The 72,089-nt window shown below is 35.5% G+C and overlaps 1 pseudogene across 3 annotated transcripts; it reads right to left on the bottom strand.

Moving 5' to 3' along the window:
- Positions 1-21,362: 21,362 nt before the first annotated feature.
- On the bottom strand, positions 21,363-26,635 carry LOC149538168 (pentatricopeptide repeat-containing protein At2g22070 pseudogene; annotated as a pseudogene). 3 transcript variants are annotated; one of them, XR_016355999.1, is made up of 4 exons: positions 22,767-26,635; positions 22,469-22,605; positions 21,804-21,829; positions 21,363-21,701 (listed from the first exon to the last, which is right to left on the bottom strand). The product of XR_016355999.1 is annotated as a pentatricopeptide repeat-containing protein At2g22070 pseudogene, transcript variant X2 (transcript). The 3 variants fall into 3 exon arrangements; XR_016355998.1 differs by having other exon boundaries at positions 21,363-21,829; XR_016356000.1 differs by lacking the exon at positions 21,804-21,829.
- Between the last annotated feature and the right edge of the window lie 45,454 nt (positions 26,636-72,089).

Below are 72,089 nucleotides of genomic sequence, written 5' to 3'. Positions count from 1 at the left end.
TATCGAACCATCGAACCATGGATGCATTAGAACAACAGCATAAGCCCCCCCTTAATGCAAACGGGGTGTGATGACAGGCAATTGAGAAGGTGGGCCAAAATCTCCTGCAAACGAACCAAGAACGAGGAGAGAGGAAAAGAGGTACAGACACCTATAAAGACATGGTCAAATGGACTCTGCATGGGGCTAATGTCGTGGAAGGGACACTCACTTGACAAAGGGAGAATGCCTAAAACAACAAACAATAATCTCCCCCCATGGTGCTTTATGAAAATAGTGCAAGTTCAACTGACTCAAAACAACGTTCATGATCCCCGGAATGCAAAAGTGACACTTTATCTCAGTGCGAAAAAAAAAGTGCTTCAAAATGATAGCTACAATGATCAGAACTGAAAATGAGCTGAACGAAAAGAAAGTACAATCGAAAAGAAAGCAAACCATGCCAGGAAAACGATCCTCGAGCTTAAAACAGTCAAAATATCCACCATATAGCTAAAACGCCAAAACTATGATAGAAAGAGCAGAGGCCAAAAACTAAGGAAAAAGACTACATTTCTTAAAAGATGAGAAAACCAGCTTTCCAAAAATATAAAAAATTTCAAAAATGGGCATGGGACGCAAAAGATATGCATGTCGGAGTCAAAAAAAAGACTTCGGACTTCAACTGAAAAAATGGGCAATAAAAAAGCATCAAAACCTGAAAATACCTGCACCAAAATCTCCGTCTCGGAACCAACTTTCTGGCGCTTCTTTCGGATCGGAAAAATACCTCTGTATGCAAAAGTTATGGCCAAAAAACCACAAGTAGGTCAAAAACCAAATCAGGAGATGTGCATGTAAGGCTGATGACACAGTGCTGATGTCAGCAATCCGCTAGCTTAAAGTTGACGGCTTGGAGACCGTCGCCATTATGCATTCATCTTAGTTTTGTGAGCTTAAGGCATTTCCCTATGTTGCACTTAAGGGGGGGTGTTAGAGTAAATAATTAATTTATTAATTATTTATTCTATTGCTTAAGCTTACTTAGGTCATGCATTTATTTAATATTTTGTATTTAATGCATGTAGTGGTTAGTTGAAAAACCCTCCCCCAAAAAGAGGTAAGAACCTAGTGCAGAACTGAAGAAGTCTCCAATTAGGGAAATTGTCCCCTAAAACAGGAACAAGAAGTGATCATGAAAGAGCATCACTGAAGCATGAAGAGCCGCAAATCTGTCAAACTGCTAATCTGAAGAACCTCCATGGAAGAAGAAGGCACGAACCGAGCATGTCTATATGGTAGATGATCCATCTCACCGAAATGCATAGGTAGCCAGCCACTGCAATCGCCTTGTATATAGGATCAACCACTGAATACATGGTTCACACTATCGAACCATCGAACCACAGATGCATTAGAACAACAACATAACCCCCCCTTAATGTAGACGGGGTGTGATGACAGGCAACTGAGAAGGTGGGCCAAAGTCTCCTACAAACGAACCAAGAACGAGGAGAGAGGAAAAGAGGTACAGACACCTATAAAGACACGGTCAAACTAACTCTGCATGGGGCTAATGTCGTGGAAGGGACACTCACTTGACAAAGGGAGAATGCCTAAAATAGCAAACAATAATCCCCCCCATCCTATATACAAGGCGATTGCAGTGGCTGGCTACCTATGTATTTCGGTGAGATGGATCATCTACCATATAGACATGCTCGGTTTGTGCCTTCTTCTTCCATGGAGGTTCTTCAGATCAGCAGTTTGACAGATTTGCGGCTCTTCATGCTTCAGTGATGCTCTTTCATGATCACTTCTTGTTCCTGTTTTAGGGGACAATTTCCCTAGTTGGAGACTTCTTCAGTTCTTCACTAGGTTCTTACCTCTTTTTGGGGGAGGGTTTTTCCGACATGGTTTTCTCTCTTTCCACTGAATATATAGTTCGTACGGACGCAGGGCACCGCCGCACCACCCAGTGGCCGCCGCCGCGCAGCTCGCCGGCCGCTGCCACTGGCAGTGCCGCCGCCGAGCCGCTACGGCTCGGCGCCGCCCTGCGGCCACCTTCGCCCGCCGACCTCCGCCTCCAGCTCTGCTCCGCCAGCGAATACCATGTTGGAGTTGAGGAAAGCCAACTCCGAAGACGCCCAAGATCACCTGCATGCGAACCTGTCAAAAAGAAACCAAGGAAGGGGAGGAGCATGGAGCAAGGGAAAACCCTAAACGGACATGAGAGCAAATTATGCAAACACAATAAGAAATGTATTTACAATATGCAATATGATATATGTTATGAAAATACAATGAGAGAGAGCCCGAATATAAAGAGCTCATGGAAGCTTGTAGAACAAGCTGGAAGGTGGTAGAAGATAAGGATGACAACTCAGCACATATCCACAAAAAGGTGGAACATGCTAGAAGGGAACAAACTCCCGTGTTGTCATCAACTAACCACAACATGCATTAAATACAAAATATTAAATAAATGCATGACCTTCGATAGTGTGAACTATGTTTTCAGTGGTTGATCCTATATACAAGGCGATTGCAGTGGCTGGCTACCTATGCATTTCGGTGAGATGGATCATCTACCATATAGACATGCTCGGTCTGTGCCTTCTTCTTCCATGGAGGTTCTTCAGATCAGCAGTTTGACAGATTTGCGGCTCTTCATGCTTCAGTGATGCTCTTTCATGATCACTTCTTGTTCCTGTTTTAGGGGACAATTTCCCTAGTTGGAGACTTCTTCAGTTCTTCACTAGGTTCTTACCTCTTTTTGGGAGAGGGTTTTTCCCAGGATCCACCGCCGCACCACCCAGCGGCCGCCGCCGCACAGCTCGCCGGCCGCTGCCACCGGCAGCGCCGCCGCCGAGCCACTGCGACTCGGCGCTGCCCTTCAGCAACCTCCGCTGGCGGCGCATCTTCAAACCGCCGCTCCGACCGCCGTCTGCCCCGTCAGCACCCTGCTGTCCGCTCCGTCATTGATCTGCAGCACAGTCAGCGCCAGCAGGGTTGACACGTGGCCTGGGCGCCATGTGGCACTCTGCCACGTGGACCCGCCACGTTGCCCCTACCACACGTCATCTGCTCGCCACGTGGCGTCCTGGCCTTTTTTTGCTGTGACGGCCTAGAAACTGTCAAATTGTTTGCAGTGTTTTGTTGACGTCATCCTGCATCAGCACCTTCTTGCACCTCTCCTAAGGTCATTTTGGACCTACCTTCAGTTTTTTGGCCATAACTTTTGCATACAGAAGTATTTTTCCGATCCGAAAGAAGCGTCGGAAAGCTGGTTTCGAGACGGAGACTTTGGTGCAGGTATTTTTTGGTTTTGATGCTTTTTCATTGCCCGTTTTTTCAGTTGAAGTCTGAAGTCCTATTTTTGACTCCGACATGCATATCTTTTGCGTCCCATGTCAGTTTTTTGAAAACTTTATATTTCTGGAAAGCTGGTTCTGTGTACTTTTCAAAAATGTAGTCCTTTTTCTTCATTTTTGGCCTCTACTCTTTCTATCATAGTTTTAGCGTTTTTGCTATATGGTGGATATTTTGAATGTTTTAGGCTCGAGGATCGTTTTCCTGGCATGGTTTGCTTTGTTTTCGACTGTACTTTCCTTTGTTGCAACTCTTTTTCCATTTTGATCATTGTAGCTATCATTTTGAAGCACTTTTTTGTTTCGCACTGAGATAAAGTGTCACTTTTGCATTCTGGGAATCATGAATGTTGTTTTGAGTCAGTTGTATTTGCACTATTTTCATAAAGCACCATGGGGGGGAATTATTGTTTGCTGTTTTAGGCATTCTCCCTTTGTCAAGTGAGTGTCCCTTCCACGACATTAGCCCCATGCAGAGTCAGTTTGACCGTGTCTTTATCGGTGTTTGTACCTCTTTTCCTCTCTCCTCGTTCTTGGTTCGTTTGCAGGAGACTTTGGCCCACCTTCTCAGTTGCCTGTCATCACACCCCGTCTACATTAGGGGGGGGTTATGATGTTGTTCTAATGCATCCATGGTTCGATGGTTCGATAGTGTGAACTATGTATTCAGTGGTTGATCCTATATACAAGGCGATTGCAGTGGCTAGCTACCTATGCATTTCGGTGAGATGGATCATCTACCATATAGACATGCTCGGTTCGTGCCTTCTTCTTCCATGGAGGTTCCTCAGATCAGCAGTTTGGCAGATTTTGTAGCTTCTTCATGCTTCAGTGATGTTGCTTTTACATGATCACTTCTTGTTCCTGTTTTAGGGGACAATTTCCCTAGTTGGAGACTTCTTTAGTTCTTCACTAGGTTCTTACCTCTTTTGGGGGGAGGGTTTTTCCCACGTGGTTTTCTCTCTTTCCCCGTTTACAGAGGTTGCATTTTGATGCATTGTACTTGGGTACCTAAAATGGCCTCGTTGTCGGGACCCATTATGCATTCATCTTAGTTTTGTGAGCTTAAGGCATTTCCCTAAGTTGCACTTAAGGGGGGGTGTTAGAGTAAATAATTAATTGTTAATTATTTATTCTATTTACTTAAGCTTACTTAGGTCATGCAGTTATTTAATATTTAGTATTTAATGCATGTTGAGGTTAGTTGTTGACAACACGGGAGTTTGTTCCCTTCTAGTTGTCACACTTATCTCCTAGCACCTTCCAGCTTGTTCTACAAGCTTCCATGAGCTCTTTATAAGCGGGCTCTCTCTCATTGTATTACATAAGGCATTGTGCATATTGTAAATACATTTTCTTTTTGTGTTTGCACATATTGTCTCTCATGTCCATTTAGGGTTTTTCCCTTGCTCCATGCTCTTCCTCTTCTTGGCTTCTCTTTGACAGGTTTTCGCATGCAGGTGATCTTGGGCGTCTTCGGAGTTGGCTTTCTTCAACTCCAACATGGCTCAATAGTAAATAATTGATGAAAACTGACCCTAGTTATAAAGAAAACATTACAACTCAAATTTTAAACTATCACATAAATTAATTTTCTAAAAATAAATATTGTTTTGAAACATTGAATTTAGAAACAAAGCAAAATGGTTTGCCACAACAAAATCTAATAGAACTTGACTTTCTATAAAGCTTTGCTCACCAAAGCCAGGATTGATTGACATGATTAAGATCAGGTCTACCATATGTCATCTAGAATTTGGTGGAGTTCTTAGGGTCAGAATCATTCCAACTTTAGCTCCAAGTCTCTTTACCAGATTCACAGTGTAATGCAAATGGGTTCCCTGTGTATGCTATCAATGTATGCATTAGTTTAACAAGTTTGGGAACACATCATTCAGGTTCTACAATCATTAAATGTGCATCCAAAGGAAAGATAGTCACAGGTCTTAATGCAAAGTCGTAATATTGGGCTCAAATTGTCCATCCATGAGATAAACATGAATCTAATCACAACCTACCAACTCCACTTCTTTGACCTGTTTACCCAAAATCATTTTGTAGCCCTCCTCTAGTATTGCTTCTCACTAGTTCGTTGTTGTTGATGCGTGTTTTATGACTCGCCAAACAATAGAACAAAATACCAAAATATCTTATCCTCTTTTGAACGAAGTCTCATGTATGCTAAGATTGCAAGAAGATCATACAATGACTCCAAGGTTCCTTCAATGTTAGGTCAAAACTGTGGATAAGCTCGGTGATTGATGTGATTTGTTGATGATCACAAGGGGCCTTACGTATCTTTACTCAGATTTGTTTTAAACCATAGTAGATGTGGGAGATATCTTAAGTTTTTGCAATGAAGTACTCTTTTTGGGTTTTCACAAAATAAGCAAAAATGAAATGGAATAGGATTTTGAAATTCTATTATGATCTTAAAGGACTTGATGACAATAGATGGTATTTTGGTGGACAAATTCCTCAATTTACCAAACTTCACTTCACTAAGTTATACTATGTGTGAGCTGGTGCAATCTTCAAGGGTTATGCCAAAGATTTTCATACCACCACATACATCGTCATAAAAAACATGTACATGAATGATAGATGTTAAACATATGCATGAAAGAGGTTCAGGCTAACTTTGCACAATGATTTAGAATCACTAAAATGTCAAAAGTATGAATTGAAGGAATTCATCAATACACCATTATCTTCTCCATTGAAATCACTACACTTTAACTACACTTAATCTAAATGAGGAAATTTAAGAGAACAAGCAAGCACCAAGAGACATCAAGTATTTACCAAGCTTCAATGAAAGCTCTATTATCTCAGTAGCCCATAGAAACAATCTCAAAAAGTCCTCCCTTTACAAATAAGGAGTGAGGCCTTTGTATAGGTCCTTGATTACAACGAATGGCCCAAATGATCACAATAGTCGATGGCCCAAATCATGCCACATCAGCCCTAATTAGGGTTAGGGCAAGGATAATGAATCTACATTAATGCAATAGGGAATCCATTGCTATAGTGGGTAATAAATGCCCACTATGCATGCCCATTCAGGAAGGGAGTGAGGTGCAATAAATGATCACTAAGGACACCCACTATGCATTAAATGCATCTATCCTTGATTTCCTCACTTTAAGGCATGGAATCAATCCAACACTATCTCCAACTCTGTTGTACTGATGCTTGGTGGCAATGCTTACTTGAATTCTAGAATTACAACTGCTCATCTTGCCTTTCCCCAACTTTCGTCCCAATCTAGTAGCAATTCCTGAGTGGTGTGCGTGGTATTCAAGAAGATGGAGAAGTTCTCAAAATCATCTTTCAAAACATTCAGTCGAAAGAATTCCTCTAACTTGACTTTCAAATGATCAGTTGTCATTTCATCTTCCACCAATCTCTATGACAACAAGGATGCAATTGTATTGCACACCCCCTGCCTGATGTTGTCAACCACCCTCTTCCATTGAGTGAATTCCTTGGTGAATCTCTCAAACATTTCCTTAGCTATTATCATTGCACTGAACCATCGAAGGAAATCATAAACATCTCCTTCATTGATAATCGACCATCGATCAATGCTTGCTTTAGGGTCTCCATCAAATTTTGAATATCAGAAATCATTTCACCTTGATAAATATGCTCATCTTCCCATGATTCCTCCATGCAATGGATCCTAGAGAGTATAGTTAATGCCCTAGTATGTCTTTGCACCAATTCTTTTGCATGTTTGAATGCTTCCTCCTGAATTCCTTCAACCCAAACTTTCACACCTTGGGCAGTTCACTTGACCCTATCAATATCATCAACTGCTTCAGCTAAAACACCTGTTGGAGGGACAAATGATGGACCTTCCTCTCTTACTGAACAAGGAAAGTCATTTATGTATTGGCACAAAGCTTTGATTTCTCTTTTTTCTTTTTGCTATCCTTCTTCTAGCTTCTTTAGTCTTTCTTTCAAAAGCTTGAGTAGAGAAATCAAATTCTTCTAAGATTTTCTCTCGGAAGGCACAACCAAGATTGATTTTGGTGACATGATACTCACCTGGAGAAATCTGATTTTTACCCGTGTCAACTAGGAGTTGCAATCTGCAAAATCCTAGACCCTAATTCTCCTCTAACAACCTTGGTGAATCTTTTTGCTTTCCCTTGATCTTTTGATCAGTTTGCTTGGTCCAAAATTTCCTATAATTCAATTGCTGGATCAACCTCCTTTTGTTGACTCTTCTGAATTTGCTGCTTCAACCATTCTGGAATGGGTATACTCTAGTCTCCCGGATCACTAATTGCTCTTTTCTTTGGACTGCAAGAAAGTTGATCTCCTCTTCCCCTCCTAGACTATCCATTGTCACTTTAGGAGCTACGACTACAAACAATTGGAATCTGTATCACTGCTACAAGAGCCTCTTCCTCTTCTGGACCAAGCTCGACCTCCATCATTTCTTTCTCTAAGATTGCAGTGAGACTTTCCTCCCTAGCTCTATCTTGATCTCTTCCTCTCCCTTGCACGCATTTTTCATGGGCATTTATACTCAGTCTATCATGTATTGGCTTGGCCAAACTTTCTTCTTGCTCAAATCTCCTTATGCTCATCTCTACTTTCCTTTAAAACGTTTCTATCTCCTGAAAACTAAGAGTGACTTGGAGAACATGGTGTATTTCTAGATTTCAACTTGTTTTGTTAAGTCTCTTGGACGACTTTCTCACTCCTGGGATGTCTTTCTCGAGCTACCTATTTCCCTTTCCTAGTTTCTACACCTTTTGATGGAGTTTCTCTTTTTTCAACAACCCCTTCAGATATTTTCCTTGATCTTTCATCCTTGAGCAGTCGGTGACCAATCAAACTATACATGAATCCATTTGATGGTGCAACTAGTTTTTCAAACTTTCACACATCTACCACTTTGTAAAATCCAAGACTGACTTTGAAAGAGTTTCCAAATCTGTAACCTCTTTCTTTTTCCATCATATGGTTGAACTGTCATTTCTGGATTGAATCCTTTTCACATCACATTTGGATCGTCCTCCATCTGATCAGGAACTTGGAATACAATGCATTCTCTAATAATGCACAATGACAACCTTGAAAGCATCCTCTTTCTAATCTCATACTCATCTGCACCATTTGCCCAAAAAATCTTCAAGGTGAACTTTATGTTGGTAGTTTGATCCTGCTATTGATGTGATCTTGTTGTAGGGATCAAAGTCCAACATCTTTGGATAAAGTGGAAGATGAAAGAAGTGGAGCTCATTTGATGATCTCTATGTTGCCTTTAGACATGGGCATGTCTCAGTTTTTCCTTCTCCTATGGAAATTGGGCACTGCAATCCAACTTCTTCTTCTCTTTCTAGACACTGTCATAGAGTGTGAGTTGTTAAGTAAGTTCTAACGAGACCATCTTATCTATTGGGTACCTAGGAAGTTTGTATGGCTCCATGGAAAATCCCTAAACTTGGATGTATGAAAAGGTAGGAAATTGAATGAACCAAGCATTGTAATCTTACACCAACTTCATCACGTCAACTGAAAATCTCATATGTACTCTCTTGTAAAGTTCTTACTATGTGCATCGCAAAGGCATCATTAACCCTTACATAATCATCCCTGGAATATAAATGCACCTGCAAGCAGCACTCATGAGCCTTCAGGTGTTGAGTTCCACACCCAATCAGTTTGATGCATCTCAACCTATCATAATTCATCATGTGTGCTACCATATAGATGGTGTAAGAGCTCATGTAGAAGTTTCTTGTGTGCGCTAGGTTTACCAATTGTTCCTTTAGGTTATCACTTATGAGTCTAACCTAATCTATCATGTCACCTTCTTCTGTCACCTGCTCAATGTAGTATCGCATCCAAGATTCAAATCTATAGGAATGAGGTATGCTAAAAATGCGACTAAGCATCATGATCATGTTGTTATACTCCCTCTACAAGTCAAGCCATACTAGTTCCTTAAGAATCTTGGAATGGTGTGCTCTATTCTTTTTCAACCATATCTTGTTAATTATTTCTTCACATAATTGGATTATAGCAGTGTAGATTCTAAGTGCATGATCCTATGTTTTTGTGACCATCCTTGGGTGAGAAGGAAACCCAAATGCTTCGGATATGGATGCTAGAGAAAAATTCGTGAGAATATTCTATTTAGAATCCCTAATTGTTATGTCCCTGGGACTATAGTGTTTGGCATATTCCACGATCAACTCTAGACGTTGGAAGGCAAGAGGGAAACCAATTGTAGCAACAATTCCACTTCTCACAATTCTGGCAGCTAGGTGCATAGGATGATGGTCGTTGTATCCAAACATTCTCCATTTGAATTTTTTCAAATTGAGGCCACCAAGGTTTGTATCTCCAATTTCAGCCCAATTAGACATGATTTTGGATTCGGGGTAGACTCCTCTCCTTTCATTATTTATCAATTGTCCTCATGTTTCTCTTGTTCCTCAGGGTTATGTCATTCTTCCTTCCTGCAAAATAGAAAATTGTTCATACGTAAGAAAATGGAAAAGCACAAAAAAAAAAATCCTCCTAAAGACCAAGATTTTGAAATTTTGTCAAGATTTCCAAACTTTTCTCCTTGGGATTCACAAAGATTTCTCCAACTCACTAAAAAAGTTTCTTTCTCATGAAGATCAAAATCCTCCTTTACGAGTTCCAAGGAAACTGCTTTTCTCTCTCCTCAACAATCTTGAAAATTTACTTTTAAAACTCCCTTGCAAACTCTCTAAATCTCTCTTTAATTCGCTCTTTAACTTTGTGTGTGATAGAGAAAGAATGAAATGGTTTGATTATATAGGCCATCTTTCATAAAAGTTGTCTTTAAAGTTGTAGGCTAAAATCAGTAGTTGCTTTGCTTAGTCACTAAGATTCCAATTTTGTGCCACTTGTAGCTTTTTCTCCCACTTTTCAAAAAGTTTCCAATTTGATGCTCTTAGACTTTGTGACGAAGTTATGGAATTTAATTAATTAAATATTAATAAAAAATCAATATTTAATTAGTTTTCTTGATTTAAATGCAAATTTTCAAATTTTCTCAATTTCTCCCAATTTTGACCTTTTTAATTTTTTTTCAAACAATAATCAATTAAATATTAATAAAATCAATATTCAATTTTATGTAAATCCAAAAATATCTTGCTCCTTTTAAAAGTCATTTTGAAAAATCGTTTTTAAGTCCAATTTTTTTATCCTTGAGAAATTTTCTCTAATATTCTACTTTTCTTTTCAATTTATTCTCCACCCTTTCTTATTCAAAATTTCCAAAATATACAGACTTTCACAAAATTCATGTTTTCAAAATTTTCCAAATTTTCATTATTTCTCCATCCTCCAAAATTTCTCAAATTTTTAGTTCTTCAACTCTTTGCCCATTTGGATTTTGCAACTTTTTACTTTTTAGAATTTTTTCCATCTCCAAAGATTTTCAATTTTTTATCTTTTTTGAATTTCTTCAAATTTTCCAAATTTTTTCCAAGTCTTCAATCTTTTGCCCATTAGGATTTCACAATTTTTTCTTTTTTGGAACCTTTGACTTCTTCTCCATCCTTAGAGATTTTCCAACTTTTCCAAAAATTATTTTTTTCTCATCAATTTACCACAAGATATTGGATTTGCAAATTTTTACTATCCCAAAAGTTTTAGGTACCCGATACGGGCCCACGTGTGCTTGAAACCTCTTCAACTAAGAGCCAAGGACTAAAGAACATCCACGATGCCAAATTCGTCTAAGGCACGATCCCAACCTCATCCCTTATGATGCCTTCGAGCCTTGCACTCAACAAGAATTGATCCCTAGTGAGCTCTTTGTGAGCCATTTAACTTCACCAGTAGACCAAGGGCCCATTGACACTATCCTGAATTTTTGAAATTTCAGCATTTTCAATTTCTCAACACCAAGGATTTCCATAATGTTGGATAAAATCCGTGATAATGCCAAAAGTGCATTCTCCGATAAAGTAGGGGACATTTTCAAAGGGTGTCCTCCATTATTTTCCTTTTGGAGACTTTCCTCAATGCACATGAAAAATACACTCCATCAAAGGTTGAGAGCGCAATTTTGAGAGGGTGAAGGATTTATGCACCATGGAAGAAATCCATGACATAGTCGAAATTGTGATCCACAATGTGAGGAGAGCAGAAGTTGGAGGGGATCGGAGATTATCTCACGTTTGACTATTCCTTGGAGTTGGCTGACTCATGCAATGCATGAATAGGAAAGAAGGTTTTAGCAATGCAAAACCTTTTGCACTTTTGAAGAGTTTTGCCGTGTTTGGAGTGCATTTGGCCATTTTGGAGGTCTTTCTTCTTAATGCAAAATTCTTTCATTGGGCTTGATTTTCTCTCTATTATTTCTTAGGAATCCACGATGAACTACAACATCATATCATTATCACATTTCGCTCCAAGTAGAAGCATGGTCTAAACAGGTGATCCCATGAAAAGTTCTTTGTTTTGAAGAGCAGGCTTGGACAATATCTATGGGTACAAGAAGGCTGGGGATCCTATTGATGCGTGTTTTATGACTCACCAAACAGTAGAACAAAATACCGAAATATCTTATCCTCTCTTGAATAAAGTCTTGTGTATGCTAAGATTGCTAGAAGATCATACAATGACTTCAAGGTTCCTTTAATGTCAGGTCTTGACTGTGGATAAGATCGGCGGTTGACGTGATTTGCTGATGATCACAAGGGGCCTTACGTGTTTATTTATATTCATTTCAAGTCATACTGGATGTGGGAGCTATCTTAAGGTTTTGCAATGAAGTGCCTTTTTTTTTTTGGAGTTTTCACAAAATATGCAGAAATTCAATAGGATAAGGTTCAGGAATTCTATTCTAATCCTAAGGGTAGTGATAACAACAAATAGTATTCTAGTGGACAAATTCCTCAATTTACCGAATTCTGCTTCACCAAGTTATACTACAACTATGCGTGAACTGGTGCAATCTTCAAGGGTTATGCCAAAGATTTTCATATCACTGCATACACCATCATAAAGAACAATGTATACGAATAATAGAAGTTGAGCATATGCATGAAAAGGTTCAGGCTAACTTTACACAACGAATTAGAATCACTAAAACGTCAAAAGTATGAACCAAAGGAATTCATCAATACACCATCATATTCTCCATTGTAATCACCACACATTGACTATGCTAAACTTAATCTACTTGAAGAAATTTAGGAGAACAAGCAAGAAATAAGATACGTCAAGTATTCACCAAACTCCAATGAAAACCTTATTATCTCAGTAACTCATAGCAACAATCTCATAAAAAATCCCCTTACAAATGAGAAATGAGGCCTTTATATAGGTCCTCGATTACAACGGGTGGCTCGGATGATCACAATAACCGATGGCCAAGATCATGCCACATCAGCCCTAATTAGGGTTAGGGCAATGGAAAGGAATCTACATTAATGCCACAAGGAATCCACTACTATAGTGGGTAATAAATGCCCTCTATGCATGCTCATTTAAGGAGTGGGGTGTAATAAATGATCCCTATGCACACCCACTATGCATTTAATGCATCTATCCTTGATTTTTTTGCTTGAAAGATCGAAATCGATCTAACACTGTTTCCAACTCCTCTGTACTGATGCTTGGTGCAGATTCTTGCTTGAATTCTAGAACTGTAATTGCTCTTTCTGCTTTTCCCAAGCTTTCATCCCAATCTGGTAGTAAGTCTTTAGTAGTGTGCATTGTATTTGAGAAGATGGAGAAGTTCTCAAAATCATCTCTTCCATATACATCTAGCTGAAAGAATTCCTCTAACTTGACTTTCGGATTATAAGTTGTCATTTCTTCTTCCCCCAATCTTTGTGATAACAAGGATGCAACTGCATTTGAGATTCCTTGCTTGATGTTATCAACAATCTTTTTCCATCGACTAGATTCCCTGGCAAAGCTCTCAAACATTTCCTTAACCATGATCTCTGCACTATACCATCGAATAAAATCATAGACATCCCCCTCACTGATAACTCGACCATCAATCAATTCTTTCTTTGGGGTATCCATCAAATTCTGAATGTCCGCAATCACCTCTTCTTGGTAAATATGCTCATCCACCCATGATTCCTCCATGCACTGGATCCTAGATATTGCAGCCAATGCCCTATTGTGCACTTGCACTAATTCTTCTACATGTTTGAAGGCTACCTCTTGAATTCCTTCGATCCAAATCTTTGCAACTTGAGCAATCCGCTTGATTCTGTCAATATCACCTACCACTTCAATGGAAACACCTGTTGGAGGGACAAATGATGGACCTTCCTCTCTTACTGGATGAGGCAAGTTATTGATATACTGACATAAGGCCCAAATTTCTCTTTTCTGCTTTTCATACCCTTCTTCTACTTTCTTCAGCCTATCCTTCAAAGCCTGTGTGGAGTCATCAAATTCTTCCAATATTTGCTCTCGGGAGGCCCGACCAAGATTTACTTCTGTAACATGATATTCATCTGGAGCAATTTGATTTTTCCCTTTGTCAACTGTGGGAGTCGCAATCTGCAAGATTTTGGATCCTGATTCTCCTATGATGAATTTAGTATATCTTTTTGCTTTCACTTGTTCTTCTGATCGGTTTGATCGGTCCAAAATTTCTTGTAATTCAATTGCTGGATCAACCTCCCTTTGTTGACGCAATTGAATTCGTTGCCTCAACCATTTCGGAATGGGTATACTTTGGTCCCTCGGAATTACCAATTGTTCTTTGCTTTGGACTGCTCGAATGTCAATATCCTCTTCACCTCCTTGACTATCCATTGTAACCTCAAGAACTACGGCTTCAGCACTTGGAAGATGTATTGCTACTCCTGGAGTTTCTTCCTCTAGTCGACCATCTCCGTCATTTAATCATTTCTCGCTCTAAGATCGTAGCGAGACTTTCCTTTGTAGCCATATCTTGATCTCTCCCTCTTTCTTGCATGGACTTTTCATAAGCATTTATACTCAACCTATCATGAATTGGCCTATCCAAATTCTCTTCTTGCTCAAATCTCCTTATACTTGTCCCTACATCCTGCCTTTCAAAAGTTTCTATCTCTTGGACACTTGGAGTTTGACTTGGAGAAGAGGGAGCATCTCCATGTTTCTACTTTTTATTTTGAGGTTCCTGGATGATTTCTTCAATCTTAGGATGCTTTTCTTGAGGTACCTCCTTCCCTTTCTTGGTTCCTACATCTTCGGATGGAGTTCCCCTTTCTTCAACAGTCCCTTCAAATATTTGTCTTGATCTTTCATCCCTAAGTGGTCTATGGCCAAGCAACCTATATGTGAATCCATTAGCTGGTGCAACTAATTTTTCAAGCTTACACTCGATCCACCACTTTGTAAAATCTAAGACTGGTTTTGAAAGGGCTTCGAGATATGTAATTTCTTTCTTCTTCCAATCAAATGGTTGAGCTGTCATTTCTGGATTGAATCCTTTTTGCATCACAATTGGGTCCTCCTCCATTTGATCAGGAACCTTGAATATGTTGCATGTTCTAATAATGTTCAATCGTAGTCTTGAATGCAACCTTTTTCTAATCTCGTTCTTGTCTGTTGCATTTGCCCAAAAGTCTTCAAGGTGAACCTCATGTTGGTACTTTGATCCTCTTGTTGTAAGGATCAAAGTCATTCCTCTTTGGATAAAGCGGAAGGCGGAAGAAGTGGGGCTCATCTGATGATCTCTCTACAGCTTTTAGACATGGGCATACCTCAGTTTTCCCTTCTCCTATGGAAATTGGAAACTGCAATCCCAACTTCTTCTTCCCTTTTTGAATCTTGTCATAGGCAATAAGTTGTCGAGTAAGCTCTAACAAGACCATCTTATCCGTTGGATACCTGGGAAGTTTGTATGGCTTCGTGGAGAATCCTTGAACTTGGATGTATGAAAAGGTAGGAAACTGAATGAACCAGGCGCCATATTCCTCAATCAACTTCATTGCACCCATTGACATTCTTATATGTGGCCTCTTTTGTACTGTTCTTACTATGCGCATGGCAAATATATCATTAACCCTCATGTAATCATCCTTTGAATAAAAATGCAATTGTGGGTAACATTCATGGACTTAGAGGTGTTGGGTTTCGCTTCCAATCAGTCCTTTGCATCGTAGTCCATCATAATTTGTCCTCCGTGCTAGCATGTAGATGACATAGGAGCTCATGTAAAATCTCCTTGTATGCTCTATATTTATCAACTATTTATTTAGGTTATCACTTATGAGCCCAACCCAATCTATTTTGTCGCCTTCCTCCATCACCTGCTCAACAAAATACCACATCCAAGATTCAAACCTATAAGAATAAGGCATGCCAAATATGCGACTCAACATCATGACCATGTCACTATATTCCCTCTGCAAGTTGAGCCATACTATTTCTTTAGGAATCTTAGAATGATGAGGTCTATTCTTTTTCAACCATCTTTTGTTGATTATTTCTTCACAAAAATTGATTCTAGATGTATAGATTCTCAATGCTTGCTCTTGTGTTTTTGTGACCATCCTTGGATTTGAAGGAATTCCAAATGCTTCACAAATGGATGCCGAAGAAAAATTTGCGAGAATATTTCGTTCAGAATCCCGGATGGTTCTATCTCTAGGATTGTAGTGCTTGGTACATTACACGATTATCTCTGGATGCTGAAAAGCTACAGCAAGAATTCCACTTCTCACAATTTTTGTAGCCAGGTGTGTTGGGTGATAGTCATTATATCCGAGCATTCTCCGATTAAAATCTTTCAAATCAAGGCCGCCAAGACTTGTATCTCCAATTTTTGCCCACTTTGACACAATTTTGGATTCATGATAGAATCCTCTCCTTTCATTCTTTATCAGTTGTCCTCGCATTTCTCCTCTTCCCCTGGGCTCTGCCATTCTCCTTTCCTGCAAAATAGAAAATGTACATACATAAGACTATGCAAGGAAAGTTTTTTAAAAACAACGAATACAACTTGTCCATAAGACAAAGATTTTTGGATTTTCCCCAAAATTTCCATACTCCTTTCAAGATTCACTTTTTAACACTTCCGCAAGAAATATGAAATTTCACAACTCACTGCAAAGAAAATTCCTTCTGATAGGATTCAAAATTTTCTGTCATGAATTCCCAGAAAACTCCTCAACAATTTCAGAAAATCTCTCAAAAAATCTACTTCCTTGAACTCCTCGAATCTTACTCCAATTCTCGATTTGCTCTTCAAATTTCTATGTGAGCTTGAATGAATGAGAGGGTTTCTTATAGAAATCATCCTTCAAAAAAGATGCCTTTAAAGTTGTAGACTAAAATTAGGCAGTTGCTTTACTTAACCATCAAGGTTTCCATCTTTTGTGTCACTTGTCACTTTTTTGTTGTTTGATTCAAAAAGTTGCTATTTTTGATGCTCTTAGCTTCATGATGAAGCTAAGTATTCTTCTATTTTGATTTTTTTTAGTTTTATTAATTAAATATCAATTTAAAAAAATCAATATTTAATTAACTTCCATTTTTAAATGAAAAAAATCAAATATATTTGCAACTTTTTCTAATCTCATTCTTATTTTTTGGATTATTATTCAAAAGATGAAATTAAATATTAGTTTTACCAATATTTAATTTTAAATGTAAATCCAAAAAAATACTTTTTCGAAGGAAAATCATTTTCCGCTTTTCCCTGAACCCAATTTTTCATTTCACAAGGAATTTCTAAATTTTAGATTTTTTTTCCAAAATTTTCTAATATTCCTACTTTTTTACTCTCCAATATCTTTGTGCGTTTTGGATTTTACCTTTTCCATGTGAATCTAAGACAATAGGATCATTCACTAGAGGAACAAACCAAGACAACCAACACACTAAATAATGCTTTGCAGATGGCAAGATATCAAAGATTTTGGGAACAGAATAAACTTAGCAAGTAACATTTCCATTGCGATTCTTGTTTTAGAAACACATCCCGCATATAATTTGTGACTCCTATTTCAAGATCCTGCAGATAGCTAGATGAATAACAGAGTAACTTATGATAATTTGATGCATACGCCTGCATCAATGAAAGCACAGATAAATTAGTGCATGTTTAACTGTTGAAACTTCAACAACTGGCACCGTGAGTTAAATCTTGATGAATCTGTCACAGAACGTGCTCAGACATTTTTTAGAGAAACTTCCACCAAAGCAATTGTGACGAAAGCAAAGATCTGCGCTGTTCATCTTGCTTGCATTTACATCGCCGCAAAACAACTCCACAAGATGAAGACAATGGAGGAGTTAGTAGCTTTTGTTTCAGAATCTCACACTGTGAGCAAAACTGATATATTTAGGAAAATAAATTTCATCCAAAAAAATTCTCTGGCGGTGGTATTTTCTACGGATTCATCAGTCAGATCTTCTTCTTATTCTTCGGTTGTAGAAGAGAAAGAAATCGGCAAATTCGCTCGCGGCGAGTCGATTAGGGCTCACCTGGATCACCTTTTGCAGCTTCTGAAATCTTCGAATTCAGTGGATTGTGAAATGGTTAAATTTGTAGAGAAACTAGCGGCCGAAGCGATTCAGAATTTAGTGGTTTGTGATTTGAGAGCCTCGCCACGCACTCAGGCGGTGGCTTTGCTAGTGTTTTGCTCGCATTTTGTTGAGAATAAAGAAGTTGTGAAGGTGATTCGTTGTTCTTTTACATCACCAGTTATTCCCACGAGAGAAAAGGTTATCCTTGAAATATTGGAAATGGTTAGTATCTCTCACAATTATTTCTCTACCAAACTAAAATTGTGCTCCACGATTTGTGGGATTAGACTTTTCCCAGAATGGAGGATTTTTCTCACGATATTTCCTTCTAAAAACTGCATTCCATGCTTAGGATGTCGGGTTTTTCATGGAATGAAAGATTTATCTTTTTCCCTCACTGATTGAAAATTGTGCTCCACGCTTTTATGGAAAGTGAAATTTTGAAGGAATGAAGGAATTTTTCTTTTCCGTGACTCCTTCAAACTTGCGCTCCGAAATTTTAGAGAGCGGGCTTTTTCTGAACTGGCAGATTTTTCTTCTTTTCAAAATATTTTGTGACTCCTTTAGACTTGCACTCCGTAGAAAAAGGAAACAGTTGACAAAAAAAAAGAAAAGAAAGGGGGTCCTAGGCTTGGGCGTGTAGTGACTAGTGGTCACAACAGATCCCATTGCAGATGTGCGATGGAAGTGACAATCGGTCACAATAGCTGTCATGCACAGAAAAGTGAAATATAAAGCTACATGGAGAAATAATCTTTCTTCTTACTTTCTGAAAAGTAAACTTCAAAAAATACAGAAAATTGGTTTATGGATTTTGGCACAAGCTGACCCTTTGAAACTGTCAATCTCCAACATGTATCCCTGATCACAAAAATGAGTGCCCACACTATACCAGAACAAATGGACCTTAATCAATCTTCAATGAACAAGCGGATTTTGCAATGACAGAAACCAATGAATATGGATAAAAATCGCTAAAGTTGTCTCCACCACATGGCCATAGCCCTCACAATTAAATCTTGAAACAACAACCATAAAGAACAATCAGAGTGAATCTGCCAATAACATATAACTTTGTATTTAGAAAAATGATTACATAGGTAAACGAATAGCCGAGATCTCAAATGGAAGAATTGCAAATCACATTGCTCTAATACCATATAAGAAACTATGGGATATAATCAATAGAAGAAAATAATATTACACACGATAATGTTGTGTTTTCTCTCTATTCTCATTCAATATGTATTACATTTATATAGGAGTTTAATCTCATAAATAAATCATAGGACACTCCTAAAACATCTCCCTGAATGTATTTGAGTTGTTTTAACAACTGAACACAAATGTGCCATAAACACAATAACCTATATAACAAACTTGATCATATCTCCTAACAACAATATAAAGTTGTTTATCAACAACTTTGTAGTTAACCTAAGCTCCTATGTGAACACTAATTCCCATTAGAGATCAAGTGATCAAATGGGGCCAGTGAGGAAGAATCGACAATATGAAGAAGGAAAAGGTTCACATGTGCAAGGTAATGACAAAGGAGGACCTTACAATGTGAGGGAGAGGTCAAGTTATGCAAGGAAGTGGGCAAGTTAGAGATCAAAGACAAAACTCACACCTTAAGAAGGAATTCAAAGACAAGTTATGAGGAAAAGACTGGCTTTACAAATGAAGTCTGCCACAACATTATTTGGATTTCCTTTGGAGATTCAAGAATCAACAGGAAGGTGATTACAACATCAAAGCTACAAGTAGTTTCAAGACGACAAATTAAACAAATTCAAAGAAAAGAATTTTGAAAATGAAATGAAGAATTATTATAAAGATCAATAGATTCAAATTCTTATAGATGAAGATGAACATTTATCAAGATGAGCAAATTTGGAAATACGGGCCACCATAGTTAATTTAAGACGAAAAAAAGTTGAGCATCGAGAGATATTGCTAAAGATGCACAGACTTCTTTATGATGATGAAGTGGAATTGAAACAAAAATGAAGAAAGGAAATATTACAAGATAAACATGCTAAGTTGGCACCCAATTATATTCAACCAATCAAATAGATCCAAATCAGCATGTCAAACTTCATCCAGCCCAACTCATTCACAAGTGGGCACATTATGGCATTTAATGTTCTACTATAATCAATTTTCTCCTTGGTTCATCCTTGAAAGCATGTACACTTTACAATTTGTAATCATCTCATTGGATGACATTTTGATTTAATGTTTTTAGGCAGTAGTTGTAGCAAACCCTAATAAGGATTCTCTTGAATTCTCTTGGTCACTAATCTTGAATCAATTTGGCCCCTTCGTTGTAATAAAGGATTTCTCATTTCGTTTGTAGGAGGGAGGAGAAGCTAATTGTTAAATTGTTGTTGAGATACCACAAAGAGAAATATAAATTCATTTAAGCTTAGTGAATACTTGTGTTATTTTGGGTGTTAGCATGGTTTCTTACTTCTCATTATAGACTTGTTTATAGGCTGAATAATTGAATGGAAATTTTTTGCTGTTGATTCACAATCAAACTTTATGTTCATACCGTTTGTAATTTGTTGATTGCAAGTCGTAGTGTATGGTTAGTCTGAACTCATTTCAAAAGCCCGACTTCAATTTTTTTGCTCATTGATTTGCATGTCTCAAGGTGTTGATGTGTATAAGCAATCTGAAAATCATTTGTGTACCCTTGGGAAATTGCATCATCTTTGTGTAGTTGTTCCTATTGACAAAGGCAAAGCTTGATTTGGTTTCACTAGGTCAACAATAATTTATTGCATTGTTAGAAGTGCATTAGATACCTAAACCCATTTCTTTTGCCTTTTATTTCTATACCCTTGTTAGGATTAGTTGAAGATCCTACATTGCAAAATCATTCATCATTTGAAAGAAAGTTGATAGATCCAATAGAAATAGTGTAAGTCCCTTTATAAGTTACCAACAAGATGACATTATTAACGGAGTTATATGCAATATAAAGTCACTAGTTTTCTATGTAAACCTTGGGGTTGTCTTAGTTGATCATATATGATAAATTGTTTAGCATCTCTAAGGTTTCCTTGTTCTAGAGAAGATTGAATGCTTGGTGTTTTATTCTATATTTGCTAAGAGTGTCACAAAACACCCATCAATAGGAGCCTAAGAAATTGTTGTGCCTCAAGTGAGCTCCCAAGTCCTTCAAGCATGAGCAATGTAATATTTAAGTGCCTCTATAGTTGGTGGTTGCTGATTTTCGATAATGGTTTGCTTGCTTAGTTTAGTTGAAGAAAATTTAGCTAAGTCAAAGTGTTAATGTAGAAAAATTGTATTAGATTGCAGTCAAATAACCAAATATTTAGGATTTATATTTCAAAAAGAAAGCATATGCCGACCATGTGTTTAGTTGTAGATGAGTTGAAATTGGACAGGTGGGAGTAGGTTGTTGATCTTTTGGTAGGACTCTATCATTCATTTTGTCCTTAAAAAGTAAATCACTATTCATGATAGAAAGAGTGAATAAGATTATTCCAAAATGTATTTTAATATATGTTTGACTTCTTGCACAATATTCCCTTTTTTTTCCGATCTCAATGGTTTTTGCTAGCTTTATCTAAAATCTGTGTAAGCTTTTAAAAGGGCAAAAAATAGCTTCATAAGTTTGTGTGCACACAACACAATCACTGCACCCTCTTAGCTACTACTTTTGTATGGATACTTGAACCTTGTCTTCATTAACTCCAGTCACAATCAATTTCATCAGGCTTAATCAACCTCAGAATCCATCCGTGAGACCGCATTTGTTTGGCCATTCCTTCCAATAATTTGCATGTGCCCGAATGGCATCTTCCACAAAACAGATATCTGTATCCATTTTTGACATTTCATCAAACAATTGAACAGTCCCAATCTATGCTAGCAAGGCCTTCAATTGCATTGTTCCTCATAAGTTCCTGTGGTTCTTACCTTCCTCAGTTTATCCTGTTTCATACCTATAATGGCCACAAATACTTTCCATTTTTACTCAAATGATTTAATGTAAAATCATGCAATTACCTTTTCCATACATAGCTTTACTAAGTTAAGTGAAAACCATTTCCTCCTAGCTCTACGTACCAGCTTTATTTCTATTATTATTTTATAGACATCATCATGCTTGATTTTATAATACCATAAATGTGGAGTTCCAGTGCCACGGAAATTGTGGTTTTGCTTCAAATTTGTACATAAGAGCATTTTCATCTAAGAAATTATAAACCTCAAACTGCAAGCATTGTGAATAACGTATACATGTGTCATTTAAAGCATAACGAAAATTATATCTTTAATTCTGCTGATATAAATTCTAATAATTTATTTTCGAGACAAAAAGAAAACAGAGAGAATTAAATTAAATCAAAAAATTAAAGAGTGTGATTTCATAAACATGTTAGCTCTCCCAATTTCCAATTTCTATAAAGCAACATGAGACATCTTGAACCTCGAATGAAGAATAAAGCTAATCTGCATATATCAATTTGCATAGAAAACTAAGAAAATGGGTTTTATTTCCCCAATGAAAGACCTACAATTAACAAAATATACAATCGATTCAACTAAAGAGCCACAGAAAGGGAGAGGGAAAAACCTACCAACAGCTCTCCTCATTGTCCCCAATCAAGGAACCGATTGTAAGCCAGCTCTCATATTTCCTGCTGACCAAGCACCTTCCCATTTCTTTTAAGTATCTCCCTTCACTTTCTTTTCCTTCCAGGGATGAATAACCTTCCTGAAAAAAAGTTAAGTCTCGTGACAAGTCCATGGAGTAAAATGGAACTTTACTAAAAGCAACCCATCAGTATCTATATGCATCCGAATTTATCAAATCAACAGCATATTTCAGTTTCCAAGAACTTCAAAAAAATTGTTATTAGAAACTGAAGATAAAACCTGATTCTTTCTTATCCTTCCATAGAAGAAGACAAGATCCGATTCCTCCTTATCCTTGCACATCTGAGTTGATGCAATTTGTTATGGTGAAAGCATATATGTACAACTTGCTTCACGTAGCATTACCAATAATCTCCACAAGAACATTGTCCTTGGTTGAAATGATGGAACCGGTTTGCATCTCTCACAACAATTTCTCTTGCCATAACTTTGGAGATAAACTTGGTTGCAGTGTGGCAATCAGCACATACTCGAAGGTTCTTGACAATTCTAATGGTTGTTTCAGGGGAAGTGTTTAACAACCCGAATGCAATTGCTAACTTCTCACTATGGTAGCAAAGGAATGCTTCTTTTTCCTCCTCCTCCACATCATTCAGTACTTGTCTTGAATCTGGGAAATACCCTGTTGCCTTCATCTCCCATGACAAATTTTGTAGTGTTGCATAGATCTCCTGTGTTTGTGGATGAGATTTATCTCCTACACAAAAAACATGCATCATTTTATGGACTTCAATCCAACTACATCCAGGTATCTTTTTAGTTGCTCTGTCTTTCATCAATGTCCTTACTTTCTGAGCATCACCCCACCTGCCCACTTCAGAATAGATGTTTGACAAAAGAACATAAGGGACAGCATTTTCAGGATCAAGGTCAAGAAGGAGAGTTGATGCAAATGCTCCTAGGCCTATATTTTTATGCAATCTACAAGCACCAAGCAAACATATCCACACAACAATAGAAGGTTTAGTTGGCATTTTGATGATAAAGTTCAGAGCTTCCTCAAGATAGCTAGCACGGCCAAGAAGGTCAACCATGCATACATAATGATCCATAGCAGGTGTCATGTCATAAAGTTCATTCATGCTACTGAAGTATTTACAGCCCTTGTCCACTAACCCTCCATGGCTGCATGCAAATAAAACACAAACTAAGCTTACATGATCAGGATATGTTCCGGAGTGTTGCATCAGGTCAAAAAGTTCAAGGGCATCCTTACAAAATCCATGCATTGCATATCCTGTTAACATTGCATTCCATGAGATCGCATCCCGTTGAGGCATTTTGTCAAACAGTTCACGTGCCTTTTGTATGCGTCCACATTTTGCATACATGACTACCAGGGCACTTACAATTACAACATCTGACAAAAATCCACTTTTGATTACGCTTTGATGGATATCCATACCCTGTTCCAAAGCCCCCATTTTCGCACAGGCTGGGAGGATGCTGATGAAAGTTGTGGAGTTTGATTTTATACCTGTGAATTGCATTTGCTGAAAAGTTTCCAAGGCTTTTTCAAAAATTCCATTTTGTGCATATCCTGCAATCATTACAGTCCATGAGACTACATCTGGTAGTGGCATTTCTTGGAAAAGTTTTAGAGCCTCATCAAGAAAACCATTTTGAACATACCCTGCAATCATTGCATTCCATGAGACTGCATCACGTTTAGACATTTTGTCAAACAGCTGGCGTGCCTTCTGTATGCTTCCACATTTTGCATACATGTCTACCAAGGAACTTGCAACAACAACATCCGACGAAAATCCAGTTTCCATTATGCTTTTGTGAATGTCCATACCTTGCTCCACAGTCCCCAATTTAGCACAGGCTGGGAGGATGTTGGCAAAGGTTGTGCAGTTTGATTTCCCACCCGCCGATTGCATTTGTTGAAAAGTCTCCAAGGCCATTTCCACAAGTCCATTTTGTGTGTATCCTGCAATCATTACATTCCATGAGACAACATCCCGTTGAGGCATATCTTTGAAAAGCCTCAAAGCTTCATCAAGGTGGTCATTTTGTACATACCCCGCAATCATTGCATTCCATGAGACGGCATCTCGTTGAGACAATTTATCAAATAATTTGCGTGCCTTCTTTACACTTCCATGTTTCGCATACATGTCTATCAGGGCACTCATAACTACAAAATCTGACAGAAGTCCACTTTCTATGATAAATTGATGGAGGACAATACCCTGTTTTAACACTCCCACATTGGCACAGGCTGGGAGGATGCTAACAAAGGTTGTGGAGTTTGGCTCTACACCCGCCAATTGCATTTGCTTAAAAGTGTCCAAGGCCTTGTCAACAAGCCCATTCTGTGCATATCCCGTAATCATTACAGTCCACGCGGCCACATCTCGTCTTGGCATTTCATTGAAAAGCCTTATAGCCTCATCAAGCATACCATTTTGTGCATAGCCTGCAATTATTGCTGTCCACGAAACTGCATTTCTCTGAGGCATTTTTTGAAACAGCTTCCGTGCCTTCTGTATGTGTCCACACTTTACGTACATGTCTATCAAGGCACTTGCAACAATAGTGTCTGACAAAAATCCGCTTTCAATTATGCTTTGATGGATGTTCATACCTTGTTCCAAAGATCCCATCTTCGCACAGGCTGGGAGGATAGTGACAAAGGTTGTGGAATTTGGCTTTATGCCTGCCAATTGCATTTGCTTCAAAGTCTCCACGGCCTTCTCAACATGTCCATTTTGTGCATACCCTGCAATCATCACATTCCATGAGACTACACATGGTTGAGGTACTTGTTTGAAAAGCTTTAAAGCCTCGTCAAGAATGCCATTTTGTGCGTATCCGCCAACCATCGCATTCCACGAGGCTGCATCTCGTTGAGATATTTTGTCAAACACTTCGCGCGCTTTGTGTATGCTTCCACATTTTGAATACATATCAACCAATGCACTCGCAACTACAACATCTGATAAAAACCCACATTCCACTATACTTTGATGGATATAAATACCCTGTTCCAAGGCTCGTATTTTGGCACAGGCTGGAAGGATGCTGGCAAAGGTGAACTGATTGGGTTTGACATCTGTTAGTTGCATTTGCTGAAACAGTCTCAATGCTTCGTAAGAATATTCATTTCTTCGGTAAGCTGCTATCATCACATTCCATGAAAAGCAATCTCGTTCTGTCATTTCGTCAAACACTTGACGAGCGTCAACTAAACTGCAGCTCTTTAGATACATGTTTATCAGTTTATTTTGGAAAATTGTATTTCTAGCAAATGGAAATCCTTTATTTATGATGAAAGAATGGATTTTTTTTCCCTGTGAAAGCGCATTCTTTGCAATGCAGGTGCTCAGCAATTGAAGATACGTGTTAGAGTATAGAGGAGGGTTATGTGTGTTAAGCAAAACATCAATCGCCTCCTCCAATCGACCCTCTCTACACAATACTCCCACATTAAAACTGAGATTAGAAATGGATGGCATTGTATGATTATACTTGAAGCCTGCGTCATTTATTTTAATCCCTCTTCTACCACAGTTATAACCAAACGCTATCACTGTCTTCATACTCTTACGGGTTCTAGAGCCCTTCATTTATTTCTGGAAACCAGGTCTCATACTGATACTTGACTTGAAAGAAGAAAAATCTAGCTGCTCTGGCAAACTCCCATGCTGCCTTGGCGATTGATTCCATTTATGTTAAATTTCTCTCAGGTATTATCTACCATGTTATACAATTGATGATTCATTTTACCACTTCGTTTCTTCCCGGATGTAGCACATTAGACTTTCGAGTTTTCTCCTGAAACCTGAAGTTGTTGATTTAATGAAAATTTATTCAAGTTTTTCAATGAAATGACAGCTTACCTATATTTTTTAACTTTTGGATGCAAGAGATTGTGTTACAATTCGAGCGATCTGCTATTCCATCCAATTTATAGAATGACAAACCCAATGATATCGTCCACGATTCTGAACATCTGCTGCTCCAGTAAACCAATGCGCTCGGGGAACTTCTTAGGATCGTAACACCAGGAAAAGCTAAACAAAAGTTAAATTCTGAAACTGTGAAAATCTTCTTTACGTTCCAATTTGCTAATCATCAGAGTACTTTTAAAATTGTGGGGTGTTTTAGGGTAGAGGCATATGATCATACGTCTTTAATTTTTTATTTTTTCTATGTTATGAATTGTGTTTTATAATAAAATGTAGAGCTCTTCCAGTTGAAATAGCCAATTATTGTATAGACTTTGTAGACCCATCTTTAGTCCTAATTTTGCTTGTTATTACTTTCTATTCCAAGAGTAATGTAATTGCTTTGATGAATGTAATGGAGATTTTTGGCGGATTTCCAAGAACGGTTGTTTCATATGTTTTTGTGATCTTATTGTTATTAGACAATAACATTTGTAAGATCTTTAGGGCATGTTTGGAAAGTTACAATGGAAGATGATTTCTATTTGACTTTGTCATTCTTATATAGGCATTGGTCAATTATAGACAAGATCTATTTCAGTTTGGTCCTATCAATCTAAAGTTATTTTACTTTCTATTGTAGGAGTAGTACCAGTGTAGTTTTGTTTTCAATATGTTTGAAGCTAAATGTGATTATGCTTTGGGAATTAGCAAAATATAGACACCCATTATATTAATATGAGAATCATACACTGCCATAAGTTTGTAGTTTGTTGTTCGAAGTGAGTTTGTCATATGTGCAGTCCTTCAAGTTGAGAATACCCTTCTGAATTTGGTGGAGCTCGAAGTAAAAAAAATAAATTTATGCCTTATTATATACAAACCTACAAGGCAAAAACCTAGTCAGGTTGAGCCTAGGGAACAATAAAACAAGGTTGGGGACACCAGGTGCCCATTTGATAGGTCATTTTGCTTTCTAGGTAAAGTTGTTATGATTAAAGGTTGACTAAGGCTTGAAAATATTATTTTGGGTCAAAATGCATCTCCCTATGTGATTTGAAGTAATGAGGAGAAGATTTGAGGAGTATAGAGCAATATTGCTAAAAGTTGCTCAAAGTTGCAAAATTACAATTTTGCAAGTTCTTGACAAAAAGTTGTCAAATCGCCCAAGTATGGATGAATTTAGTTGGAGGATGTGCTAACTAATCTAGAAAGCATATAAAACCTGTAAGTAACAAACTTTGAAGATGTTCAATCAATTGAGTAGGTTTTTGAGCATTTTCTTGTCTTGATAGTTTTCCTATTCTGTACAGTTGCATTGATGCTTGTAATAGTTTGGCATTGGCCAACTTTGTTTCCCTACAGTTGGTAGATGTCTATCTGATTGGTTTTGAAAATATTCTTGGTATGAAAGAATGGCTTTGTACATATTTTGTTTTGTTTTTAGCTTCTTAACATTTAGGGTTTTGAAGTTCAATGGGATTGTCCTGACATTCCACGAGCTAAAACTCTTCATGGCTTTGTGGGGTGTTGAGGACGAGTATAATAGACATGATTTTGCTTGCCCAAGATCAAGCTACATTGGTTGGATTCTCTGCAATTGAGGTTGAGGTCGATCACTTGGAGTATTGAGCCACATATTTGAGGTTTTGAGGCAACCAAAGTGTCTTGTGGATGTTGATGCAAGACAAGATTTCTTAAAGGGTCATGAGATGATATTTGAAGTATTAAAATTGGTTTGGTAGTTTAATTCAAAGATCTTATTGTAAAACTTTGTGGATCAAACCTAAAATCAAGGAAACATAGGTTTGAGTAGGGTTCTTGAGTTTGGGAATCTACAAGAAAAACTGACATGTGAATTTTTTTATATTGTATGACCCATTCAAATGGGTATCTAAAATTGTGAAGAAATTAATACCTATTTTAGACCAAATTTGAATGAAGTGGGGAAATTTGTATTTGAAGGGCTAATTGAATTAAGCCTAATTGGACTAGTTTACCAAGACAAGCATCTAGTTTGGGGAAATGACCAAAACCCATTATTGGGAATGGAATGTTGAGTTAGTGAGGAACTAGTATAGGTGTTGGAAATCTTGTAAATTCAGGATCCTATAGAAGAGAGGTAAGAGTGCTAGTGGAGTGATAAGGATTTCTTGGAGAAGCCTAGTGTATTGGGAACTTGGGATTGAATTGCACGGTCCTTAACTCTTGGAGGAAAGGAATCCACATCTAGGAGACTTGGGAAGGTCCTGGAGTGCTTAACCTTGGGAAGATTAAGAAGATCCATAATTGCATCTATGCAATAGAAAAAGGATAGTACTAAACCCTATTGCATCATAGTTTATGCCAAACATAGAGGAATTAATTTTCCCAAGAGAGACAGAAGTTGGCACCATGCCTCCTAAGGCCCTGAATGTAGAAGCTATGAAGAAATCATCCAAGAAATGTTGGATGCTCAAAAACAAGAAGTGAAAGAAGAACATACTAAGGGAAAGGGTAAAGGAAAGATGATAGAGTGGGGTAATATCATTGATGATGAGGATGAATCAAAGGCCACCTCATCAAACACTCTTGTTGCTGCAACATCTAAGGCAGACAAATGATGTTTGTAGAAGCCCTAAAATCCCTTAACAAAGATCATTTTCATGGATTAGCCCTTTATCATGGGAATCTTAATGGGGAAGAACTACTAGATTCGATAGATGCTTTGAATAACCACTTTGACCTCAAGGAAGTGGCTGAAGATAAGAAGGTTATTGTGGCAACGACAATGTTGAAAGGATTAGCATTGATATGGTGGAATTTTATGCAAGAAGAAAGAGTAAAACTTGGCAAGAAGAAGATCACATATTGGGAAAAGGATGGTGATTGGGTTTAAGATCTAATTCCTCGCAGATTATGAAGTCTAGATGTACAAGAAGTTGCAAAGATTTAGGCAAAAGGACCTAGGTGTCAATGGCTATATTGAAGATTTTCATAGACTTGGTGTAAGCTCAAAGAGGCAAGAAAATGAAGTAGAAAAACTATCTAGGTACCTAAATGGCCTTAGACAATACATTCAAGATGAAATTACTAATCTAGCACTTGACATAGTTCACAAATGTTTTCAATTAGCCTTGAGAGAAGAGGACAAATTGAAAAGGAAGGGAGAACAAAGTCAAAGAGGAAGAAATTAGATAGGGTTTAACGGAAGAGGGTTTCTAGGTAAAGGACAAAACTACAATGGAAACAAAGAGAATGTTTCAATAGAGGGGAGTGGAGAGACTAATGTGACAAGCATCAAGGGAAACTATAGATGTTGAAGCCCATCAAGAGATAGATTTGGAGGACAAGACAGGAATACCAAGTTATCTTCACAGGAAAGTGCTATCAATGTGGATAAGTTGGGAAAACCATGGGAAGGTAACCTGATAGGAATGCCAATACACAAGAGAAAAGGACAACTCTAGTCTACAAGGATGAGGCCAATAGTTTGACTTCACCTATAGGAAAAGCTAGACCCTGGTAGATGAAGGAGAGAACCTAATGCTAAAAAGGACCTTGTTGAAGATACCTCAACACAAGGAGCCACCACAAAGGAAGACTTTGTTTAGGACTACATGCAAGTCACATGGTAAGGTATGTAAAGTGATAGTGGATTCTAGTTCAATTGAAAATATCTTTAGATATGGTAGGAAAAATAAAGTTGAATAGATTGCCACATGTGAGTCCTTATAGGGTATCTTAGTTGAAGAAATGTCAACATGTCCTAGTAGATGAACACACCTATGTAGAGTTTGAGATAGGTGAGTATAGGGTTAAGGTCCTATGTGACATCTTGCCAATGGATTCTTGTCACCTATTGTTAGGACACCCTTGGAAGTTTGATGTTAAGGTAGTACATGAAGGGGAAAATAATTCCTATGTCATAATCAATTATGAAAGGAAATTTCAGATGGATCAATTGCCTGAGGTAGAAGAAGATCAGGGGAAAGGAGTTTCTTAAGGTCTTAAAGATAAAACCTAAACAAGAAGGGTATGCCATTGTTTTGAAACCTAAGGAGGAACCTAGGATGGATAAGGAAGTTGAAGTGCCTAAAGAAGTGCATAACTTATTGGATAAGTACAAAGATATTGTTGTGAAAGACATAGCTGAAAACCTACCACCTATGAGGGATGTGAGTCACCAAATAGACTTGATACCAAGGTCTACTTTACCAAACAAGGAATCCTACAAGATGACCCTTACACAAAATGAGGAGATATGGATGTTGGAATAAGTATATGGGAAACAAGACTGAGGAGGGGGGGGGAGATGAATCAGGACTTAAACTTTTAGCTTCAAAATGAATAATATAAATCCACACCTAATTCATCTCACATATCTACCATTAAAACTAAAATGGTGAAACATTAATGAAATACATCACATCCATAAATAGTTCAACACATAACACAATGTTTGGTCACCTAGAAATACTTCAAGATGAAGGTAAAACTGGGATGGGGATGAAACCCACAAATATTCATTGTTACAACAATAAAGTTAACCTGTTAGGATTAAAATGTTTGATCATAAAATACGATCTACCCTGTGAGGGGTCTTCCCTGTTAAAAGCTTAAGAGACTATTAGGTCTCACCTTGTTAAAGGATTTTACACTCACAATGAAGTAAGGACTCTATTAGGAGGTTTACATAGATCTGTTAAGACCACTCTATTAAAAGATTTACCCTATCTCAATTAACAATAACTAATTAAGTACCTAACCATCAATATTCTCTACAAGCTGATCTTGGGTCTCCTCTTTGCTATATCTCTAATTTGATCTTCTGATCTGATAACTCTATTCAGTCCTTCACTACTCTAATTGATCTATGTATGCTATGCTTTTAGACTTCTTCTTCACTCCTTCACATTCTCATACACTCTTATGCATCTCTACAACTCCCCTTCTATTCTAGGGTTAGAAGCCTCCTTAAATAAACATTCTGTGAAGATTCTAGATCTTGATCGATGGATTACACTTCATCATCTTTTTTCATTTCAATCCCATTTTTGATTGGTTAGATTGCACGCCTTGGGATCATTACCTTCTATAATGACATGTAATCAACTCCTTAGATGGCTCTTCAAATATTAAATATCATAGAAAAGTCAGCCAAAATAGTTTACGTATGTGTTTGTGCCATTACAAACTTATATGTCAAAACTAAACTACTCAACACTTGAATTCTCTGATGTGCAGTAATGTAAACATTTTCATGTTGTTACTCAACTTCTATAATCCTATTTTCTTGACACTTAGTAACTTGTCAACATTGTTAGTCTTTACTATATTGCTCAACTCATTCATCTGCTCGGTCACTATTGAATACTCGACAATCATTATCTTGCTCAATATAAGCATTGTATGCTCAGCCCATTCATCTTCTCAGTCGCTATTGAATATTCAACAATCATTATCCTTCTCGGTATAAAAGTTGTATGCTGAGCTCATTCATCTACTTGGTAACTATTGAATACTTGACAATCATTATCCTACACGGTATAAGCATTGTATGCTTGACCTTTACTAGATAACTTAGTCGTAGTGATGACCTTGTAATCTTTCCTAGTAAATGACTAAGTTTTTGGACACTAATCAACAACATAGGATTAGAGATCAACAAGGGAAACAAGTTCAAGTACTATTGGATAAAGGCTTGATAAGGAAGAGTTTAAATCCATGTACAATGCCTAGTGTATTAGCTCCTAGGAAGGATGGAAAATGGAAGATGTGTACTGACTTAAGAGCCATCGACAAGATTACTATTAGATATAGATTTCTCATGCCTAGGATTGAAGATTTGATAGACTACCTAGGATGTGCATGTTACTTTTCCAAAATTGACTTGAAATGAAGATATCATCAAATTAGGATTAGACATGGAGACAAGTGGAAGAAAACCTTTACAACTAATGAGGGCTTATATGAATGGTTGGAGATGTCGTTTAGGGTCACAAATGCAACTAGTACCTTCATGAGAGTAATGAATGAGGTACTTGTGGAATTCATTGGTAAGTTTGTAATTGTTTATCTTGATGACATTCTAATCTTTAACAAGACAAAGGAAGAGCACTTGCAACATTTGGACATGGTCTTGACGAAGCTTCATCAGGAGAAGTTGATGATAACTTGGATATCAACTTGGATAAATGTGAATTTCTTAAAACTAAACTAATATATCTTGGCTTTGTTGTGTCTCAAGGATCTTTGAAGATGGATAGGTCTAAAGAAGAAGCTATCTTAAATTGGTCAATTCTTAAATCTATAGGAGATGTCAGAAGTTTCCATGGACTGACATCTTTTTATAGGAAAATCATAAGGAACTTTAGTCATGTGATAGAACCTATCCACAACACCATCAAAGGGGGATTTAAATGCAAGTTTATATGGAATTTTAAAGCTGATGAGAGTTTTGAACTCTTGAAGAAGAAAGTAGCAGAGTTGCCAACCCTCAGATTGCCTAATTTCTACAAAACCTTTATAGTAAGTGTGGTGCTAGTAACTTAGCTATTAGAGAATTGTTTAGTCAAGAGAATCATCTAGTAGCATTCTTTTCAAAGAAGCTCAATGAGGCCAAACAAAAATACTCTACATATGACTATGAGTTGTATGATATGGTTCAATCACTAAAGAAACAAAGACACTACTTACTTCCAAAAGAATTCATTGTGTATATAGATAATCGTGCTCTAAGTTTTCTTAATAGGTAGGATAACCTTATCCAAAATCATCTCAAATGGGTCAAGTATCATCAAGATTATACCTTAATAATCAAACACAAGAAGGGAACCTCAAATAAGATAGCTGATGCGCTTAGTAGGAGAGTGATGACAATACACAAAGTATAGTTATAGAGTGTGGTATTTGACAATCTCAATAGTCTATATGCCGAGGACAAAGATTTTGTAGAGGTTTACAAGGTTTTCTCTTATTTTTCTAATAAATTTCATGTGGATTACTTGTTGCAGGAAGGATTTCTCTTTAAGGGATCATAGTTATGCATTCCTTTAGGGTCCATGAGGATCAATATTGTCAACAAGAAGCACCAAGATAGCCTTGGAGGTTTTGGCATTGACACAACATTGGAGGAAGTGAATAGGTCTTATTTCTAACCTAAAATGTATTAGGGTGTTAGAAATTTTGTATAACAATGCACTATTTGTTAGAGGGGAAAATGAACTTCATCGAATTTGGGTCTTTATCAATGTCTAGTAATTCCAATTAGGCCTTGGGAATACCTTAGTGTGGATTTTTTTAGGACTACCTAAGAGAGTGAGAGGATATGCTAATGTCTATGTTGTTGTACATAGATTCAATAAAATGGCAGACTTTATACCATGCAAGAGTAAAAATGATGCTTGATACATAGCAAGACTATTCTTCAAGGAGATTGCAAGAGTTCATGGTTTGCCTCTACGTATAGTTAGTGATAGATACTCTAAGTTTGTGGGCCACTTTTGATAATACTATGGAAGAAACTTGGCACAAACCTGTCTTTCTCTTATGCCTACCATCCATAATCAGATGGCCAAACTGAGGTTGTTAATAGTGTTGGAAATATAAGGTAGGTAAGGTTATTGAGAGGGGAAGGGTGAATCAACAACCAATAAAACTTTATCTTACTTCACCAATTAATCCTTCATATAATATTTTGATCTAATTGTATGCATGAAAGAAATAAAAACATTCATAACACTTTGACACAAGATATGGTGACCCAGAAACCTTCCAACTAGAAAGTAAAACTAGGGCAGAGATGATACCCACAAGCTTTAGTACTGTAGTATAAAGTTAACCTATTAAGTCTTATAATTGACTACTTCTAGTGATATACCCTGTTAGGAGCAATAAGGACTATGAGGTCCACCTTGTTAAAGGATTTACAAACATACAATGAAGTATTCACTAGGTTAAGATATTCAGCAATAGAATGTTAAGTCTACCTTATTAAAGGATTTGACTAATGCACATGTTAGGATGAATTGGTGGTTGATCTTTGATTTGCAACTCTGATTTGATGAATGAGATTCCTTGTATTAAAATGATCACCTAACTGTGATAGATAAATATCTATTGTCCCTTATACTACTTGTAACCTTCTTCAATTCTCACTCATGTACTTCATAATCTTCTTTTATTACCATATATGGATGTGATACAATCTATTACATATATACCAATCCAAATAACAACTTACTGGAGTCGGCTACAATACCAATTTCATCATAATTCACAAAGTCGGCCCAACTATTGTAACTTGGGTTCTAAAGACAAACTTGGTGATGTTCTAATACATAGAAAACACTGTCAATGCTCAACAAACTTTGGCACTCGGTTGGACTTGAAGCTCGGTCCATACTAATCAAATCCAAGAAGCTCGAACTTGGTCAACACTGTGTGACTCAGTGAACATTGAGAAACTAAGTAGCTACTAAATCACTTGGTTGACACTGCATGACTCAATCAACACTAGATTCACATCATTAACATTGTAAGCTTGGTAGATACAATAGAACTTGGTTAACATACCATAGTTTGGTTAACACTACAATCTTCTTCACTTTTGCTAAATAGATCGGTAACCTTTTCTATGCTCGATTTTCACTGTACATAGTCTTTGAATCTTGGTAAACAATGTGTAGCTTGGAAAACACTACAAAATGACTTAGGTGCTCAGTAGACACTACATTTTGACTACTTGGCTCAGGAGCAACTGAATCACTTGGTTAACACTGTTGAGTGAATGATAAGCTCAGTAGCAACTATACAGCTTGGTAGCAATGTAACCAATTGACTAAGTGTTGAGTCACTGCTAGAAAAATTGACCTAAATGTTAACAATCTCCCCCTTTGGCATTAGTGACAAAAACACTTATCAAACCAAAAATCTAAACATTCAAAAGTACAAGTTAGAAACTTCCTTTATCATCATTCTGAGTCTTCAACTTGGTTTTGACTTCTTCTTGTTGTAGCTCGGTAGCATACTCTATTTTTTTTGAATTTTCAAAATTACTTTCGTAAATATATTGTCTTCTTATTTGTACAAGTATCCAGATAATACTATACTATTCCCCCATACATATATCTCTCCTATATACATACATATGGAGTATATTATAATTCTCCTCCTTTAACATATCTTCTCCTTAATAACATAATATCTTATATCTACTCCCCGTTTGCATATTACTTCTCCCCATTTTTGACATAAATTCCAAAGGTGTATAATATCTATATGTTTTAGATTATAGTAAAATCAAGTTTTGAAGAGACCCGAAACCCTTTACAAAAAACTAAAGATAAACATTAAAGCACCACTAGGTTTTACAAGGACTTGAAACCTAAAGTTAAAAAACATCCAAACTAGGTTTTACAGGGACCTGAAACCAAAAGTTTAAAGCATAACAAATGACCAAGTTTTAGAAGGAACTAGAACCTAGAGTTTTAAACATACTAGAAAGCAAAAAGAAAAAACCAAAAAAAATGCCCCAACCAACAACCAGCACACTCGATCCACAAACAACACCTACAACAACTCTTTGATAATGTTCGCCACCTCTTTACCTGCTTCTCTAGTACTTTGGATGGTGTTATTTGGAGAAATAACAAGAGCCTCAACAACCTTTTTCCTTGTGCTCTTCCTTGTTCTCTTACTCGGCCCACTAGGACTTCCCACCCTAGCATTACCAGGAGACATTATCTCTTCATTACTCTTCTTACCTAGACTAGTCATTGCAACACAAAGACTAGAAGTGACTTGTTCCATTTTTTGACCACTTTCCTTTATAAGGTGATGAAGCTCCTATTCATACTCATTAAGCTTATCAGATATGTTACCAATTTGCACTTCCATTTGGGTTCTCTTAGCGCGTTCAACATCTAATTCTCTCTGCATAATCCCCATTTTTTTTCTCTTGAGAACCATTAATTCATTATACAACCACGAATCACCTTGAAGAGAAGTCTCCTCTTTAAGCTTAGCAGTGTGAAGGAAGGAGGGTTTAACATCATGGGAGTCATCCCTCATGTCAACCACATTTCTAGGCTCAGAGGTAGTCATAGTATTGATCTGGGTATGAGTATTAATGTCCATATTCTCCATCCTTTCCTCATTCACACCTTTACTCTGGCTATTATCCGTACCTATAGGGCCTTTATCTTCATTCTCCTTACCCATTTCCTCCTCCATTTTCTCTTCATTGGCATTATGAGAAGGGTGATCACTTTGTTTATCATCATCCTCCCTGAGGGCCTCTGACCTCACATTCAAGTCTTTGTTTCTATCCTAACTTCCCTCCACATTTTCTTTACAATTAGACACCCCTTTACTCCCACAATAACCATCCAGGCTAGCGCTAAAATCCCCCATTTCTGTTTTCTCATCATTGTCCATTTCCATTTTCTCATCATTGTCCAAATTCTCAGACTCCGTAATTTCCTCAACATGTTTCTTAGTCCTTTCCTATTTTAAAACCTTCTTGCTAACACTAGCCCCTTCTTCCATCTTAATTCTGCTAGGGTGGGTTTCACTTCTAGTCCCTTTCCTTTTCACATGAACCGAAGAAGGCTTAATAGCCTTACTTTTACAAAACAATTCAATAAGTAAAATTAAACCTTCGTGAAGAACAAGATGATACTCTTTCTTTCTATGTGCATAAAGGCTCTATATGTTAATACCAAAATGTGACAATAATTCAGAATGTACCTTCATAATTAATACAATAGTCTTGTCCCAATTCTCTTGTAATACCTTACTTGTATGCAAGACAATCTGAACTTATGCTGATAATTCCATCATGTGGTCAACCATGGAGAAGTTGTTGTCATTGATGAGAGTCTTTGCATGTGTAATGTGTTTCTCCAATGCATCCATGTTTGGAATAATCATGCCTTGAATTTCTACAAGTTTGGCCCCTAATTTTGGCTTCTTCCTTCAATAATTCTACCTATAAATTTGTCAAAAATCTAATCTTTAAGAAATGTGCTGAACTATAACTTGGTTCAAGTGACAACTAGTGTGCACTTGCCTTCATCTTCATCTATCTTGGACAGTTTATCCTTGATCTCCTTTGTGAAGATAGTTGTGTCACTCAATTTGAAAAATAATGAAATAACATTACATACAAATGTTTCCAGTGAAACAAGAGTAGTGGATAACTCTACTTGATCTATTGCAATTTTCTATGCAACTTGCTCCAATACTTTATTCTCAAATTTTCTTTTATCTCTTTGTAGTAGTTTTCCTGTCCATTTGGATCTTAATTAAATTTGTGGATAATTTTAGTTAGTTGATCAAGAATAGGTTGTGTACTATTAAGAAATATGCTCTTTATGTCCTCAAGGACTTGATTTTCTTTCTTCTTTTCTTCTTTAAGCTTCTTTTGCTTAGCTCTCTTCTCAATAGTTCTCCCAGGGTATCCATTTGATCAAGGGTGAGGGTAGAGATATCCCAATTTGGAATAACTATGTCATCATCTAGATCAATTGCATCCTCTTCTTTACCCTTTTCTTTTAGAATGGTAGAAACAATTTATTTACCCTTGATAAGAACTTTAGTGCTTAGTTGAGACTAATTCTCAATTGTCATTGCACTCTCTATTGATATACTTTGAATAGAAACAATTGTAGAAATAGTTGGAATAACAATAAATGTAGAATTGACACTAAAAATAGGAATATCTTTTTGTTGCTTGATCAATCTTGATGATGGAGGAACTTGCTACTCAGAAGATAATGTATTGGGCACTTCAATCAATGTAACACTTGACAGAACATATCCAAAGCTTGGTTGGGTGCTTGGTGTAGTAGTGGTATCCACAACCAACTTGATAGAAGCTTTCTCTAAGCCTGATTGCACTAAGTTTGTGCTTGAAGAGTGAGGAAATGAAGCCATGACTGCTACTACAATTTTCTCTACATCTGTTTCCTCAATGCTTTGTATCTCTAGAAGGCTTCCTCTAGTAGCTTCATGTTCTTCCTCTGCATCATCAATATTGACATCATCTATCTCATAATCTTTTATTTCTACTTCTTCTTCCTCGTCTTCACCATCTTCATCGTCAACATGCACAAAAAGCCATTGGGTTTTTGCAACTGATAAATGTTTTTCCATGTAGTAGTAGTTGTCTTCACCACAGAGTTAATATCCTTAAGAAATATCATACATGTGTTTAACTTGAGAGTGAACTTCTTCTCATTTTGCTTCAAGGATTCCTTCACTTCCTTCTCACTAAGACTTGGCATGAGTTGCTTCAAAGCCTATTCAAAGGTGTCCTTGGAAGTATTCTTTGCATTTTTCCATCTAGGTTTTACTACCTCCATAAGTTCATTAGGAATTTGCTATGAAAGCTCATCTGGTGAATACTCCCATTTTCCTAATTTAGTCATAAGAGTATCCTCTATTTTCTTTTTCTCTTCTTCATTACTTGTCTCATACTTGAGAAACTTAAAACATGCCATGTTAGTTTCTTCTTCCTTCTTTTTCAATCTTTCTTAGAGTGTGGGTGTAGATCTTTTGAAGATAATCTATTTGGCTTCATCTTCACCTAACTTCAACTTTTCTTGGATTTGGCTGCCCTTCTAGTAAATACAACATAGGAGGATTTGATAGGTCTGGTTATAATGACCTTTCCTTTCTTCTTGGGAGGCTCTTCCTTTTCAAATTTAGATTCATCTAATTCATCCTCTTCATCATCATCTTCTACATCATCTCCTTTTCCTTCTATCAGCATGCGAGGAGAACTTTCTTGCTTTTTGTTTTTCATTTTCTACCCTCTTCCTTCCTTTGTTCATTGCTTGAGGTAGCTTGATCTCAAGCTCAATTCTTGCCTTTGTTTCATCATATGTTCCAAAATAGGTGGCTTTAGGATCCAAAAGTTCATTCAATAGAGCTTCAATGATATCCTTAGTATCATCAATGTTAACCTCATACTCTAGAGGTTTAACCCATGCCACTCTAGGTTTGACTGCTTGAATGTATAGTTTGTCACAGTCAACCATGAAGTAAATATCTTGCTCATAGTCTTCCACAAGCTTCTTGGGTATCCTAAACCTATTTTGCATCTTTTCTTTGAATGATTCAATATAATTATCCATCATGCTGTCAAAATGCTCACCCATTTTTGCTATATATTCATTGATTTGATATAAAACTGGAACATCCTTCCTCCATACTACAAAACCTTTGGAAGGGAAAAAATTTTGAAAAAATAAGAATAGACATGTCAAAAAGGAACTAAAATTACATGGGTTGCTCTTTGAAACTCTAATGCTCTCCATGTTCTTGTTGAATTGGTTCAACAACAACTCGACAAGGTCAAAGGATAGATTATTATTTACTACCTTGTATGCAAAATCAACAACTTCACATGACACATTGTTCAACCAACTAGAGTTGTAAATTTTGTGAGCAATCACGTGTATTCCAAACTTCATCTCCATGTATATTATGCCACTCAAATCCATGCCTCTTCCATCCCACTCAGCAAGAGTTTGCTTACCCAATTCAACCCAACCTAGGGTTTTGGTCATCTTTGCTTTGTTTAGCATAGGCAGTTTGATGATTCTATGAATCATTTTCTTTGTAATTTGGATGGGTTGTTCCAACCATAATTGCCCATTGTGAACACAAATTAGGATAAGTCTAATCCATTTGACTTGAAAATCCCTTGGCATATGTGAAATATGCATCAAACCCTTGGTTTCAAAATCTTGATGTTCAGGCTTCAATACATCATCCACACATAATTCATTGAATGTCTCATTCATTTATAGGGTTCCAAGTTCCTTAATAGAATAGTGGAAGAATGAATGAATGTCATGCATGAGTAATACCTTGGATGGAATTTGAGATTGAGTACCAGCTGGGTCGAGCACCTCTATAATTGTTGGACTCAACTTGAATGTAGGTGCCTTGTAGTTGACTCCTCAAACTAACATTTCATAACCTTTCTTGATTTTGTTGTTGGACGATGCCATTTCATGGTAAGGTTCTTGAAAATGCCAGAAATCTTCAATGACAAATACTCAAATCACTCGGGGGCTCTGAATTCGCTCTTCAAAAATAGCTTTGGAAATTTGTGATGAAATAATGCATTCAATTTCTTCCTTTTAATTAATTTCCTCTTTTCAATCATTATTAATGCTTCATACATATACTCGCTTGGTGAAAAATTGTCCTCCACTCAGTTTGGCTTTTAATGCTCGGGAGACATTCATAGCTCGGTAGAGTCACTAGCAACTCAGTGTCTGCATCTAGTGTTCTAGTGTATCCTGACCTTATTTAGTAATGTTTTATGACCTGACCTAGCTTGGTAAGGTCTTGAATTTTGACTATCACTCAGTGATCCTTGTTCATCTTGAATGCTAATTGGATTGTTCTACTTGCTGTCCAGAACTAATGTTAGATGACTTCTTCTGAATCACAACTTTAGTAATCTCTATAGGGAACTAAGTTGAAATGATTGTGCCACCCAACTCATTGACTTAGGTGTCATTCACTTCATGATTTTGGTTGGTACCCATTGTTGCCTCATATGTTTTCTAATGTTGTTAGCTTTGGCTTTCTTTTCATCTTCAATTTTTCCTGTGTTCATATAGTTCTTGGCAAGATGTCCAAGTTTTGTACAAATACAACATTTTCTGTAGTATCTCTTTTCTTCATGTGATGTTTCACACAGTTTTCTCCAATGTGCCCAAATTCACCATAGTAATGACATCTACACCATGTGTCATAATCCCAACCAAATATTGCTTTCACAATTTGTTCTACTAGGTTCTACTTCTTGGTTTCACACTCTGAAGATTTGTGTCCTTGTTTCTTGCAATTTTGACACTTTCCTTGAAACTTAGGTTTCTCTATGTATTCACTTGCTCTATGGCCATGCTTGTTACAACTATAACACTTTTCATTGAATTTTGCTTTACCATTGCTCCAATATTTGTTTGATGTATGACCTATCTTAACATAATGATTGCAAGTAGGCTTTTTGTTCTTTTGAGCTCCTTGTTGAGATGATTCACCTTCTTCTATATATCCTAATTTAGATTTGTCTTTGTTTCTATACTTTCTTTGCTCATTCAATTGATTCATTCTTTCCCAAGATTTCATCATCATTGGTTTTCTTTTCAAAGTTGAGATCATCCTACAGTCTTTCATTTTCTGATCTTAGATTCATGAGTTCTTCATTGTACTGCAATATCTTTCCTTCTTTTTAATGATTGAGAGAGTTTCTCCTTTTCTTTCTTTAGTTTTCCAATGGCCAATTCTAGATCCAACTTTTCATTCTCAATAACTTTAACTAGCCTATATACCTCCATTGTCTCTGGTTTTATATCAAGCTGTTAAACTTCTTCTATGAGAACCTATAGCTATGATACCAATTGTTGGAAATATAAGGTAGGCAAGGTTACTAAGAAGGGAGGGGTGAATCAGGAGCCAATAAAACTTTATCTTACTTCACCAATTAATCCTTCATATAGTATTTTGATCTAATTGCATGCATGAAAGAATGAAAGCAATAAAACATTCATGACACTTTGACACAAGATATGGTGACCTAGAAACCTTCCAATTAGAATGAAAAACTAGGGTGGGGATGATACCCACAAGCTTTGGTACTTCAGTATAAAGTTAACTTGTTAAGGCTTACGATTGACCACTTCTGGTGATCTTCCTTGTTATAAGCAATAAGGATTGTGAGGTCCACCTTGTTAAAGGATTTACAAACATACAATGAAGTATGCACTCGGTTAAGAGATTTAGCAAAAGAATGATAAGTCTACCCTATTAAAGGATTTGATTGATCACCTATTAGGATGAATTAGTGGTTGATCTTTGATCTGCAACTTTGATTTGTTGAATGAGATTCCTTGTGTTACAATGATCATCTGACTGTGATAGCTAAATCTCTATTGTCCCTTATACTACTTGTAGCCTTCTTCAATTCATACTCATTTACTTGATAATCTTCTTTTATTACAATATATAGATATGATACAATCTATTACATATATACCAATCCAAATAACAACTTATTGGAGTCAACTACAATACCAATTTCATCATAATTCACAAAGTCGTCCCAACTATTGTAACTTAGGTTGTGAAGATAAACTTAGTGATGTTCTGATACATGAAAAACACTGTCAACGCTTGAAAAACTTTGGCACTTGATTGAACTTGAAGCTTGGTCCATACTAACCACTTCCAAGTAGCTCAAACTTGGTCAACAGTGTGTGACTTGGTGAACACTGAGAAACTCAGTAGTTGTTGAATCACTTGGTTCACACTGCATGACTAGGTCAACACTAGATTCACATTGTTAACATTGTGAGCTCGATAGATACAACATACTAGAGCTTGGTTAACACTACAATCTTCTTCACTTTAGCTAAATAACTCGGTAACCTCTGCTACACTTAGTTTGCACTAAACATAGTCTTTGAAGCTTAGTAAACACTGTGTAGCTTAGAAAACACTATAAACCAACTTAGGTCCTTGGTAGACACTACATTTTAACTACTTGGATCAGGAGCAACTGAATCACTTGGTTAACATTGTTGAGTGAATGATAAGCTCGGTAGAAACTATAGAGCTCAGTATAAATGTAACCAATTGACTAAGTGTTGAGTCACTGATAGAAAAATTGACCTAAATTTCAACAAATAGATCTCTAGATAACTTGCTAAGGACATTGACCAAACAACATGGACAAGTGTGGTACTTACTGATTGGACAAGCATAGTATGCATACAATGACTTTGTGAATATGAGCACATGAAGAAGCTCCTTTGAGATTGTTTATGGGTATCACCCTAGAGGAGTATTGGAGCTTAAGGATATCAAGGACATGGAGAAGAGAAGTTCTTTGGGAGAGAACTTTGTTGAGCACACCAAGGAAATACATGAACAGGTCAAACAAGCCCTAAAAAATAGTGCAAACAAGTCTAAGGAGTTGACAGATAAAACTAAAAGAGAGGTTAAGTTCAAATTAGATGATCTAGTTATGGCCTACCTTAGGAAGGAAATATTGCCTAAGGGACAACCTACCAAATTTTTGATGAATAAAATTAGGCCACTCAAGATTCTCCATAAGTATGGTGCTTATGAGCTTGAATTACCACTTGATTTGAGCATATCACTAATTTTTAATGTGTGTGATATATATGCTTATAAAAGTCTAGACAAGGATACTAATTCCACACAAGTTGAAAAATCTCAACAAACTGGTTGGGTTAAAGACCTTCCTCCATCTCAAATAGTGTTGGATTACTTGTAGATAAAGCCACTTGGATGTCTAAGCATGACATTATTAAGCATGGAAAAGTAATCTCTAATTTGATAACTCATGGGACATGAGTCCTTTTTGTACCCCAAGAGTTTGGTGTAGGAGCACCTACATAAATTTTACTCTTGAAGGGTAGAAGTAGGTTTATGAATTTGTATGAATGTAAGAAACCCTCAAGGCAAATAAAGTAGTCTAGTTTTTTTAGGAACAATTGAAAAAGGTTGGGGACACTAAGTGTCCATTTGATAGGTCATTTCTTCTTTTTAGGCAAAGTTGTTTTGATTGGTCAAAGTTGGTCAAGACTTGGTCAAAGGTTCACTAAGGCTTGGAAATGTTATTTTGAGTTAGAATACATCTACCTATGTGATTTGGAGTCATGAGGATAAGATTTGAGGAGTACAAACAAACATTGCTAAAAGTTACAAAAAGTTGCTCAAAAGTTATTACAAAATGTTGTCAATCCACCCAAGTATAGATGAATTCAGTAGGAGGGCATGATAAATAATCTAGAAGGAATATAAAACATGTAAGCTACCAAATTTGAAGAGGTTCAATCAACTGAGAAAGTTTTTGAGCATTTTCTTATCTTGATAGTTTTACGATTACATATAGTTTGTTTGCATTCATGCTTGTGGTAGTCTGACACTGGCCAAATTTTCTTTCCCACAATTGGTAGATGTCTATTGGATTTGTTTTTAATTTTTATTTTCTTAACTACTAGGGTTTTGAAGTTCAATGGTATTATCTTGACATTCTAGGGGCTGAAACTCTTCATGAATTTGTGGAGTGTTGAGGACACATATAATAGACATGATTTTGTTAGCATGAATGTTGATGGTATTCATTTGGGGGATTATCCTAAGAATTCCTATAACAATTTGGGAGATTGACATGTTGCATTCATGACTATGTTTGTCATTGATGTCAATATTTTTGGCATAGTAGCAAACAAAGAATGAGGTCGTACAGATAGTGTGTTGATGATAAGGTCAAGCACAGTTGAGGATATGTTCTACAATATGTCCTACTAATGTGGAAAAGTGTGTGTATAGAAAGTCAAAGACACGTAAAATTTTTTTATGATTTATAGAAGACATTGTGCAGAGAGAGCACCTAAGAAGTAGTTTCTAGTGTTTGGATTGTATCTCTTAACAGGGATAGAATCATGATGAGTGAAGTTAGATAGTGATTGTAGACAACCTGATGATGACATCGGCTAGTATGCAAGGTTTGAGGTTTCATGTGTGAGGAGTTGTAATTACTATGAGCCAAAAATGTTTTGTAATTGCAAAAAGATGTAATGAATTCTAATATCTTAATGAGGTCCTATTATAATTAATTGGGAAATCCTCAAGGTTGACTTAGTGAATTATTTTGAGGACATGGTATAAAGGAAGGTTATTTTCCTTGTAATGAAGTGGTAAATATTTGTAAGTACAAATTGTGCAAGTGATATGCAAATTTTGTTAAAGTGAGTAAGCAATCAAAGGGATCAATGTGATGTGAATTTGAAGATCTAGTATTGAAATTTGTGAAGGTACTTGGTATGGTATTGGCACAGTAAGAGGACAAAGAAAGTGTTTGAGTTTTAGATTTTAGTTTCATTTCTATTATTCTAAAAGGAATAATACAAAGACAAGTTAGATGATGAGTTTGGTGGTCTTGCTCCAAAAGCCTTTTAAATAGTGGGTCCATCTGCCTTCTACAACTCCTACGAGGGTTGGAATCTTCTAATAGGTATTCAAAGTCTCCTAATAGGGGCTGATATGTAATGAATGTATTTCATTGGCTCCTAAAAAAGTCATTTCTCTTACAATTTTTTATATATTAGTGCATCATTCTATGGATGCCATCCCCACTAGGATTTTCCTTTGATCAAGGGTTTCCCTAGTTAACATATCTGGTGTTATTGTGTATGTGTATCTTCTTATGGTTGTTGATTATATTATTCACATGTTTAAGGTTTAATAAGGTTGATAAAATTTATATTTATCTAATAAATTATTCACCTCCCCTCCCCCCCACTTAGTTATCTTGTTGGAATTTACTTTCTAACAATTGGTATCAAAGCACCAAGTCCTTGAGGAAAAGCTTAATAACTTAAGGAGATTAATGGCGGGTCATTTCAGAAAAGAAAGTCCTAAGTTTGATGGAGTTAACTATGAAAACTAGAAAGAGAAGATGAAGACACATTTTCTATGCATGGGTCCAAGATATTGGCTAATGACAAAGAATGGAAAGAAAAATTGAAGAATGTAGTGAAGATGAAAGAGATCTATTTATGTGTAACATGATTGCCAAAGAAGCACTATTGTTTTCTATTCCTAAAAATGAATACAGTTAGGTAAAAACCTTAGATTTATCTCATGAAATTTGCAAAGCTTTGGAATCTAATTTTGAAGGTTATAAGCATGCTAAGAAAATCAGATTATGAAATTGAATATGTTTGTTTCAATAGGCTAAGATGATGCAAGATGAATTTGTAAGAAGTTATGTTAGTAGATATCATAAAATTTTGCATTAATTAAGTCATGTAATGTATCTAAAGATGAAAATGAGATTATATGGAAGATTTTGAAAATATTGACACCACCATTTAAGAAGACAACATAGATGATTGAACAAGTGATACCTTGTACTATGAAATTTATCAGAAAAAATCTTCTCAAAAAATTGGAAGCAAGAGAAGTGAACTTGAAACAAGCTGGAGATTTTCCTAGAGTAGAAACTACTTTTAGTGCATTAAGTGTTTGCCCTTCCTTATCAAGAGGTGAAAGCACCATTGGAGACTATGCTAGTAGAAGCATATGCAGATTTGAGGAAGACAAAATGATTGAAGAAGGAATTTCCTTATGTTTAAGGAGAGAACCAAATGGTAAGAGAATATTTAAATGTCGGACTTGTAATGAATTTTGTCATTATGCTCCTAAGTTTCCTAAAAGAGAGAAACAACATAAAAATAATTTCAAGTCTAGAAGGCCTAGAGATTGTTTATTAGCAAATGAAGATGATAAGTCTAATGAAAGAGTTCAGAGTGATAGTGATTGGATCATAGATAGTGGTTGTTCACATCATATGATTGGTGAGATGAATAATTCTTTGAAGTTTAATAGTCATGATGGAGACATTTTTAGAGTTGTTAATGTTGCAGCTTGTCATATCAAGGGAATAGGATCTATTACTCTTGATGGGAAAACTAACATAGACAATGTTTACTTTTTTGATGGACTAAAGAATAACCTATTGAGTGTTGGTTAGTTGGTTGATAAGGGATATTAGTTACAATTCATAGGAAAGATATGCATTATTAAGGATAAAGATGGTAAGTTGATTGGCACTGGTACAAGATCCAAAGGTAATGTTTTTTAGTTGAACCCTATAGAGATGGCATGTTTGGTTGCAAAAGTTGATAGTAGTTTCTTGTGGCAGAGAAGCTTTTGTCATATAAATTTTGATAGTATTGTGAAGGCAAGTAGTATATTTTATGTTAGAAATTTACCAAAAATTGTGAAGCCTACTAATGTTGTGTGTAAGGAATGCGTTATGGCCAAGGAGAAGAAAAGCTATTTTCCTAGCAAGAAGTTCACTACAATAGAAAAATTGGAGATTGTTCATGTAGATTTGAGTGCTCCTACTGAGACAAGATGATTCTATGATACAATGTACTTCATGATTATTGTTGATGACTTTACTAGGATGATGTGGGTAGCATTCCTTAAAGAAAAGTCTAAAGCATTTGAGAAGTTTAGATTGTTTAAGAATAGAGGTTAGAATGAGTTTGGATTGAAGATTAAATGTTTAAGATCAGATAGAGGTGGAGAGTTTACCTTGAATGAGTTTAACAACTTTAGTGAAGTAAATGGTATTAAGAGACAACTATCAACTCCTAAGACTTTCGAGCATAATGGAATTATTGAGAAAAGAAATAGGTCTGTAACAGAAGCAAAAATATCCATGATGTTAGAGAATGATATATCAAAGACATTTTGAAAAGGAGTCAATACAACAATGTATACAATGAATAGAGTGTAGATCAGAAAAGGTACAAACAAGACACATTATGAACTATGGTTTGGACATGCACCATTGGTAAAATATTTCAAATTTTTGGAAGTAAATGTTATATCAAGAGAGATGATGACATTGGTAAGTTTGATGCACGAAGCGATGAAGATATGTTCCTTGGTTATTCATTGAAAATAAAAGCTTCTAGATGTTTTAATTAGAGAACTAAGACTATTGTTTAGAGCATAAATGTGAAAGTGGATAAGCATTTTGGAGTTAAAGAGAGAATGCTTGATTATAATTTAGATGAAGATGAAGCTAATCCTAAGCCTGTCATTGAATATGTTGAATTTTTTTTTGAGACTAACAATGATTTGTAGAATGATATTAAATTTGTGGAACATAGAGAAGAACCAACATCTGAACTTGGAAAAGATAGAAGAATTGAGTTAGTCACACTAGTTTATATCATATTTGAGTTCTGTGGCTTGAAGGGATTTACACAAAAAGGCAATTGGTTGTTCAAAAACCTCTTCATTCTTCTAGAGTAATATTGTTTCAATTGAATGTAATGAGGCAAAGGATAAAATATGCATGGGTTTATTATAATCAAGGGTTCTTAACACTAGTGCATTTTATATTGCTTCCTTGATATTCTAAAATGCAATTGTAGGCTCCTATTCCCATATGATCTCTTCTCCTTTCTTAAGCATATTGGAAATGGGCCTACTAATTTCAACAAAATTAGTTATGAACCTCCTCAAGAAATTTACCTATCCCAAAAATGATTGAATACCTTTTATATTTTTTGGCCTAGTGACTTTGTCTATAGTAGTCACTCTTTTGGGATCTATTCTTACCCCATATTTTGATAAAATGTGACCCAAAATCTTGCCATTAGTTACTCAAAATGCACATTTCTTTGGATTGAGTGAGACACTGTATTCCAAAGCTTTTATATAAAATCTTCTCTACATTTTTACAATGATCATCTACCTTCTTAGAGTAAGAAATCAAATCATCTTGATATACCACCATACATTTGTCTATGAAATCAACAAAATCCACATCCATGGCTCTCTAAAAAGTTTCTTGAGCATTTGTCAACCTAAAATGCATTCTAACATATAGATATATACCCTAACATATTGTCAAGGAAGTCTTATACTGCTCATATTTGTCTACTAACACTTGGTTATAACTTGAGAAACCATTAATCACAGACTTTAGTTCTGGAGTAGTCACTTGCTAAAACATAGATCTCATTTATTGAAATCCATATTTGTCCTTCAAAGATGCAATATTTAAATTCCTAAAATCTACACACAGTCTAATGTCTCCATTTTTCTTTCTGATAGGCACCAAGTTTGAGACCCATGTGAAATATCTAATTGGCTTTATAGTCCCCCATCTCTGAGATTCATGAAATCCTCTTGCATTTTTGAAGCTAATGTATGATTGATAGGGCTCTTTTTTTTCCTAAAAGGCTTACCATTTTCCTTCAAAGGAATCACATGTTTGAAAAGATCCTCTCTATAAGCTTTCTGACTATCATATGACCAAGCAAAAACATGTCTAAATTTTCTCAATAACTTAATTAAGAATCTTCTTGTATCAAGGGATAAATTCCTACGTATGTACACCTTTTTAGGGGATTCAATAGTTTCAAGATTTACCTCCTCCAACTCCTTTGGTTTCTTGTCTTTGATATCTGATTAACTCTATCTTGGTTATCAAAGATACTCTCCAACACAACCAATCATTTTGACACCTTATTTATCTTAAGATGTAGGATTTCCTCTCTAAAAATTGTATCCTTTCCATATATAGTTTCAAAAAAAGAAATACAATATAATTCTTGACCATGGTATTTGTCTTCGCAATTCAAAATATTCAAAATATTTGAATCATCTTCAAAAACTTGTCAATTTTCTATGTTATCCAGGATTGATTACCTTACTTGCTTCTCAACTTTTGAAACTCCTGCAAAAATAATATCATCTGGTTTGATTGCTACATTTTCCAATAGATCAACCACATTATTATTAGTTCTATCCATCAACATTATTCCAAATGCATCAAAAGCTTCAATTTAATCCCAAACAGTGTTTTTGTATTGCTTCAACCTTTGATTCTTTAATGTATACAATTGTCAAATTTGTGATACAATCAACTCTGAATCATCTATCACATACAAATGATTTATACCATGTATGTTATCCAATTTAAGGCCCCAAAAAAGTTCTTCATATTCTACAAATTTATTTGTACATGAGTGAAGGAATATCTAAATTTTTGTTTCCCTAGTGAAATTAACACCATGCTAGCACTAACTCCCTCTTTTGAACTAGCACCATCAAAATACATAGTCCATAGATCACATCCTTTAAACACGTCTCAACTTCTTGTAATATTTTCATAGGTTCCTTCTCTTTCTCTAGAACAATCACCTTAGCTCTAAAATCATTTATGTCAGTATTCAAAAAGCATGAAACATCATTATCTATGTTTTCTTCAATCATATGTGTAACCCTAGGATCTCTAATTAGCTTAATAGCCTTATCACCAATATGGAAAGTAGAAAATGATAAATCATATTAAAAAATCCACACCCCCCCCCCAATGGAAACACTCTACTTTATTGACAATGACTTACCATATTAAGGAGGAATATCCACTACTAGCACACTCATGGTAAGATCACTATCAAGATATGCAACTAACTTGTATGGTAATGCACTGATGGTTTCTATAACAAGAACTTCTCAGGAATCTAAGGCACATCATCTTCCCTATTTGGTATCTACCTTTAAACCAAGATATTAAATGATTTTAAAAGGTATGACAATATTTGAAGCACCTTAATCTATCATACAAATTTTTAACAGTTTTACCATTTATAATCAAATTTAGGAAGAAAGGGTCAATATTCTCAATATAAGTTGTTGCAAAATTGTCAAGATACATGGGTGGAATCTAGTATACTACACCTTCTCCACCCTCCTTTTCTTTGGGTAGGACTTGTTCCTTTTCTCCTATTGATAACTTATTCTTAATAGTATTACCATTTTCAATTCTTCTGAACCATGCTAAGGCTTTGTTCTTATGTTCCTCTATTCTAAACATATTAGATAAAGGGACTTTCACAGTAATATTATATAACATAAACATCATATCAATAGGAGTGTAAGGAGGAACTTCAAAAAGAATAACTTTATTTTCTTGTAGTTGATCAATAATGTCCTCAACCTACTCATTGACATTTGGCTCAAACTTCTTGACTAACAATGTCTTTCTTTTTGTCTATGTCTTGGATATGCACATTCCTCTTAGGATCCCATTTCTTGGTTTTAAATTCTTTTACTTTGACAACTAGTGGGAATTTTTCCTTATGAGCCTCAGTCATTTTTTTAGTCACATCTTTGATGAAAATACCAGATGACTTACCAACATTGTCGTTCACTGTTCTATTCCTCAAGTTGTAATTACTCTAAACTTAAGGAACCATTTTACCAATTATCTTATCAATTTCTTCTCTAGATGGTTTCCTCAAATTTATATGTCATACATATAATGCCATATGACATGCTCTATTATCCACTTCTTCTTCTTCATCTGAAAAGATTTGTTGACAACAACTTCCATACAAATTTCTTTCATTATTTACATCTCATTTTGATTCTTCCAAATCTAACTCATTTCCATAATCATAACAAGAAATTCCCAAACTGTAAGCCACATCATCATGAATTTTTACACCATTAGTCTCTCTTGATTATGATTTTTAGGGCACTAAGATTGATTGGGACACTCCACATTGATCAAGAGAATAGGGAGATTGTCAAGCCGTACACCAAAGCACCTCTTCTACAATGTTTACAAAACTTCGTTGTAGTGATCTAGTGTTGTTTTTTCATTAGTACCTTTTTTAGGGTTATTAATAGGTTTTCCATCCTTCCATTACATGTTATAAGGAAAATTATGCAATCTATTTTGTTTGCTAAAGTCATTATTGAATTGAGGCTTGTTACTAGTATGATTCCTGTTGGCACCTCTAGTTGGAGGCTATATATTATTCAATAGATTTAAAATTTGGTCCATTTTTTCCTCATTTTTCTTATTAGAAACTTACTTTTCATATTCCTTCTTATTACTTTGAGGATTAATTTTTTTTAATAATCTCTTCTCCCTAACTCTCCTGAAGCTCTTCTATTATTTTCAATGTTCACAGCTACTCTAAAAGCATCTCTCAATGTTTTAGGATGATTATCCCTTAGTATATAGGAAATTTTTATGGAAAAAGCATTAAAATATGTAGTCAAGCATACATTCTCATCCAATATAATAACCTGAAACAACTTGTACATCCCCTTTTGGAATCTAACATTAAAATCAAATGTAGATTCATTCAATTTTTTCTTGATGTTGTTTAATTTATTCAAAACAAAACCATCATTAGTGTTGTCTTCATAATTCTCTTTGAAACACTTTTTGAGATCATACTATGAACCAACACTATCATTAGGAAGTCTTCTAAACCGGTTCCAAGCATCCTTAGTAAGAGAATGCACAAACAACTTCATGACCACATCTTCAGATTCAAATTCATAATCATTCAACATAAACTGTAAAATTTATAAGATGATGTTCCCCACTAAATGCATTATTTCTAGTGAACTTAGTGACCTTATCTATCATCTCATTTAGCAAAAGGTTGGGATGACTAGGGATTCCTATAAAGGATATTTTCTTATATCTTTCCATATAAGGATGCCTTTTCTGAAACCCTAAGGCACTAGTGGAGGTAGGTCCAACATTTTTAGCAGATGTATTGATCTTTCCTTATCACCTTATAATTTTTTGACCTATTGTACTAGAAGAAGAGGTTTGACCTAATTGAGAAATCCCTACATTACTTACTAGGGGACCACAAGTAACACTAGAGAGCATTTGTTGTGAAGATTGAGCTTGTCCCACGGTTAATCCTAAAGTAGATATGAGGAACTAAATTCTCTTCTCCATTTCAATAGCTTGGGCTTCATTTTCAACCTTCTCCAACTCATTGGAAAGTTTTTCATGGTCCTTCCTAGAATTCACCAACTCTATATCAATTTGTGACATTATAGGAGCACCGTTTAGTGTTGTAATGGGTACATTTGTGTGAATATCAGTCATCTTCTATTTATGCTGGTCTAGAATATTAGTTGTGGGTTTAAAAGAATTCATCGTGCCTTTGGCCTTCTCAATGGGCTCATATTAACTGATCCAATTGATAACTAACCTCTCTTTCATGGATTCAAAGTTTTCATGTAGAGCTTGTTCTTGTGCCACACTTTGAAACCTTAGATTTCCCAAATCTTCAAATACATCTACTTGGAGAGATGTAGGATTTTTTTTTCTCTAATCTTTTTTTTTTCTTTTAATAGAGATATTCTCCTAAGTGTGTTATCCCTTTCAATTAGGGCATTCATGACTTCTATTTCTGTATCTTTCTCCAAGCAATTACACCTGTCATCCTCTTCAACAGGTTGTCTTCTGAGGACCTCAAACTTTGCCTAAAGATCAGTCCTATTAACAGTAATAACCTCTAACTCTATGGTCTCACTAATATCTATGAGATTTATGAAAGGGATACATTCTAGGTGAGATTCGCATAGCTGGGAGTTTATTGAGATTTCATGTCTATCCATATTTCTTGAACTAGCTATTCTAGATCTAACATACCCAACAGATGAGACTACTTTATCTTCACATATTTCTTCTCCTTGAAAAGGAGTGCTAGAAAATTTACCCAGGATACTAGTATTGTGTTGGAAATATAAGAGGACTAACTGAGGGGGCAGGGGGGGGGGGGTGGGGGGCGTGAACTAGTTACCACTAAAATAAATCCCAGATCCCTAGATGTCAACTATAAAATTCAAACTGATAAAAATGATTATTGCTGATACTCAGAAAACACACAAAAAATGTTGTAACTCGGTAAATGCAGAGTGTGAATTACTTTAGTGAATCTTAAGATGTTATCAATAATTACTTGCAAGTATGAAAGAAATAAAATGAACACATGAGACATCAGGATTTAACGTGGAAACCCAATATGGGAAAAACCACCAATATAACTAGTTAATATTTTTCACTCTTTTGAAGTGAGGCCTATTAGGAGCCAACCCTATTAAAGGTTATAAAACACATTGTTAGGTGTGACCCCGTTAAAGGATTTAATCACCCTATTAGGAGTGGCCTTGCAAAAGGTCTTGAAACAATTCAATGGAATTGCCACCTTGTTAGAAGATTTACAAATGTCTATTAAACCAACTCTATTAAGAGATTTTAGATCACTACTATAATGGTTAGAGAGTAACAATGAAATCACCTAATTGTGATGTAGCTAAATTCCTTATTACAGATCTCTGCTCTGGTTCATGTACTTGATCCTTCCTAATCAAATAATACTTTTCTACTCCACAAGGATATCTGCTTATCCTTCAAGTTCACTTCCTCTCTTATCTTTTTCAACTCATTCAACTTGCACATACCACATACACTTCAAAATCAAAACCCGACCTTTTACTTATACCTTTTAGATTATCAAGTTGGCTCAAATACAAATTAGAATAACCAATATTCATCACCTCAATCGGCTAGAATCAATAGGTAAAATAATTAAGCTTTACATGCCAAAATAAGAAAATCCTTTGGTAGCTGACCCAGCTCAGTAGAAACTAATTCTGAAGCAATTTCCTATGTTAACGAATAGAAGCTTGGTTAACACTGCGAAATTAAAAAATTCCTTTGGTAACTGAGTGAACTCGATTAACACTAACTCTGTTCAACTTTCCCTTGGTTAACCGAGTGAGATTAGTTAACACTCTTTTCTTCTTAACTTCCTTTGACGCTTGAGTGAGCTTGGTAGAAACTACCTTCTACACAGAGTAAACTCAGGAACACTCGATAGACTAGGAAAACTATTTTCACTGACCAAGTGAGCTCAGCATGCACTAATTGTCAACTAATATGAAATTTGTGTAACATCAAGGACAACACACAATTAATCAATTGTATCCAACAATATCCTTCTTTAGCATTGATGCAACACAATATGTCATAGCAGAATGAAATTTGAGAACAAGACTTCCTTTGTCAGAAAGTTTCTCCCTCTTGATTTTAGTATTCTCCCTTTGTGAAGGAACTATTTAACTTCTCCCTCTACAAGATTTCAGAAACATATGATAGTAAACTTCTCCCTCTTTGACAACACATGCCAAAGACAATTTTGATTAGTGCCAATGTACCTTGAGTACAGAATCATCTGCAATATGTCTTTATCAATATTGCATCAACTGATTGATCTTCAACTTGGATCCTGTTGATGCATCACTAAACTTTTTTAAGATAGGGGAATGAACCCTAACTTACCTCTTAGATACAAAAATGCATCCTTAAGTAATGGCTTTTTGAATATATCTATAATTTGTTCTTTTGTATACACATATTCCAATCTAATTTCTTTGTTCTGTACTAATTCTCTTACAAAGTGATATTTGATAGTAATGTGCTTTATTTTGGAATGCATCACTGGAATCTTTGATATGTTGATTGCACTTGTGTTATCAAAATACATCACTATTGGCTCTTTGATTTCAACCTTAATTCCTTCCAACAATTGTTTGAACCAAACAATGTTAGAACAATTCACTACTCTTGCTACATATTCTACTTCTACTATGGATTGAGATGTATAGTTTTGTGTCTTGCTTGTCCAAGATACCAACCTTTTACCGAGAAAGAATGTTCCACCACTAGTGCTTTTTTCTGTCATCAAGATTTTTTGTCCAATCAGCATTAGTAAATACTTTTAGGTCAAGGTTGTTTCCAAGTTTATACCATAAGCCATAGTCTTTAGTATCTTTTAGATATCTCAAGATTCTTTTTATTGCCATCATGTGGTTTTCTTTGGGTTTAGTTGAGAATCTTTCCACTATCCCAACTGCTAAGGCAATATTAGGCCTTGTATGTACCACATATTATAGTTTCCCAATCATTGATCTGTATAGGGTCTGATCTACTTCTTTGGAGTCATCATCTTTTGCAAGCTTAAGTCTAGTACACATGGGGGTTCCAACTGGTTTTGAATATTCCATTCCAAATTTCTTTACTATCTCTTTGATGTACTTAGATTGAGTGATATGGATACCATTTCTATTATGCTATATCTACAATCCAAAAAAGAATTTTATTTCACCAAACATGGACATTTCAAATTCTTTATTCATTTTTTCTGAGAACGACTGGCATGAATCATCATTTCCTATGAATAGAGTATCATCCACAAATATTTCTACCAATACAATCTTCTTGTCTGGTCCTTCCTTGATGTATACGCTACTACTATCATTTGTTCTTTGAAAACCAATCTCTATCAAATAGTTATGTAGTCTTTCAGGCCATATAGGGCTTTGTGTAATTCACAAACCATGTCCCTTTTGTCTAGATATATAAAACCTTCTGGTTGTTTAATGTAGACTTCCTCATCAAGAATTCCATTCAAGAATATAGATTTAATATCCATTTGATATACTTTGAATCCTTTGTGAGCTACATAAGCAAGTAAAGTCCTAACACCTTCTAATTTTGCAACAGGGGCAAAATTTTCACCATAATCAATACCTTCTTCTAGAGAATAGCCTTTACATACCAATCTTGCTTTATTTCTTGACACTTTTCCATCTTCATTCAACTTATTTTTGAATACCCATTTTGTACCAATCACATTTTTATCTTTGGGCTTAGGTACAAGAGTCCAAGTTTTATTCTTTTCTATCTGCTCTATTTCTTCATTCATAGCCTCAATCCAACTTTCATTTTCCAATGCATATTTAACACTTCTAGGTTCAAATTCAGTAAGTAAACATGTACCTTTTAGTTTTCTTCTTGTCATTGTTCCATCAGATTTGTCTCCAATAATCTGATCAGGTGCATGATGCCTTTTGACATATTTAGCCAATACAGGTTCTTTGAATTTTGAATGAGCTACACTTTCTTCATTTTGAATTTCAACTTCTAGTTTATGTCCTTCTATCTATAGCTTGGGTTCTTTAGACTTGGTATGCACTAACTTGGTATCCTCTGAATGTGACTCGGGGTCTTGTGACTTGGTTTGAACTTCTTGCAACTCAGTAATTGATGGAGATTTGGAGAGTTCAACAGATGAAGTCTCCTTTTTGTCAAATGTGTTGGGTAATGTATCAGGTTCATAGTAGACAAATCTTCTATAGTCTTCTGGCTCCTTTTTTCTTTCTTCTTTAGTCTTTTTTGCAAACTCATCAATTCTCACATGTGCACTTTCTATGATTTTGTGAGTAGATAAATTCAGACATTTGTATGCTTTACTTCTATAGAAATATCCTAGAAATATACCTTCATCACCTTTTACATCAAATTTTCCTTTTCTAGATTCTTTCAAGATATACCATTTGCTGCCAAATACTTTCAAGTAACTTACATTTGGTTTGTAGCCATACCATAGTTCATAGGGACTTTTGTTTGAGTCCTTCAATTGAACTCAATTCAAAGTATGAACTACAGTGCTAATAACTTCCTTCCAGTATTTGATAGCAACATTCTTCTCAATCATTTGTCTCCTTGCACAATCCATGATAGATCTATTTCTTCTATCAGTGATTCCATTCTGCTCTAGAGTACTAGGGGTTGATACTTGTGTTTTGATTCCTCTTTCAATGCAAAAATTGTTGAATTCATTTGAAATGAATTCACCTCCTCTATCTGATCTTAAGCATTTCAATCTTTTTCCAATTTCTTTTTCTACTCTAGCAAGATACCATTTGAATTTCTCAAAAGCTTCTAATTTTTCTCTGAGATACATAACAATCATCATTAACAAAAAGAATGAAAAATTTTCTCCACTATAAGTTTCTATTCCAATGGGTCCACACAAATCAGTATGCACAATTTCCAAGACATCTTCAAATTGATAGTTTTTTCTCTTAAAACTAGTCTTTCCCATTTTACCAATTTGGCAATTCTTGCATAATCCAACACTAGGTTTCTTCAAACTAGGAAGACCTCTTACTCTTCCAAGTTTGCTAATCTTCACCATATTATCAAATTTTCCATGACATAGCCTTTTGTGCCATAACCAACTTTCTTCTACTTGAGCAATGAAACATTAAAAATCACTAAGATCAAGATAAAATAGGTTACCTTTTGTTTGCTTGCTTGATCCAATTAGATTTCCTTGGTTATCCAGTAGTCTTTCTTTGCCATTCATGAATTCTACCTTGAGTCCAATGTTGTTTAGCTATGCCACACTCAGTAAATTATGTTTTAGTCCTTCAACCCAATAGGCATTGTCACATACAAGTTCATTGGTTAATGAGATTTGGCCTTTCCCTTTTATGCAACAAGGTTCATTGTTTTCAAACCTTAGACTACCTCCATCATAGTGTTCAAAATGTTTAAACTTAGTTTTGTCTCCAATCATATGGTGAGAACATCCACTATCTATGATCCATGTGTCATTTTTGCTAACATGAGAGACAAGTGCCATCTTATCTCCTTCATCATCAGATTCATCTTTTATAGAAATATATACTATTTCAACTTCATTTTTATCAGGATCTTTAGCCATGAAACAAGTTTTCTTACCTTTGTCTTTGTAGGATTTGTGACCTTTGAATTCCTTCTTGCCTTTGTACTTGTGACTTTTCTTTTCTTCCTTGCCTTCTTTGTTTGGACACCTAGCAATAATATGACCAATTTCTTCACAAGAAAAACATATTAGATGGATCTTACCTTTGTACTTTCCTTTGCTCCTAGAATATTTCTTTGCAAGTAGAGCTTCAACAATTTCAAGATCACTATCAGAAATTTCTTTAGATTCTTCCTCACTTTCTGATTGATTATCTTTTATTTTTTTGCCTTTTTCTTTGAGTGAGAGTTTAGCTTCAAATGCAAACTCAATATTCTTGGAAGCAGGAACATAGTTATCAAAGTTGTCCAGTTTAAAAGCTGTCAATCTTCCTACTAGGGCATCCAAACTTAGCTTGTTATTTGGATCACATCTCTTTTCTAGAATAGCAGATACTCTAATTACATAGATAGGAAGAAAAGTTCTGAGTACTTTACTTACAACAATTTCTTCTTTGATTTCTCCTCCAGATGCTATGATTGCACTAACACTAGCCTTGATTCTTTCCACATATTTTGCAACATTTTCATCTTCTCTCATTCTCATTTGATCAAACTGTCCTCTAAGGCTTTCTACTTTGGCTCTTCTTACACTATCATCACCTCCATAGATTTCTTTTAGCTTGTTCCACATATCAAAAGCAGTTTTATAGTCTTTGACCTCATCAAATTCAACATAACTAAGAGCAGATGCAATGTCAATCATCATGATGTTATGGTTCTTATCTCAACAATATCATCAACTAATAAGGTTCTAGTGGGAGTTTTATATTCTTCATCAAGATATTTGCATCCTGAATCATTGATGGTACCTAGATGAAGTCTCATAAGTCCTTGCCATGCTGCAAAGTTGTCTTTGTTCAGCTTTGGAATCTCTCTCTTGTAAGACATCTTGATCTATAGCTTAGGTACTTGAAACCTTCTTTGCAAGCACCAAAAGCTCTGATACCAATTTTTGGAAATATAAGAGGAGTAACTAAGAGGTGAGGGCGGGTGGGGGGCATGAATTAGTTACCACTAAAATAAATCCTAGATCCCTAGATGTCAACTATAAAATTTAAACTAATAAAACTGATTACTATTGATACTCAACAAACAGACTAGGTAAATGTAGAGTGTGAATTACTTTAGTGAATCTTAAGATGTTATTAGTAATTACTTGCAAGAATGAAAGAAATAACATGAACACACGAGACATCAAGATTTAATGTGGAAACCCAATATGGGAAAAATCATCAATGTAACTAGTTACTATTTTTCACTCTTCTGAAGTGAGTTCTATTAGGAGCCAACCCTGTTAAAGGTTAAAAACACACTATTAGGTTTGACCCTGTTAAAGGATTTAATCACCTTGTTAGGAGTGGCCTTGCAAAAGGTCTTGAAAAAATTCAATGGAATTGCCACCTTGTTAGAGGATTTACAAATGGCTATTAAACCAAATTTGTTAAGAGATTTTAGATCACTACTACAATGGTTAGAGAGTAACAATGAAATGACCTGATTGTGATGCAACTGAATTTTTGATTATAGATCTCTGCTCTGGTTCATGCTTGATCCTTCTTGATCAAATAATACTTTTCTACTCCACAAGGATATTTGTTTATCCTTCAAGTTTGCTTCCTCTCTTATCTTTTTCAACTCATTCAACTCGCACATACCACATGCACTTTGAAATCACAACTTGAACTTTTACTTATAACTTTTAGATTGTCAAATCACCTCAAATACAAATTAGAATAACCAATATTCATCACCTGAGTCAGCTAGTATCAATGGGTAAAATAATTAAGCTTTACATGCCAAAATAAGAAAATCTTTTGGTAGCCGACCCAACTTGGTAGAAACTAATTTTGAAGTGATTTCCTGCGTTAACCAATAGAGGTTGGGTTAACACTGGGAACTTGTAAAATTCCTTTGGTAACTGAGTGAACTTAGTTAACACTAACTCTGTTCAACTTTCCCTTTGTTAACCGGGTGAGATTGGTTAACATTCTTTTCTTCTTAACTTCTTTCGGTGCCCGAGTGAGCTCGGTAGAAACTACCTTTTGCATGGAGTAAACTTAGGAACGCTTGGTAGACTAGGAAAATTGTCTTCATTGACCAAGAGAGCTTGACATGCACTGATTGTCAACTGATATGAAATTTGTGTTACATCAAGGTCAACACACAATTAATCAATTGTATCCAACATATTGTTAGAGTCATAAATTTTAGCAGAGAGACCCTTCTCTTCTATTGTTTGAGGATGCAAGATTGCTTTGATATTATTTCTAGGCTACCAAGCATGACTCAAATATCTCCTTCTTTTAAGCCATATCTTTCTATTACCCTTGGGGAACTCAGTTTGTATGGGGACATCAGGGTATGCCTTTATGTAGGTTCTCTTGTTTTTTCTCTTGTCGACCATTAAAATGTTAATGAGACAAAAGTTTTAGAACACTAAATATGAAATCTTGACTGAGTCACCACCCACCTAGGGGAATGAAACCTCCTTAATGGAAAACCTTGAGAATATACAATAGGCTGAACCAATAAGAGAAAGGTGTAAAAACCTAGTTGCATAAAAGATATAAAACATGACTAGCCCACCTACCACATAAAATAAGGCATACTATTATGGAAAAAGTACTTGAGATATCAACTCAACATAAACTGTTCTTGTGCAATTAAATCCAACTCTATACATAGGCACAGATATTGTTCTGACAAATGCATCACTTTTATCATACAACCCATGTCATAGTCCCTAGTAGAGTCACCATTTTGTTGGCTCTTGATTTGAAATAATTTTAAATGCCTTTTGAGAATGCAGTAAATACCTAGGGATTAGCTAAATATGATGACATATATTCTCATGCAAGCTAATAGGACCAACTAACAAGACTTTATAGTCTTCTTCCCTTTGAATTTTGCAAGATTCAAGCAAGTATACCTTAGAATTTATTATTAATTCCCTTTATGGTCCAATATTCACCATAAATTCCTATATAGTAGACATTTTCCTTTTATTATTCTAATTTAGACAATAGATGAAGGATGCAAAATAGCTAATTCCCCATACCTTACACCTCTCTAAATCAAGCACAAGATACCTTTCTAGATCTAAAAATAAGACATAAGATACTAAAGATTTGATTTATAAATTTGGATATTATGTAACCTTGCAAAATTTTCAACATAAATTATGATCAATGCTTTATCCATTTGGGCCAATTACTCACAAAGTATGACACACTACAACAAATCTATTTTCTCACTTTGAGAAAATGAAATCAATACTCAATTTGAAATCTCATACTTATTAAAATCTTCCTATGATACCTTAAATGCTCTTAAGTCATATCAAGATTACATAATCAATTTTGATTAACAAAAAAAATGAGACAAGATATAATTCAAAATGAATTGCGAATAAAATTCAAAGTTCTTGGGATTGAATTTCATAAAATTGAAAGATAAAATGAAAAGAGACAAGATCTCAATTGGGAAACCAAGTATTTTTTTCATTTGTATTACTTTACTTGAAACAATACAACCTAGGTGTCAAATTTGGTGAAAATAAGTTGACTCAAGATAGTAAGAACACTCTATAACCATTGAAAATGAACTAGACTAGATGTACTTTTCTACATAACACTGGACTGACCTAAAAACATGAATATAACATCTATTCCTTTTCAAATATTTTGACTCTTTTCTAGCCTTGGGAGCTCATTTATGTAGATGAGTTGCAACAAGCTTCACAAGTAGAGAGAAAAGACGTGTCATTTTTCACTTGACACTTACAACTTGTTACATAAAAGACATAATAAGAAAAAGACAATAGATGAAGATAGTTTCAAAAGTGGACAACTGGTATCATGTGTGTTCAAGATCATCTCTCTATTTGTAATGTAGGTGTACCCATAGTAGGTGAACTATAAAAGTAAGGTACCCTAGTCTGATGGCTTTCTTCCCTCTATTTTCTCTTCATGATCTTATTCCAGCTATATTCAATAACTACTCCATCAAGAAATGCTTTGATCTCTACTATAACTTTCTAGATGGTAATATCAGTGTCAATGTTTGGCCATGTAGAATCTCTAGCCATATTCAATTCATTCAGACTCTTGACCCACCTTGTATTTGTCATTGCCCTTGCCTCTGCAACTACTTTGTTCATGTCCATATCAATATTGAATAAAAAATCAATAACTCCATAAAAATTGGACACGTCAACATCTCCATTACAATAGGTTGTGATTATTTCATGATTCAAAATACCCTCAAATAATGTGGCCCACTCCTCCCATTCCTTCAAATTTACATCATTATCAATAATGGGGGGAATAAAACCATGTGCATCATTAGCAATAGCTCTCATCTTGTTTTGAATCAATTGCATCTTTCTAGAGAAAAATCCATCTAGCTCCTTTACCTTTCCAATCATTTTCCTTGTAGGAATAATAATTTCCTTTGGCAATTCTTTCTTTTAGGTTAAAATTGGAATCTGTTTCTCAAAGAATTGGATAAAAGGACTCCACTTTTTAAATAATGGAGACAATAATGAAAGTGCTTTAGAACATTCATGTTATATTCCTTGAAAAGAAATATACATACTATGAATGTGAGACACATTTTACAACACATTTATCCTATGAGATAACATTCCTTTCATTTCTTTGGTCTCTATTTCCCTCTCTTTATCTCCTCCATCTATATCTATGTCTGATTCTTCTTCAATTTTCATGGTGGGTATCGATCCTTCCTCATCTATTTGAATTTCTTTGTCATTGACCTTTGTGATAGGTTTGGTAGAACTTTTTAAGGTTCTTATTTTATTTTCCAGTTCTATGATCTTCTACTCCATCATATATGTTCTTTTCATCTCTTCCTCATATTGTTTTCCAGTGGAAACATGATCTTTGAAAGTTTGATCTAATTGATCCTCAATTTGGATCATTTTGTCATAGTTCATTGGTAACATTGACTGCAAACCTAGACATCTCCTTACCATGAGTATATTGTACACTCTAACAAATTACATTTCTATGAGGTGTGTCCTTCACCTCCATCAATTTTGGTTTATCTGATTATGGAGCTATACTCTAGACAATCGTGGTTTTAGCATCTATATTATACCATAATCCTCTATGTAAACCACCTAGGACCAAAGCTTCAACATAAATGGAGTTTTCTTTCCTTCTTATATGATGTAACATGGAAAATGAACTTAAGTCCCAACTAGGAAACAATAACATCTTGCTTATCTTCACCAAATCCCTAGCCTCTTCAATAGTGAGAGTTTCACTATTGGGATCATAGGCTTGCAATTTATCAACTAACTCAACCACTTTTCATTTTGAGTCCCCTTCCTATAATGTTAGAGATAATTGATTTTGCTTGAATTTGAATAAGGAAATCTTAAATTCATCACTCCTCACAAAATCACCATCTTTCAAATATTCTTCAACTTGAATGATTTTTTCATCCAACCTCCTTGCCACAAGCTCCATCTCACTAGGAGCCTTTTCACTTTCAGTAGCCTAATTTATAAAGAAAGTTTGTCTCATGTTGGAAAAATATTGACTTCTTCCTTATAGAATTTGCAAGGCCTTTTCCCTTACCTTTGGGGAATATCAGTCAAATTTTGCTTCTTTCTTCCTCCCTATCCCAGAATGAAGTTTAAGACTATTCTTCTTCTTCATCCAACTCCAACACAATAATAGGATCAAGGGAATCTACGTTCACCTTTTCCTCTTCTTGATCCTCTACCTTAGCTAGCATATGTGCCATTATTTTCTAATAATTCTAAATGAATTTGTCAAACCTATCCAGATACTTTTCCTCATGATAGAAACTTGGAAAAGAGGGATCATTTCTTTTCATTTATTCTTCCACACTCATAATATCTTTCCACTCAAAGTTAGATCCTTGTAGGTTTCTTCATACAAACAATTCTAATTAAAATCTTCTTCCCACAAAGTTTTGATTTGAGGTAAATGATATCCTCTCATTTTCCTTAATGTAGTCCTAATTACATCATTGGGGTAATAAATCGTAGTGACTAGGCCTGGTATTTTATAATGTCTAGGGAAAGCATCATTTAAATCTATAGTGTCCTTCTCAATATTAAAGTCCCCAATTAATTTTTTTTTGCAAAGGGAAGTACCCTTTCTCCTTGTAGTGCCCAAATGTTCTCTATTAATCAAAATCAACTGCTAAAAGAATTCCATGGTTCCTAATCTCTCTAGAACAAATCTAATCATCATCATAACACCTAGATGTCTTCAGGATCTTTCTTACATTTTGTGAAACTCTTTCTAAATAACTATTTGTCATATTCAAAATAGAGAACACAAAGTCATTATAAAATGAACTAGAATTTGCATAAATATATTCCATATCCTTGTCAATAGTTACACTCATAAAGAATCTTCCATTTCCTTGGTCTTCTCAATAAAACTCTAGATGATATGACCAATATTCTTGTATAGGATCATATGAATTAGGAATGAGCAATAACAGAGCTTAAAATTTCCCAATTCTCCTTGTCATTTAGACACAATATCATTATGTATAACTCTAATTATATGCTTGACATAGTAATACCCAACATTTGTGAATTGATCCTAAATATTGATGGCCATCACATATTACACACTAGTAGTATTCATGGTCCCATCCACTCCTAATACTAAGTCCAAGCTTTCTGGAAATATCTTTTGAAGTATTCAAGAGGCATAAAATAACCTACTTTCTTTGGAATTTCTACTTTCTACCTCTTCTCCATAGGAATGTGATGCCTCATAACTTGTCTAGTGAAAAAATTCTTTTGGGACTTGAAGGTAATTTTAAGCTTCTCCAATTCAATTTCTAAACCTATTGGTCCTTCCAAACCAAATGCCTCTATGAAAGATTCTTTGTCCAATAAACAAAGCACACTCCTATCTTTCTTGTGAAATGAGTGAGTGGCTAGATTGTAAGCCTTTATCAAAGCTCTCACTAGGTCTACATAAAAAATAATTCAAGCACAATTAGCCTACCCAAATTTTTGTACCTTGGATTGTAAGCCGCTAGATTCTTTAGCCTATTTTCATAGAAGAACCAAAAAATCTATGTTCCATTGTATCTAGCACAATTGCATCTTTATAGGATTCATAAAGATCCCTTACCACATGTGAATTAACACCTTGTGCATTTGAAGGCCCTGGGAGAAAATATACCCACTCATATGTATAAGGGCTTTGACTTTTGGCTTTACCCTATGTTAGACTTAATGGATTTTCCTCAATTTATACTTGTGAAATCAATTTCCCTTTCTCTTCTACCATTTGTGAGTCTAATTAATCAGCAATATTTGTGAATTCCTCCTCTCTACAAATATCTAAAACTAGGGAATTGTAACTATGACTCCATTTGTGACAACTTTAAAATATTTTGTGAGTTAGAGACAACATTAACTGTATTAAAAACTTTGCATACAAGAAATCTTTCAAATTGTTAGAAAACTCCTTAATTCATACTTTGTGGAATTTGTACTATCATGTCATCAGTTTTCCTTTTCAACACTACAGTATTCTTCCCCTTTTAGCCTTAAATCTATTGAAATAGAAGGCTATGATGTTGTGACCAACCTTCTATTAACCCTAGTCATATCCTCCCAACTATTAACTTCAAATCCCTCTTTCTTCAATGAAGTTGTACCTTACCTTATTTTCACATTCATCTCTACTTCACAACTATGTCTTGATCATGGCTACTAACTGTTATGATGTCACACTAGGATTCTAGCCTTAACCATCTTAACCACTTAGAGCTTCATGACCTTTAATGTTAATGCTTCTTAGATCCTTGCGAAGTCACACTCCTAGTTAATCTCTCATTGCTTTTTGTTAACAATAGACCATAAGATGAGGTTGAGATGGTGTGCTTAAGTCTATATTTCTGATTTTTTAATATTGAAGCCCAATATCCAATTGTTTAACTTAAGTCACCAAATCACATCCAACCTTTTCATCACTAGATCGCAACCCTATTTCACTATTTGAAACTCACACCCACAAAACTGTGCATAGTCATTTGCAAGCTAGGATCACAACATCACAAGGGTTAAGAGGTTAAGTTGTTTTGAAGAAGAGATGTTGCACTTAACACTTTTATCTTCTCATCATAACATCCCAACCCTCACTTTAGGCTATGGAAAATAACTGACAATGTTCTTCAAGACATTCAGTCACTTCTTTGCCACTTCGCAATGTGAATCCCTAATTGTATACATAATGCTGTAAATATGATTTAAACCACTTTAATCATTGATTCTTTCATTATTTATTCACCATATTTGATCCATGTGGAAACATACCTATGCATTACTATCTTTGCAAAGTTGCATGTAACTATGTTGTTGCCACCTCTAAACTTAAAATTTCTAGCTTGAAAAGATAACATAGATGTAGTGATCAACTATTTTACAAATTGAAATTTTATAAAGGTATTGGTCTTGACTGTGGAGAGGTTGTGACCTTAGAACAACATAATGGATCACAACATTAAGAGATTGATTATAACTGCCAAGAAAATTACAGAGTTGTTGTGCTTAAGGTTAAAATATGTTGGTCACACCCTCGTAAGTTGAAAAACTAGCTGTCAATATAGGCCATACATGTTGTGCTCAACTATCAATGACCACTTCATGATTTATGTTGTTTAGATACCATATTCTTATTGCAAACTTGCACAATCCTTCACATTGCTGGATCACAACCATAATATCAATCTTTGAAAATAGACTAGAGATGCCATGACCTTCCATACATCACTACTTTGTGACTTGGGAAAAAGAAAACCTTTTACCTTTTACAAAATTGTGAAATATTTAAGAAAAGTCTTAAAACATGGGTTGGGATAATCTATAAAAAGAGGCTTAATTCAAGACCCAAAAGATCTAGGGTTTGACAATTAGGGTAAAAATGTCAATAGTAAAACCAATGCAACCCTTTGTAGGATAAAAAGATCAATATTACTAGGCACATTGCAAAATTTTATAGCCTATCTAAAATAGGGCTAACAATGGCTCTTTTTGGGGATGATGAACAACTCATGTTCATATAAGTATTCATAATTTCTGGGAGAAGTAGAGCACACAAAAAAATGACAACATGGAGAAAACTCAAAAAACCTATACAAAAGGACAGGAAAATTGAGTTATATACAAGGAAAACACAAATAGGAAGAAGACACTTATTTACAAAAATTTATAGAGTATATACAACTATTCTACTATTTATGGGAAAAAAATACCTCTTAGTGTAAGGAAACTTGCAAAAAAGAATGCAACTGTTTCCACATAACCCATAATAGATCTGAAATAAAGAAGCAATTAAAATCCACATGCAGGAGAAAAGACAACATACCTCATTAAGGGAAAAATCTAGCCTCAAAAAGCATCCATCACCACGTATTATTCAACAAAAATACCATTGCAATACAACCATAGAAGCCTTCAAAGCCATAGCCACAACCAATCAATCCATGTGAACAAGAATGAATCCACACATTCCATACCATGCTTCCAACCTTCACAAATGCTCCTTTAGCTAACTTGTCAAGCCTTGTCCCTTGACTCTTTCCCTTTTTTCCTTCTATCTTCTCCTACAACAACTACCCTTGTGGCTACTTATATAATAGCAAGTCCCACAAAACCACCAAGTTGTATTACATAAACCATGTGCTACCTAACCCATTGACTCCATATTTAATATTGGAAATTTAATTCTTTTCCCCAATATTAAATAACTACATAAAATATTATTACAATGTTACAATATAACTCATCAATAATATCCCTTGGGAATCTTTACATGTTGCACATCCATCTAGGTGAAACATTACAAAATAAAATAAAATAATACAATATAAAAAATGTTATGCAATGTGTGTAACACCCATTATCATAACAATCTCCCACTTGTATACATTGCATAGGGTCAATCTGTAGCCACATAAATGAACAAGGGAACAATCCCTCCTAGCACATCCACCATCATGGATCAAAGTAGGCTATGTGCTCCATCTTGGTACCTGCAAAAAAATCAAAGTATCTAGCATCTCAAACATGAATGAATCCACCTCCTATTATGCCACTACCATTGGACATACATAGAAGCCATCCAAAGAGAAAGCCACCCAACCTATCGCATTAGAAGATCATAAAATTCTGTAAGAACTGAAATGCCAAGCACAAAAAACCTAATCCAAAAGTAATCAGATGTATCCATAGTTGTTAAAATATCTATAGCTAAAATAACACTTACAAGTGCCAAACCCATCCAACTATCTATACCTCCAAAGTTATACCAAGTGAATCTCACATCATCAACATATCCAATATGTAACCTGCAATCACAAGCTTCAAGAGCAATACCTGCCACATATACCAAGAAGCTCCCACTATAAAAGATAATGTCAAATATATAACCAATTTACTTACAACATCTCAAAGAAGTAAATCCATGTAGTCTCAAGGACATCCACAACACATAAACCGATAACTTGCAAGAACAACTCTCATAACAAGTCTCCAATAGTCTCCCAATCTCACCACAACCAATAGAGGAAAGCGATAAAGGAATAACCACATCATCTCTCACATGACATACATGAGCATAAACTAGTGATCACAATCTCTAACCAATCTAAAATCCAATGTAAGTGAAACCGAATATCTAGGAAGATGACCAAGACCAAAGACAAGCCATGCAAATCATAACTTGTATCATGCCCTTCTACACACACCTCTAGATGTAAACTATGCAAGTATGATCTCCTCCATAAAACCCCAACCAAGAAGTCACAACAACACCTAAAACATAATATATAACTAATCATGGATGTAAGCCTCTGATAAGAAGATCAAACTCATAAACCATTCATAATCTAAGGAATATGCCCAATATAAAACCATCTCCCAAACACTATCACCATAACAACATATGTAAATGGAGATAACCAATGCTAAACCAGCTCTCAAATGAACCCTCTAGAACCAACTCATATACTATGGTTCAAAATCCATATCCATGAAAGAAAATCTAAACATAATGCACCTGAGAGAAACAATGGGCTATACCTCTCAAGTAGAAAACTGCTGAGTAGACCAAGAGTGGGGAAAGAGAGTGCTCATTAAGACATTCAAGTCTCCAACCAAGACTCATCTAAGAATAATCTCCTCTCAAGTCCATATCAGGTGAATGCCCCTTAGACTTCTAGCTTAAACCATCAATTATCCCAATAAATAATTCTCTAATCAAAGAGAAATCAACATCACCACCATCTCTAATTATCTATGATCACATGTGAACAATCAATCCATGCCAACTCCAAATGCAACATAGCAATATAATGAAGTATCCAACTTATGATCAATGTACTCAATACTAAGAAACTAAACCAATATCATTGTCAAAGTTCCAAACATGGCCTTAGGAACATAAACATGACAACATGATCTAAACCATCTCAACCAAAGAGATAACATGCTCTATATGAACATATTATAACATGTTAAAACTCTAAATGCGTATCAAGAGTATATCATGAAATAATAATGAAACCATCCTAACATCAAGGATAATATGCTGAATGAAAGCATAAAACACACCTTTACCAAGAACCCATTAGTCCTCAAGATGCAACCATCTCCACACACATGAAGAAAAAACCATCTCCACATACCATGAAGAACCATCTTCACACACCATGAAGATAACCAAGCACCCCATGAATCCTCAAGATCTAGCCATCTTCACACACCATGAAGATAACAAGTGCACCATGCAAATATCAAAGACGCTTCTGTAGCAATAGGGTCTAAGACAAACCTCCAACACCTATAACCACTCAATAAATATATCAATCCCAAAAAATCCCATTCAATCATGGTACCAAGTCACCTATGGCATCATAAAATCTATCTCCTACATGAAGATCCTCCAGGTCTATACACACAAACAAAGTGTCAATATCAAGTGAAACCAAGATCTCCAAACCAAAAAGATACAAACCAAACCAAGAACTAATCCTGCACTGTCACTTCATCACTATCACAAGCTCCCACTAAACTATGTATCTAAGCTATCCATGACATAATGATGAAAAAATAATCCTCTAACCATGAGAATCAACCAAGGCATCAAACCATCAAAGAACTCAAAGTGTACATCATGAGCTCCTCAAAAGAAACCAAATAACCATGATCCTCAACTAAGAAGATATACCACCATAACCAAATTAGGAATCCAAACCAAAGAACATCAAGGATGTATCTATATATCCAATCATGTCATGCCAAAATCTATGGCACCATGAACTAACTAACTAACTCTCAATGTGTCCAACCTGTCAGCATAAAATAGTCATCCACAATCCTCCACCATGATTGTACCTGGTAACAACATCTCATCCCTTCTACATAAAGAAAAATTAATAAATCATGTTACTTAGGGCATAAACAACCCAAATCCAAGCCACCAATCTAAATATGCATCAATAATGAAAGATCAATGGGCAAAGACAACCCATAATCAAGCCATAAATGCAACTTGTAAGTATAGACCACTTACAACTCTGCACAACCTATAGACTCAACAAGTCATCATACATATCCAAATCAAACACTGATAAGCATATCATCATGAGACCAATTTGAAATATGAACTAAGTATACAATGACATAAAATCTTAAATCTCCAAAATATGCAATTCCATAAACTCATAATGCTACCATAGTCAATATATACCATAAACTATTCAAATTAATATATCACCAAATAAATCATGCCAAACCTACACCAAATCTGAACCAATGTGTAGAGCTCTCTAAGAGCTTTTTGTTGACTACTCAAAGTCCAAAATTTGACTCTGTATGCCCAAGTTGTTCCCTAATTTGTGCTCAAAATAAACCACATCTAACTTTTGGGCTCTTAAAACCCAACAAAAACATCAAAATTATAGAACCAAACCTACACCAAGTTGTAGTCCTCTGAATTATCTTTCCAACACATGTAAGAAGTCTAAAATCTGATATCCTAAGAGAAAGTTGTGGCCATTTTATTGAGATAGTCTTTTTAACCATTTTTAGTGCGATTTTTTTTTTGTGACAAAAATTTTGACGAAATTAAATTTGACGGCCATCACAGTTTGAAACTAAAAAACTCTTTCATTTCCTCTGAACATGGCCAAACTAGGGCATATTATATATCAAAATTTATGGAAACATTGACTTGGATCCAATTGTGCGGTTTGTTTTTACCCAAGAGGTCATTTCTACAAGCTCTCCCTAAAAGCCATCATTTAAATGAAACATCTGAAAAACCCATTTGTCCAACAATTTTACATGCCCAAAATCTACCAACATCCCATCATAATAGAAAACCCAAATCCCTCAGATCTATAATAAACAACTCATATATGTTTCCCTTTCTTTTATCCTCTTATGCATTCCCATGGATTCAATCTAGGGTTACAATAATAAAAACTAGGTTCTGATACCACTTGTAAGGAAACTTGCAACAAAGAATGTAACCGTTTCGACATAACCCATAATAGATCTAAAATAAAGAAGCAATTAAAATCCACATA

Source organism: Cupressus sempervirens, chromosome 9 (genome assembly GCF_028749045.1).
Source record: "Cupressus sempervirens isolate cs-2001-9-10 chromosome 9, ASM2874904v1, whole genome shotgun sequence".
Classification (NCBI taxonomy): Eukaryota; Viridiplantae; Streptophyta; class Pinopsida; order Cupressales; family Cupressaceae; genus Cupressus; species Cupressus sempervirens.
This window is presented reverse-complemented; position numbering and strand designations above follow the sequence as displayed.